Source organism: Sceloporus occidentalis, unplaced genomic scaffold, assembly GCF_023333645.1.
Source record: "Sceloporus occidentalis isolate IW3139 unplaced genomic scaffold, rSceOcc1.0.p SCAF_21, whole genome shotgun sequence".
NCBI classification, from domain to species: domain Eukaryota; kingdom Metazoa; phylum Chordata; class Lepidosauria; order Squamata; family Phrynosomatidae; genus Sceloporus; species Sceloporus occidentalis.
This window is the reverse complement of record NW_028317001.1, coordinates 1,453,547-1,514,494: the sequence shown is the minus strand read 5'-3', so window position 1 is coordinate 1,514,494 and position 60,948 is coordinate 1,453,547. Positions and strand designations below refer to the sequence as shown.

The 60,948-nt window shown below is 47.3% G+C and overlaps 2 protein-coding genes and 1 pseudogene across 2 annotated transcripts; 1 reads left to right on the top strand and 2 right to left on the bottom strand.

Moving 5' to 3' along the window:
* Nucleotides 1–15,118: 15,118 nt before the first annotated feature.
* LOC149301335 (D-dopachrome decarboxylase-like) lies at nucleotides 15,119–16,596 on the bottom strand. The gene is made up of 3 exons (XM_089483982.1): nucleotides 16,339–16,596; nucleotides 16,016–16,191; nucleotides 15,119–15,444 (listed from the first exon to the last, which is right to left on the bottom strand). Exons 1-3 carry the CDS (start codon nucleotides 16,444–16,446, stop codon nucleotides 15,372–15,374), a joined length of 357 nt encoding a protein of 118 aa, XP_089340108.1. The 5' UTR covers nucleotides 16,447–16,596; the 3' UTR covers nucleotides 15,119–15,371.
* Nucleotides 16,597–25,471: 8,875 nt separating this feature from the next.
* Nucleotides 25,472–28,308, bottom strand: LOC149301334 (glutathione S-transferase theta-1-like). Its single transcript, XM_089483962.1, has 5 exons — nucleotides 28,123–28,308; nucleotides 27,909–27,996; nucleotides 27,366–27,516; nucleotides 25,932–26,108; nucleotides 25,472–25,849 (listed from the first exon to the last, which is right to left on the bottom strand). Exons 1-5 carry the CDS (start codon nucleotides 28,232–28,234, stop codon nucleotides 25,649–25,651), a joined length of 729 nt encoding a protein of 242 aa, XP_089340088.1. The 5' UTR covers nucleotides 28,235–28,308; the 3' UTR covers nucleotides 25,472–25,648.
* An 831-nt stretch (nucleotides 28,309–29,139) lies between these two features.
* LOC149301333 (uncharacterized) lies at nucleotides 29,140–30,502 on the top strand (annotated as a pseudogene).
* Nucleotides 30,503–60,948: the final 30,446 nt, after the last annotated feature.

Below are 60,948 nucleotides of genomic sequence, written 5' to 3'. Positions count from 1 at the left end.
AGGCTGGACTGGAAGGCCCTTGGGGGTCCCTCCCCCCTCTAGGATCCTATGTATTCCTCCAGGGCAGAAGAAGAGGCTGGACTGGATGGCCCTTGGGGGTCCCTCCCCCCTCTAGGATCCTATGTATTCCTTCATGGCAGAAGAAGGGGCTGGACTGGATGGCCCTTGGGGGTCCCTTCTCTCTCTAGGACCCTATGTATTCCTTCAGGGCAGAAGAAGCGGATGGACTGGAAGGCCCTTGGAGGTCCCTTCCCTCTCTAGGATTCTATGTATTCCTGCAGAGCAGAAGAAGAGGATGGACTGGATGGCCCTTGGGGGTCCCTTCCCTCTCTAGGACTCTATGTATGCCTGCAGGGCCGAAGAAGGGGCTGGACTGGATGGCCCTTGGGGGTCCCTTGCATCTCTAGGACTCTCGGTATTCCTTCATGGCAGAAGGAGGGGATGGACTGGATGGCCCTTTGGGGGTCCCTTCCCTCTCTAGGACCCTATGTATTCCTTCAGGGCAGAAGAAGGGAATGGACTGGATGGCCCTTGGGGGTCCCTTCCCTGTCTAGGAATCTATGTATGACTGCAGGGCAGAAGAAGGGGCTGGACTGGATGGCCCTTGGGGGTCCCTTGCATCTCTAGGACTCTCGGTATTCCTTCCGGGCAGAAGAAGGGGCTGGACTGGATGGCCCTTGGAGGTGCCTTCCCTCTCTAGGACTCTATGTATTCCTCCAGGCAGAAGAAGGGAATGGACTGGGTGGCCCTCGGGGGTCCCTTCCCTCTCTAGGACCCTATGTATTCCTTCAGGGCAGAAGAAGGTGATGGACTGGATGGCCCTTGGTTGTCCCTTCCCTCTCTAGGACCCTATGTATTCCTACAGGGCAGAAGAAGAGGCTGGACTGGGTGATCCTCGGGGTTCCCTTCCCTCTCTAGGACCCTATGTGTTTCTTCTGGGAAGAAGAAGGGGATGGACTGGATGGCCCTTGGGGTCCCTTCCCTCTCTTGGACCCTATGTATTCCTTCAGGGCAGAAGAACGGGATGGACTGGATGGCCTTTGGGGATACCTTCCATCTGTAGGACTCTATGTATTCCTTCAGGGCAGAAGAAGGTGATGGACTGGATGGCCCTTGGTTGTCCCTTCCCTCTCTAGGACCCTATGTATTCCTACAGGGCAGAAGAAGAGGCTGGACTGGGTGATCCTCGGGGTTCCCTTCCCTCTCTAGGACCCTATGTGTTTCTTCTGGGAAGAAGAAGGGGATGGACTGGATGGCCCTTGGGGTCCCTTCCCTCTCTTGGACCCTATGTATTCCTTCAGGGCAGAAGAACGGGATGGACTGGATGGCCTTTGGGGATACCTTCCATCTGTAGGACTCTATGTATTCCTTCAGGGCAGAAGAAGAGGATGGATTGGATGGCCCTTTGGGGTCCCTCCCCCGTCTAGGATCCTATGTATTCCTTCAGGGCAGAAGAAGAGGCTGGACTGGAAGGCCCTTGGGGGTCCCTCCCCCCTCTAGGATCCTATGTATTCCTCCAGGGCAGAAGAAGAGGCTGGACTGGATGGCCCTTGGGGGTCCCTTCCCTGTCTAGGAATCTATGTATGACTGCAGGGCAGAAGAAGGGGCTGGACTGGATGGCCCTTGGAGGTCCCTTCCCTCTCTAGGACCCTATGTATTCATTCTGGGCAAGAGAGGGGAATGGACTGGATGGCCCTTGGGGGTCCCTTCCCTCTCTAGGAACCTATGTATTCCTTCATGGCAGAAGAAGGGGATGGACTGGATGGCCCTTTGGGGGTCCCTTCCCTCTCTAGGACCCTATGTATTCCTTCAGGGCAGAAGAAGGGGATGGACTCGATGGCCCTTGGGGGTCCCTCCCCCGTCTAGGATCGTATGTATTCCTTCAGGGCAGAAGAAGAGGCTGGACTGGAAGGCCCTTGGGGGTCCCTCCCCCCTCTAGGATCCTATGTATTCCTCCAGGGCAGAAGAAGAGGCTGGACTGGATGGCCCTTGGAGGTCCCTTCCCTCTCTAGGACCTTATGTATTCCTTCATGGCAGAAGGAGGGGATGGACTAGATGGCCCTTTGGGGGTCCCTTCCCTCTCTAGGACCCTATGTATTCATTCTGGGCAAGAGAGGGGAATGGACTGGATGGCCCTTGGGGGTCCCTTCCCTCTCTAGGAACCTATGTATTCCTTCATGGCAGAAGAAGGGGATGGACTGGATGGCCCTTGGGGGTCCCTCCCCCGTCTAGGATCCTATGTATTCCTTCAGGGCAGAAGAAGAGGCTGGACTGGAAGGCCCTTGGGGGTCCCTCCCCCCTCTAGGACCCTATGTATTCCTCCAGGGCAGAAGAAGAGGCTGGACTGGATGGCCCTTGGGGGTCCCTCCCCCCTCTAGGATCCTATGTATTCCTTCATGGCAGAAGAAGGGGCTGGACTGGATGGCCCTTGGGGGTCCCTTGCATCTCTAGGACTCTCGGTATTCCTTCCGGGCAGAAGAAGGGGCTGGACTGGATGGCCCTTGGAGGTCCCTTCCCTCTCTAGGACTCTATGTATTCCTCCAGGCAGAAGAAGGGAATGGACTGTGTGGCCCTCGGGGGTCCCTTCCCTCTCTAGGACCCTATTTATTCCTTCAGGGCAGAAGAAGGGGATGGACTGGATGGCCCTTGGTTGTCCCTTCCCTCTCTAGGACCCTATGTATTCCTACAGGGCAGAAGAAGAGGCTGGACTGGGTGACCCTCGGGGTTCCCTTCCCTCTCTAGGACCCTATGTGTTTCTTCTGGGCAGAAGAAGGGGATGGACTGGATGGCCCTTGGGGTCCCTTCCCTCTCTTGGACCCTATGTATTCCTTCAGGGCAGAAGAAAGGGATGGACTGGATGGCCTTTGTGGATACCTTCCATCTGTAGGACTCTATGTATTCCTTCAGGGCAGAAGAAGCGGATGGTCTGGAAGGCCCTTGGAGGTCCCTTCCCTCTCTAGGACCTTATGTATTCCTTCATGGCAGAAGGAGGGGATGGACTAGATGGCCCTTTGGGGGTCCCTTCCCTCTCTAGGACCCTATGTATTCATTCTGGGCAAGAGAGGGGAATGGACTGGATGGCCCTTGGGGGTCCCTTCCCTCTCTAGGAACCTATGTATTCCTTCATAGCAGAAGAAGGGGATGGACTGGATCGCCCTTGGGGGTCCCTCCCCCCTCTAGGATCGTATGTACTCCTTCAGGGCAGAAGAAGAGGCTGGACTGGAAGGCCCTTGGGGGTCCCTCCCCCCTCTAGGATCCTATGTATTCCTCCAGGGCAGAAGAAGAGGCTGGACTGGATGGCCCTTGGAGGTCCCTTCCCTCTCTAGGACCTTATGTATTCCTTCATGGCAGAAGGAGGGGATGGACTAGATGGCCCTTTGGGGTCCCTTCCCTCTCCAGGACCCTATGTATTCATTCTGGGCAAGAGAGGGGAATGGACTGGATGGCCCTTGGGGGTTCCTTCCCTCTCTAGGAACCTATGTATTCCTTCATGGCAGAAGAAGGGGATGGACTGGATGGCCCTTGGGGGTCCCTTCCCTCTCTACGACCCTATGTATTCCTTCATAGCAGAAGAAGGGGATGGACTGGATCGCCCTTCGGGGTCCCTCCCCTCTCTAGGACCCTATGTATTCCTTCATGGCAGAAGAAGGGGCTGGACTGGATGGCCGTTGGGGGTCCCTTGCATCTCTAGGACTCTCGGTATTCCTTCATGGCAGAAGGAGGGGATGGACTGGATGGCCCTTTGGGGGTCCCTTCCCTCTCTAGGACCCTATGTATTCCTTCAGGGCAGAAGAAGGGGATGGACTGGATGGCCCTTGGGGGTCCCTTCCCTCTCTAGGACCCTATGTATTCCTTCAGGGCAGAAGAAGGGGATGGACTGGATGGCCCTTGGGGGTCCCTTCCCTCTCTAGGACTCTATGTATGACTGCATGGCAGAAGAAGGGGCTGGACTGGAATGCTCTTTGGGGGTCCCTTCCATCTCTAGGTCTCTTATATATTCCTTCCGGGCAGAAGGAGGGGATGGACTGGATGTCCCTTTGGGGGTCCCTTCCCTCTCTAGGACCCTATGTATTCCTTCAGGGCAGAAGAAGGGGATGGACTGGATGGCCCTTGGGGGTCCCTCCCCCGTCTAGGATCCTATGTATTCCTTCAGGGCAGAAGAAGAGGCTGGACTGGAAGGCCCTTGGGGGTCCCTCCCCCCTCTAGGACCCTATGTATTCCTCCAGGGCAGAAGAAGAGGCTGGACTGGATGGCCCTTGGGGGTCCCTCCCCCCTCTAGGATCCTATGTATTCCTTCATGGCAGAAGAAGGGGCTGGACTGGATGGCCCTTGGGGGTCCCTTGCATCTCTAGGACTCTCGGTATTCCTTCCGGGCAGAAGAAGGGGCTGGACTGGATGGCCCTTGGAGGTCCCTTCCCTCTCTAGGACTCTATGTATTCCTCCAGGCAGAAGAAGGGAATGGACTGTGTGGCCCTCGGGGGTCCCTTCCCTCTCTAGGACCCTATTTATTCCTTCAGGGCAGAAGAAGGGGATGGACTGGATGGCCCTTGGTTGTCCCTTCCCTCTCTAGGACCCTATGTATTCCTACAGGGCAGAAGAAGAGGCTGGACTGGGTGACCCTCGGGGTTCCCTTCCCTCTCTAGGACCCTATGTGTTTCTTCTGGGCAGAAGAAGGGGATGGACTAGATGGCCCTTTGGGAGTCCCTTCCCTCTCTAGGACCCTATGTATTCATTCTGGGCAAGAGAGGGGAATGGACTGGATGACCCTTGGGGGTCCCTTCCCTCTCTAGGAACCTATGTATTCCTTCATAGCAGAAGAAGGGGATGGACTGGATCGCCCTTGGGGGTCCCTCCCCTCTCTAGGACCCTATGTATTCCTTCATGGCAGAAGAAGGGGATGGACTGGAAGCAGAAGAAAACAAGAATTAACTCAGTGGAAAAAGCTAGAGATTTTCTAGAAGAAATTCAGAAGGATCTGGAGAAGGAGGGGGGAGGGGAGAGGGGAGGAGGGGAGTAGTAAATGAAAGACCACAGTCTAAAAGAGACATTACCTAAGAGGAAAATGTGTCAGAATCCTATCTCACCGCCCGAATCAAACTAAACCAAATTAAATCAAACCAAAGTAAGAAGTTTTTATCACTTTTAAAGCATAATATACTTAATGGAACATTATTTAATGTAATAAAAAGCTTGGATTATTCAATACCTCTGATTTGCTTGTTTCTCTGTCCTTTAATAGATACTTCATTTAATAAAACTTTAATCCTTTCTCAATTGTACGATATACTGTTGTACTGGCATTCCATTCACTTGCTATATTATATAGTAGTGATAAGTAATGAAAATCTTATCTTGGAACATAAAGGGCCTCAATTCACCTCAAAAAAGAAATAAAGTATTTCTCTTTTTGGAAAGAAATCAATCAGATATTGTCTGTCTACAAGAATCCCATATAAGAACCAAAGATGTTAGGCTGATTAGAAATAAAAAATTGGGCAAAGAATACATCTCTTCCATTAATCAAAGTAAAAGAGGTGTCATCTTCTATATCAAAAACCACATAGAATCGAAAGAAATTCTCAATGACAAAGATGGCTGCTATTTGGGAATAGAAATCTATTGGAAAGGGAAGAAATGCCTTTTGTTAGGTGTCTATGGTCCCCAAGACAATAAAAACAAATTCTATAATAAAGTACAAAAGATACTAATGGATTTAGACTATGAGAACGTATTGGTAATGGGAGATTTTAATGGGGTAATCCAGCCCAAGATAGACAGAACTTCAGGTAAACATATCAAAGATACGCAGGGGAAATTACCGAAAAGTTTTTTTGAATTGATGGGAAACTGTGACATGATTGAGGTATGGAGACACTTGTATCCCAAAGAGAATTGTTTTACCTTTTTCTCTGACAGACACCAATCACTGTCAAGGATAGATATGTTCCTGGTAACCCAAAATCTGCTAATAGAGGTCAAAAAAATGGAGACTTTAAATAGAACTATTTCAGATCACAACCCCATAACTTTAAATTTGAATGATTGTAACAAGATCAAGAACTGGTATCTGAATGAAGAACTATTGAGAGATGAAAAAATTGTAGGAGAATTTAAAACAATGTTCCAGCAATTCTTAAAAGAAAACAAAGACAAAGAAGTTCAATTATCTACAGTATGGGATGCGGGTAAGGCAGTGATCAGGGGCTTTTTTTCACAATGGAACATAAGAGTCCAAAGGGAAAAAAAAACAGAAGATAACGAAACTTAATAATTTGCTCAAAGATAAGGAACAGGATTTACAGAAATTCCCGAGAGACAAAAAAACCCAAAGAGAAATTAAGACGATAAAGAAACAATTAGAATTGGAAGCAACGGAAGAACTAAATAAAAGACTTAAATTAACGAAACAGAGGTGCTTTGAACACGCAAATAAAACCGGGAAATGGCTAGCTTACAAATTGAAGAAGGAAAAAGAAAAAAAAGCCATAAATAGAATCAACTCAGACAAAGGAATAGTTACCCAGCAAGAAGAAATCAAAAAAGTTTTCGTCGAATATTATCAAAATCTCTACAAAGAAAATCAAATAGATTGAGAAGAAATCAGAAAATATGTAGCCTCATCAAGTATTGGAACTTTAACAGAAAGCCAAAGGTCACAGTTAAATCAACCAATACAGATACAAGAAATTTGGGATGCAATTGATTCTAGTAAGTTAGGGAAATCACCAGGAAATGATGGATTGACGGCAAGATTCTACAAAACATTTAAATTTGAACTGGGACCCATCTTACAAGAAATTATGAACAAAGCTTTAGATGAGGCAATACCAAATTCCTGGAAAGAAGCGGAGATAATCATGCTCCCAAAAGAAGGGAAAAATAATCTGGAACCAATGAACTATCGCCCAATCTCACTCCTAAATAATGATTATAAAATCTTTGCCACAATTCTAGCAAACCGTTTGAAAATTTGCCTTAAAGATACAATTGATAAAGACCAAAGGGGATTCCTTCCACATAGATTTATGAGAGACAACTCAAGAATTTTACTAAATATCTTGGAATATTATGAGCGTCATAATGATAAACAATTAGGATTACTGTTTATTGATTTAGAAAAAGCCTTTGACTCGGTGAATTGGTATACCCTGGTAGAAGTGTTAAAGAAAATTCAAGTTGGATCAAAATTTATTAATTGGATCACTAAAATATATAATGACCAAAAAGCTCAGATCAGAATAAATGGCGAAAAATCTAAATTTATTGATATAAAGAGGGGTACAAGGCAGGGCTGCCCACTCTCTCCCCTCTTATTCTTATTAATAATGGACCTGTTATTAAAAGAAATTAAGTCAAATGACCAAATAAAAGGTACAAAAATCAAAAACCAGAGTTATAAAACTAGAGCCTTTGCAGACGATCTGATCTTATTTATGGAAGAACCGACTGGGAATATAGAACCAGTTATGGAAACTCTGGACAAATTTGGCGCAATGACAGGCTGCAAAGTTAATAAATCTAAATCAGCTTTTCTAATTAAGAATATGAGTGAGAGAGAACAGACGCAACTGGAAGATAAATCAGGCATCAAAATTGAGAAGAAAGTGAAATATTTGGGTCTTCAGATATCAAATAAATTAAACAATCTATTTGAAATCAACTATAAAAAAGTTTGGGCTAAAATAAAGCAAGACTTACTCAAATGGAACAAGCTAAACTTATCAATTACAGGAAGAATTGCCAGTATAAAAATGATGGTATTACCTAGAATTCTATTCCTGTTTCAAATGCTCCCTATTATTACATCCGACAAACCATTTAAGGAATGGGATAAGGATCTGACACAATTTATTTGGAAGGGTAGGAAACCCAGAATCAAGTACAAAAACTTGCAAGATCTGAAAAATAAAGGAGGATTAGGATTACCAAATTTTAAATTGTATTTTGAAGCCTGTGGACTTTTGTGGCTTAGAGAATGGATATTGTTGGAAAATCCTAATCTTCTAGAAATTGAAGGAGATGGTAATAACTATGGCTGGCATGCCTACCTAATCTATGGGAAGGACAAATTAAACAAATCTTTCAAAACACATTGTATCAGAAATTCCCTTATTAAAATGGATGGACTGGATGGCCCTTCGGGGTCCCTCCCCTCTCTAGGACCCTATGTATTCCTTCATGGCAGAAGAAGGGGATGGACTGGATGGCCCTTGGGGGTCCCTTCCCTCTCTAGGACCCTATGTATTCCTTTAGGGCAGAATAAGGGGCTGGACTGGATGGCCCTTGGGGGTCCCTTCCCTCTCTAGGACCCTATGTATTCCTTCAGGGCAGAAGAAGAGGCAGGACTGGATGGCCATCAGGGATCCCTTTCCTCTATAGAACCCTATGTATTCCTTCAGGGGAGAAGAAGAGGCTGGACTGGATGGCCGTTGGGGTCCCTTCCCTCTCTAGGACCCTAAGTATTCCTTCAGGGCAGAAGAAGACGCTGGACGGGATGGCCTTTGGGTCTCCCTTCTATCTCTAGGACTCTATGTATTCCTGCAGGGCAGAAGAAGGGGATGGACTGGAAGGCCCTTGGGGATCCCTTCCCTCTCTAGGACCCTATGTATTCCTTCAGGGCAGAAGAAAGGGATAGACTGGATGGCCTTTGGGGATACCTTCCATCTCTAGGACCCTATGTATTCCTACAGGGCAGAAGAAGAGGCTGGACTGGGTGACCCTCGGGGGTCCCTTCCCTCTCTTGGACCCTATGTATTCCTTCAGGGCAGAAGAAAGGGATGGACTGGATGGCCTTTGGGGATACCTTCCATCTGTAGGACTCTATGTATTCCTTCAGGGCAGAAGAAGAGGATGGATTGGATGGCCCTTGGGGGTCCCTCCCCCGTCTAGGATCCTATGTATTCCTTCAGGGCAGAAGAAGAGGCTGGACTGGAAGGCCCTTGGCGGTCCCTCCCCCCTCTAGGATCCTATGTATTCCTCCAGGGCAGAAGAAGAGGCTGGACTGGATGGCCCTTGGGGGTCCCTCCCTAGTCTAGGATCCTATGTATTCCTTCATGGCAGAAGAAGGGGCTGGACTGGATGGCCCTTGGAGGTCCCTTCCCTCTCTAGGATTCTATGTATTCCTTCATGGCAGAAGAAGGGGCTGGACTGGATGGCCCTTGGAGGTCCCTTCCCTCTCTAGGATCCTATGTATTCCTTCATGGCAGAAGAAGGGGCTGGACTGGATGGCCCTTGGAGGTCCCTTCCCTCTCTAGGATTCTATGTATTCCTTCATGGCAGAAGAAGGGGCTGGACTGGATGGCCCTTGGAGGTCCCTTTCCTCTCTAGGATCCTATGTATTCCTTCATGGCAGAAGAAGGGGATGGACTGGATGGCCCTTGGGGGTCCCTTCCCTCTCTAGGAACCTATGTATTCCTTCATGGCAGAAGAAGGTGATGGACTGGATGGCCCTTGGGGGTCCCTTCCCTCTCTAGGACCCTATGTATTCCTTCATAGCAGAAGAAGGGGATGGACTGGATGGCCCTTGGGGGTCCCTTCCCTCTCTAGGACTCTATGTATTCCTTCATGGCAGAAAAAGGGGCTGGACTGGATGGCCCTTGGGGGTCCCTCCCTAGTCTAGGATCCTATGTATTCCTTCATGGCAGAAGAAGGGGCTGGACTGGATGGCCCTTGGAGGTCCCTTCCCTCTCTAGGATTCTAAGCATTCCTTCATGGCAGAAGAAGGGGCTGGACTGGATGGCCCTTGGAGGTCCCTTCCCTCTCTAGGATCCTATGTATTCCTTCATGGCAGAAGAAGGGGATGGACTGGCTGGCCCTTGGGGGTCCCTTCCATCTCTAGGACCTTATGTATTCCTTCATGGCAGAAGGAGGGGATGGACTGGATGGCCCTTGGGGGTCCCTTCCCTCTCTAGGAACCTATGTATTCCTTCATGGCAGAAGAAGGTGATGGACTGGAAGGCCCTTGGGGTCCCTTCCCTCTCTAGGACCCCATGTATTCCTTCATAGCAGAAGAAGGGGATGGACTGGATGACCCTTTGGGGTCCCTCCCCGCTCTAGGACCCTATGTATTCCTTCATGGCAGAAGAAGGGGATGGACTGGATGGCCCTTGGGGTCCCTTCCCTCTCTAGGACCCTATGTATTCCTTCATAGCAGAAGAAGGGGATGGACTGGATGGCCCTTCGGGGTCCCTCCCCGCTCTAGGACCCTATGTATTCCTTCAGGGGAGACGAAGCGGATGGACTGGAAGGCCCTTGGAGGTCCCTTCCCTCTCTAGGACCCTATGTGTTTCTTCTGGGCAGAAGAAAGGGGCTGGACTGGATGGCCTTTGGGGATACCTTCCATCTCTAGGACCCTATGTATTCCTCCAGGGCAGAAGAGGAGGCTGGACTGGATGGCCCTTGGGGGTCCCTTCCCTCTCTAGGACCCTATGTATTCCTTCAGGGCAGAAGAAGAGGATGGACTGGATGGCCCTTGGGGTCCCTTCCCTCTCTAGGACCCTATGTATTCCTTCAGGGCAGAAGAAGAGGCTGGACTGGATGGCCCTTGGGGGTCCCTTCCCTCTCTAGGACCCTATGTATTCCTTCAGGGCAGAAGAATAGGTTGGACTGGATGGCCCTTGGGGGCCTTCCCTCTCTAGGACCCTATGTATTCCTTCAGGGCAGAAGAAGGGGCTGGACTGGATGGCCCTTGGGGGTCCCTTCCCTCTCTAGGACCATATGTATTCCTTCAGGGCAGAAGAAGGGGCTGGACTGGATGGCCCTTGGAAGTCCCTTCCCTCTCTAGGACCCTATGTGTTTCTTCTGGGCAGAAGAAGGGGCTGGACTGGATATTGAGAAATCCAATGAACCCCAAACGTTGACCGCATTGCAAGTCTGTAGGAAGCAGTCTTTGCTGTTGGGGTGCCAAATGTGTCAAGAGCAAAAACGACTTTTTTGGTATCTGTAGATTTGCCAAGGTGCCATTCAAGGCTCGAACTCATGATCCAGGCTGCGACCGCTGCTCCTGCAGTCTGCAAGCCCCTTGCGCTATACCTGGCTGCCGCTAGGAACGCTGCTCCTGGGCCTCTTATCCTGCAGCCCATCTCTGACGTCACTGGCCAAGAACGCCTCTCGTCCCTTGCTCCCGCGCGCCCCCCTGTGGCTCCCTTTCAGCTCTACAGCTTCCTCAGCTCCAGACCTGCTTTGGACTCGAGAAACTGCCTTGTTGTTCTCCGCCTCGAGCCCCAAAACTCAAGAGGCGGCATAGAAAGAAATCACTTTATTATTATTATCACTATTGAAAATAAAACTAAAAATAAATTAATTAAAAACAAAAAATAAAATAGAGAAGAAAATAAAATATTTAACAATTAAATGCATTTAAAAAAAAATTAAAATCAAATAACCAAAAAATTAGAAATAAAAAGAATCATGTTGTGTTTCTTTCTCCTTATTCCCTTGTGTCCCATGCCATCCTCTTCCATTTCAATAAATGACATGCAATGAAGAAATGGCCATGTGGTGAGAATAGGGTCATTCGAAGGTGCCATGATGATGATGATGATGATGATGATGAGGACCTGAATGTTGGGAAGATGGGCTCCTGGGTCCCTTTCACATCCATTTCCCTCCTCTGTCCTTTTATCCTCATGACTTCTGCTTTCAGGCACATTTCCCATTGTTCCTTTGGCACATATTTTCTATGGAGACCTTGGCCAAGTCACACTCTCTCAGCCTCCTCAGGAGAACTGCCAAGTGGTGCAGGGAGAGTCTATTATCCTTATCATCATTATCAGTATGATGCCTTCTTCCCAGTACAGAGATTCAAGGCGCGAAACAAAAGGTACCACAGTCCAAGTTAAAACAATAGAAAGCATGAAAAATGCAAAATGTAGCTTGCATCCATTGTTTCTGGGCCTGTTCTCTGGAGCAGCAGGAAAGAAGCTTGCTCCCTCCTCAGTGTGGCATCCCTTCAAACACTTAAACAGGGCTCTGTCATGTCACCTTCCCTTCACTGCCACCCCTGAATGGTCTCTTCTATACTCAGCTCCTTAAGTCTTTCCTCAAAGGGCTTCATGGTTTCCAGACCCTTCGTCACCTTTTCTAAGTGGGATCCCTTTCCTTCTATTGCTGTACTTTGCATCCATTGCTCTGGGCCCTATTCCCTGGAGCAGCAGAAAAGAATGTATTCCTTCAGGGCAGAAGGGGCTGGACTGGAAGGCCCTTGGGGATCCCTTCCCTCTCTAGGACCCTATGTATTCCTTCAGGGCAGAAGAAGAGGATGGACTGGATGGCCCTTGTGGGTCCCTTCTATTTCTAGTACCCTATGTATTCCTTCAGGGCAGAAGAAGGGGCTGGACTGGATGGCCCTTGGGGGTCGCTTCCGTCTCTAGGTCCCAATGTATTCCTTCAGGGCAGAAGAAGGGGCTGGACTGGATTGCCCTTGGGGGTCCCTTCCCTCTCTAGGACCCTATGTATTCCTTCAGGGCAGAAGAAGGGGCTGGACTGGAAGGCGTTTGGGGGTCCTTCAATCTCTAGGATCCTATGTATTCCTTCAGGGCAGAAGAAGGGGCTGGACTGGATGGCCTTTGGGTGTCCCTTCTATCTCTAGTACTCTATGTATTCCTGAAGGGCAGAAGAAGGGGATGGACTGGAAGGTCCTTGGGGGTCCTCTAGGACCCTATGTATACCTTCAGGGCAGAAGAAGCGGATGGACTGGATGGCCTTTGGGAGTCCCTTCCCTCTCTAGGACCCTATGTGTTCCTTCAGGACAGAAGAAGGGGCTGGACTTGATAGCTCTTGTGGGTCACTTCCCTCTCTAGGACCCTATGTATTTCTTCAGGGCAGAAGAAGGGGCTGGACTGGATGGCCTTTGGGGTCCCTTCCCTCTCTAGAACCCTATGTATTCCTTCAGGGCAGAGGAAAGGAATGGACTGTATGGCCTTTGGGGGTCCCTTCCCTCTCTGGGACCCTATTGTTCCTTCAGGGCAGAAGAAGGGGCTGGACTGGATGGCCCTTGGGGGTCCCTCCCCCCTCTAGGATCCTATGTATTACTTCACGGCAGAAGAAGGGGCTGGACTGGATGGCCTTTGGGGTCCCTTCCCTCTCTAGGACCCTATGTGTTCCTTCAGGACAGAAGAAGGGGCTGGACTTGATAGCTCTTGTGGGTCACTTCCCTCTCTAGGACCCTATGTATTTCTTCAGGGCAGAAGAAGGGGCTGGACTGGATGGCCTTTGGGGTCCCTTCCCTCTCTAGAACCCTATGTATTCCTTCAGGGCAGAGGAAAGGAATGGACTGTATGGCCTTTGGGGGTCCCTTCCCTCTCTGGGACCCTATTGTTCCTTCAGGGCAGAAGAAGGGGCTGGACTGGATGGCCCTTGGGGGTCCCTTCCCTCTCTAGGACCCTATGTATTCCTTCAGTGCTGAATAAGGGGCTGGACTGGATGGCCCTTTCGGGTCCCTTCCCTCTCTAGAACCCTATGTATTCCTTTATGGCAGGAGAATAGGCTGGACTGGATGGCCCTTAGGGGACCCTTCCCTCTCTAGGACCCTATGTATTCCTCCAGGGCAGAAGAAGGGGCTGGACTGGATGGCCCTTGGGGTCCCTTCCCTCTCTAGGACCCTATGTATTCCTTCAGGGCAGAAGAAGAGGCTGGACTGGATGGCCCTTGGGGTCCCTTCCCTCTCTAGGACCCTATGTATTCCTTCAGGGCAGAAGAAGAGGCTGGACTGGATGGCCCTTGGGGTCCCTTCCCTCTCTAGGACCCTATGTATTCCTTCAGGGCAGAAGAAGAGGATGGACTGGATGGCCTTTGGGGGTCCCTCCCCCCTCTAGGACCCTATGTGTTTCTGCTGGGCAGAAGAAGGGGATGGACTGGATGGCCCTTGGGGTCCCTTCCCTCTCTTGGACCCCATGTATTCCTTCAGGGCAGAAGAAGAGGCTGGACTGGATGGCCCTTGGGGTCCCTTCCCTCTCTAGGACCCTATGTATTCCTTCAGGGCAGAAGAAGAGGATGGACTGGATGGCCTTTGGGGGTCCCTCCCCCCTCTAGGACCCTATGTGTTTCTTCTGGGCAGAAGAAGGGGCTGGACTGGATGGCCCTTGGGGTCCCTTCCCTCTCTAGGACCCTATGTATTCCTTCAGGGCAGAAGAAGAGGCTGGACTGGATGGCCCTTGGGGGTTCCTCCCCCCTCTAGGACCCTATGTATTCTTTCATGGCAGAAGAAGGGGCTGGATTGTATATTGAGAAATCCAATGAACCCCAAACGTTGACGGCATTGCAAGTTTGTAGGAAGCAGTCTTTGCTGTTGGGGTGCGAAATGTGTCAAGAGCAAAAACGACTTTTTTGGTATCTGTAGATTTGCCAAGGTGCCATTCAAGGCTCGAACTCATGATCCAGGCTGCGACCGCTGCTCCTGCAGTCTGCAAGCCCCTTGCGCTATACCTGGCTGCCGCTAGGAACGCTGCTCCTGGGCCTCTTATCCTGCAGTCCATCTCTGACGTCACTGGCCAAGAACGCCTCTCCTCCCTTGCTCCCGCGCGCCCCCCTGTGGCTCCCCTTCAGCTCTACAGCTTCCTCAGCTCCAGACCTGCTTTGGACTCGAGAAACTGCCTTGTTGTTCTCCGCCTCGAGCCCCAAAACTCAAGAGGCGGCATAGAAAGAAATCACTTTATTATTATTATCATTATTGAAAATAAAACTAAAAATAAATTAATTAAAAACAAAAAATAAAATAGAGAAGAAAATAAAATATTTAACAATTAAATGCATTTAAAAAAAAATTAAAATCAAATAACCAAAAAATTAGAAATAAAAAGAATCATGTTGTGTTTCTTTCTCCTTATTCCCTTGTGTCCCATGCCATCCTCTTCCACTTCAATAAATGACATGCAATGAAGAAATGGCCATGTGGTGAGAATAGGGTCATTCGAAGGTGCCATGATAATGATGATGATGATGATGATGATGAAGGCCTGAATGTTGGGAAGATATTCCCTGGAGCAGCAGAAAACAAGCTTGCTCCATCCCCAGTATGGGAGCAGGTCTTTTGGAAAGGTATATCCCGGGGGATGTGTTCATGATACATTTGGAGGAGGAAACGCCTTCAGTGTTCGTAACAAAGAGGAAAAACCCACAATTTTAAAATCAGGAATTGTGTTTTATTGTTGAATTGGTCCTGAATGAAGTAGTAGTGTTATGACCGTAGAATGAGGCCTGGATTTGGGGAGACAAAAGTCCAAGAAATTAAAATTAATTGAATTAAAAAGTGCATTGGTCCATGAGGAAACTCAAGGGAAAAGGATAGTCTAAGATTTGAACTCGCGACTCAGAGAAGATCATTTTTATGGGATTAAGTGTGTGTTTTTAGGCGCGTTTTGGGGGGCTTTGGATCAGAGGAAAGTCAAGACAGTGCCGTTCTTCCCGATCTGCCAGGGCTCCATCGGATAGAAGCGGATCATGATCCTTTGGAAAGAAAAGGGAAAATTAATTCATTCATTATGGGGTGTGTGTGTGTGTGTGTGTATATATATATATGGGACCCCAGAGGCTGTCTATTTTGACCCCTCTCAGAGATATATAATGTAACAATAATTAAAATTAATATGATATAAAACTTTTACAGGAAATGTAGATCCTTATCATGAGCACTATATATATATATATATATATATTTATATATATGTGAACATTAAGGGTTATCTCCAGAGAGCACCTGGTTGTGGTTCAGGATATATTATATCGTAGTCCTGCCAGTCGCCAAACAGGCGGGAAATTAATAATTAATACTGAATTATTAATTTAATTAATATTAATTATTAATTGCCCCCTTTTTGGTGATGGAGAAGAACAAGAAAATAGTCATTATTTATTATTAAAATAATAACTAATAATAATGGCTGTTTTCTTGTTCATTTATCTTCCAGGAAGAGGGGAGCTCTTTTATAATGAACCAGAGGCCAGAGTGGGCCCCTCAGCGGCCATGTTTCCAGTCCTCCGTGGTTTCTTCGTCCTCCGACCGTCCTCCAGTCCTCACCGTTCCCCGGCGAGCCCCAGCTCCTTCTCGAGGAGGTCGAAGAGGCGTCTGCTGTGGAGCTGGTTCTTCTCGGCCGAGCTTAGCACTCCCACTGAGGAGACAGAAAGGAGGGCTCCCGGGGAAGCTGCCCCGTTCACAACCATCGACACGCCGCCCTTCACCGTCACCGACACGCGCTGCGAAAATAAAACAAAATGAAAGACATACAATAAAGTCGAGGAGGGTGGGGGGAAAAATGAGTCCGCCCAAGGTTGGGGTGTGTGAGGCGGCCTGGTGGACTACGCGAGGCCGAGGCTCCCTCGCGGCCTACTCATCTCCCGCACCTCCTCGGGCTTTCCTAGGATCTCGGCCGCCGCCCGGCACAGCTTGGCCGGAAGGTCCTGAGGGAGGCGCTCCGGAGGGAGACTCGTCTCCAGCTCGACGAAGGGCATGGTGGTTGTGAGGGACGGAGTCCGAGACCCCTCGTCTTCGTCGGCCACCTCCCCTCACGCGAGGCCGGGGATTGGGCGGCCTACGAGCAGGAGGACCGCCCCCGACTAGGCCTCGCCTTCGTTCCTCTGTAGAGTTCCATGAGCCAGGACAGTTTATCACAGAGAGCACCCTCTTTCCCTCAGAATTATCCCGAATTTTTCTATATTCGTACCTATAACATTCACCATCCCCTATTTACATTTATAACCCCAGTGTGTACAAACACTATAATCACCAACTTGTTCATTCTGGGCAGAAGAAGAGGCTGGACGGGATGGCCTTTGGGTGTCCCTTCTATCTCTAGTACTGTACTCTATGTATTCCTGAAGGGCAGAAGAAGGGGATGGACTGGAAGGCCCTTGGGGATCCCTTCCCTCTCTAGGACCCTATGTATTCCTTCAGGGCAGAAGAAGGGGCTGGACTGGAAGGCCCTTGTGGGTCTCTTCCCTCTCTAGGACCCTATGTATTCCTTCAGGGCAGAAGAAGAGGATGGACTGGATGGCCCTTGTGGGTCCCTTCCATCTCTAGTACCCTATGTATTCCTTCAGGGCAGAAGAAGGGGCTGGACTGGATGGCCCTTGGGGGTCCCTTCCGTCTCTAGGTCCCAATGTATTCCTCCAGGGCAGAAGAAGGGGATGGACTGGGTGGCCCTCGGGGGTCCTTTCCCTCTCTAGGACCCTATGTATTCCTTCAGGGCATAAGAAGAAGCTGGACTGGAAGGCCCTTGGAGGTCCCTTCCCTCTCTAGGATTCTATGTATTCCTGCAGGGCAGAAGAAGAGGATGGACTGGATGGCCCTTGGGGGTCCCTTCCCTCTCTAGGACTCTATGTATGACTGCAGGGCAGAGGAAGGGGCTGGACTGGAAGGCCCTTGGGGGTCTCTTCCCTCTCTAGGACCCTATGTATTCCTTCAGGGCAGAAGAAGAGGATGGACTGGATGGCCCTTGTGGGTCCCTTCCATCTCTAGTACCCTATGTATTCCTTCAGGGCAGAAGAAGGGGCTGGACTGGATGGCCCTTGGGGGTCCCTTCCGTCTCTAGGTCCCAATGTATTCCTCCAGGGCAGAAGAAGGGGATGGACTGGGTGGCCCTCGGGGGTCCTTTCCCTCTCTAGGACCCTATGTATTCCTTCAGGGCAGACAAAGCGGATGGACTGGAAGGCCCTTGGAGGTCCCTTCCCTCTCTAGGATTCTATGTATTCCTGCAGGGCAGAAGAAGAGGATGGACTGGATGGCCCTTGGGGGTCCCTTCCCTCTCTAGGACTCTATGTATGACTGCAGGGCAGAAGAAGGGGCTGGACTGGAAGGCTCTTTGGGGGTCCCTTCCATCTCTAGGTCTCTTATATATTCCTTCCGGGCAGAAGAAGGGGATGGACTGGATGGCCCTTGGGGGTCCCTTCCCTGTCTAGGAATCTATGTATGACTGCAGGGCAGAAGAAGGGGCTGTACTGGATGGCCCTTGGGGGTCCCTTCCCTCTCTAGGACTCTATGTATTCCAAGGCAGAAGATGGGAATGGACTGGGTGGCCCTCGAGGGTCCCTTCCCTCTCTAGGACCCTATGTATTCCTTCAGGGCAGAAGAAGGGGATGGACTGGATGGCCCTTGGTTGTCCCTTCCCTCTCTAGGACCCTATGTATTCCTACAGGGCAGAAGAAGAGGCTGGACTGGGTGACCCTCGGGGGTCCCTTCCCTCTCTAGGACCCTATGTATTCCTTCAGGGCAGAAGAAGAGGCTGGACTGGGTGACCCTCGGGGGTCCCTTCCCTCTCTAGGACCCTATGTGTTTCTTCTGGGCAGAAGAAGGGGATGGACTGGATGGCCCTTGGGGTCCCTTCCCTCTCTTGGACCCTATGTATTCCTTCAGGGCAGAAGAAAGGGATGGACTGGATGGCCTTTGGGGATACCTTCCATCTGTAGGACTCTATGTATTCCTTCAGGGCAGAAGAAGAGGATGGATTGGATGGCCCTTGGGGGTCCCTCCCCCGTCTAGGATCCTATGTATTCCTTCAGGGCAGAAGAAGAGGCTGGACTGGAAGGCCTTTGGGGGTCCCTCCCCCCTCTAGGATCCTATGTATTCCTCCAGGGCAGAAGAAGAGGATGGACTGGATGGCCCTTGGGGGTCCCTCCCCACTCTAGGATCCTATGTATTCCTTCATGGCAGAAGAAGGGGCTGGACTGGATGGCCCTTGGGGGTCCCTTCTCTCTCTAGGACCCTATGTATTCCTTCAGGGCAGAAGAAGCGGATGGACTGGAAGGCCCTTGGAGGTCCCTTCCCTCTCTAGGATTCTATGTATTCCTGCAGAGCAGAAGAAGAGGATGGACTGGATGGCCCTTGGGGGTCCCTTCCCTCTCTAGGACTCTATGTATGACTGCAGGGCAGAAGAAGGGGCTGGACTGGAAGGCTCTTTGGGGGTCCCTTCCATCTCTAGGTCTCTTATATATTCCTTCCGGGCAGAAGAAGGGGATGGACTGGATGGCCCTTGGGGGTCCCTTCCCTGTCTAGGAATCTATGTATGACTGCAGGGCAGAAGAAGGGGCTGTACTGGATGGCCCTTGGGGGTCCCTTCCCTCTCTAGGACTCTATGTATTCCTCCAGGCAGAAGAAGGGAATGGACTGGGTGGCCCTCGAGGGTCCCTTCCCTCTCTAGGACCCTATGTATTCCTTCAGGGCAGAAGAAGGGGATGGACTGGATGGCCCTTGGTTGTCCCTTCCCTCTCTAGGACCCTATGTATTCCTACAGGGCAGAAGAAGAGGCTGGACTGGGTGACCCTCGGGGGTCCCTTCCCTCTCTAGGACCCTATGTGTTTCTTCTGGGCAGAAGAAGGGGATGGACTGGATGGCCCTTGGGGTCCCTTCCCTCTCTTGGACCCTATGTATTCCTTCAGGGCAGAAGAAAGGGATGGACTGGATGGCCTTTGGGGATACCTTCCATCTGTAGGACTCTATGTATTCCTTCAGGGCAGAAGAAGAGGATGGATTGGATGGCCCTTGGGGGTCCCTCCCCCGTCTAGGATCCTATGTATTCCTTCAGGGCAGAAGAAGAGGCTGGACTGGAAGGCCTTTGGGGGTCTCTCCCCCCTCTAGGATCCTATGTATTCCTCCAGGGCAGAAGAAGAGGATGGACTGGATGGCCCTTGGGGGTCCCTCCCCACTCTAGGATCCTATGTATTCCTTCAGGGCAGAAGAAGAGGCTGGACTGGATGGCCCTTGGGGGTCCCTCCCCCCTCTAGGATCCTATGTATTCCTTCATGGCAGAAGAAGGGGCTGGACTGGATGGCCCTTGGGGGTCCCTTCTCTCTCTAGGACCCTATGTATTCCTTCAGAGCAGAAGAAGCGGATGGACTGGAAGGCCCTTGGAGGTCCCTTCCCTCTCTAGGATTCTATGTATTCCTGCAGAGCAGAAGAAGAGGATGGACTGGATGGCCCTTGGGGGTCCCTTCCCTCTCTAGGACTCTATGTATGACTGCAGGGCAGAAGAAGGGGCTGGACTGGATGGCCCTTGGGGGTCCCTTGCATCTCTCGGACTTTATGTATTCCTTCATGGCAGAAGGAGGGGATGGACTGGATGGCCCTTTGGGGGTCCCTTCCCTCTCTAGGACCCTATGTATTCCTTCAGGACAGAAGAAGGGGATGGACTGGATGGCCCTTGGGGGTCCCTTCCCTCTCTAGGACCCTATGTATTCCTTCAGGGCAAAAGAAGGGGATGGACTGGATGGCCCTTGGGGGTCTCTTCCCTCTCTAGGACCCTATGTATTCATTCTGGGCAGAAGAAGGGGCTGGACTGGATGGCCCTTGGGGGTACCTTCCCTCTCTAGGACCCTATGTATTCTTTCATGGCAGAAGAAGGGGATGGACTGGATGGCCCTTGGGCGTCCCTTCCCTCTCTAGGACCCTATGTATTCCTTCATAGCAGAAGAAGGGGATGGACTGGATGACCCTTCGGGGTCCCTCCCCTCTCTAGGACCCTATGTATTCCTTCATGGCAGAAGAAGGGGATGGACTGGATGGCCCTTGGTGGTCCCTTCCCTCTCTAGGACCCTATGTATTCCTTCATAGCAGAAGAAGGGGACGGACTGGATGGCCCTTGGGGGTCCCTTCCCTCTCTAGGACTCTATGTATTCCTTCAGGGGAGAAGAAGGGGATGGACTGGATGGCCGTTGGGGTCCCTTCCCTCTCTAGGACCCTAAGTATTCCTTCAGGGCAGAAGAAAGGGATGGACTGGATGGCCTTTGGGGATACCTTCCATCACTAGGACCCTATGTATTCTTTCTGGGCAGAAGAAGAGGCTGGACGGGATGGCCTTTGGGTGTCCCTTCTATCTCTAGTACTCTATGTATTCCTGAAGGGCAGAAGAAGGGGATGGACTGGAAGGCCCTTGGGGATCCCTTCCCTCTCTAGGACCCTATGTATTCCTTCAGGGCAGAAGAAGAGGATGGACTGGATGGCCCTTGTGGGTCCCTTCCATCTCTAGTACCCTATGTATTCCTTCAGGGCAGAAGAAGGGGCTGGACTGGATGGCCCTTGGGGGTCGCTTCCGTCTCTAGGTCCCAATGTATTCCTCCAGGGCAGAAGAAGGGGATGGACTGGGTGGCCCTCGGGGGTCCTTTCCCTCTCTAGGACCCTATGTATTCCTTCAGGGCAGACAAAGTGGATGGACTGGAAGGCCCTTGGAGGTCCCTTCCCTCTCTAGGATTCTATGTATTCCTGCAGGGCAGAAGAAGAGGATGGACTGAATGGCCCTTGGGGGTCCCTTCCCTCTCTAGGACTCTATGTATGACTGCAGGGCAGAAGAAGGGGTTGGACTGGAAGGCTCTTTGGGGGTCCCTTCCATCTCTAGGTCTCTTATATATTCCTTCCGGGCAGAAGAAGGGGATGGACTGGATGGCCCTTGGGGGTCCCTTCCCTGTCTAGGAATCTATGTATGACTGCAGGGCAGAAGAAGGGGCTGGACTGGATGGCCCTTGCGGGTCCCTTCCCTCTCTAGGACTCTATGTATTCCTCCAGGCAGAAGAAGGGAATGGACTGGGTGGCCCTCGAGGGTCCCTTCCCTCTCTAGGACCCTATGTATTCCTTCAGGGCAGAAGAAGGGGATGGACTGGATGGCCCTTGGTTGTCCCTTCCCTCTCTAGGACCCTATGTATTCCTAAAGGGCAGAAGAAGAGGCTGGACTGGGTGACCCTCGGGGGTCCCTTCCCTCTCTAGGACCCTATGTGTTTCTTCTGGGCAGAAGAAGGGGATGGACTGGATGGCCCTTGGGGTCCCTTCCCTCTCTTGGACCCTATGTATTCCTTGAAGGCAGAAGAAAGGGATGGACTGGATGGCCTTTGGGGATACCTTCCATCTGTAGGACTCTATGTATTCCTTCAGGGCAGAAGAAGAGGATGGATTGGATGGCCCTTGGGGGTCCCTCCCCCGTCTAGGATCCTATGTATTCCTTCAGGGCAGAAGAAGAGGCTTGACTGGAAGGCCTTTGGGGGTCCCTCCCCCCTCTAGGATCCTATGTATTCCTCCAGGGCAGAAGAAGAGGATGGACTGGATGGCCCTTGGGGGTCCGTCCCCCCTCTAGGATCCTATGTATTCTTTCAGGGCAGAAGAAGAGGCTGGACTGGATGGCCCTTGGGGGTCCCTCCCCCTCTAGGATCCTATGTATTCCTTCATGGCAGAAAAAGGGGCTGGACTGGATGGCCCTTGGGGGTCCCTTCTCTCTCTAGGACCCTATGTATTCCTTCATGGCAGAAGAAGGGGCTGGACTGGATGGCCCTTGGGGGTCCCTTCTCTCTCTAGGACCCTATGTATTCCTTCAGGGCAGAAGAAGCGGATGGACTGGAAGGCCCTTGGAGGTCCCTTCCCTCTCTAGGATTCTATGTATTCCTCCAGGGCAGAAGAAGAGGATGGACTGGATGGCCCTTGGGGGTCCCTCCCCCTCTAGGATCCTATGTATTCCTTCAGGGCAGAAGAAGAGGCTGGACTGGAAGGCCTTTGGGGGTCCCTCCCCCCTCTAGGATCCTATGTATTCCTCCAGGGCAGAAGAAGAGGATGGACTGGATGGCCCTTGGGGGTCCCTCCCCCCTCTAGGATCCTATGTATTCCTCCAGGGCAGAAGAAGAGGATGGACTGGATGGCCCTTGGGGGTCCCTCCCCCTCTAGGATCCTATGTATTCCTTCATGGCAGAAAAAGGGGCTGGACTGGATGGCCCTTGGGGGTCCCTTCTCTCTCTAGGACCCTATGTATTCCTTCATGGCAGAAGAAGGGGCTGGACTGGATGGCCCTTGGGGGTCCTTTCTCTCTCTAGGACCCTATGTATTCCTTCAGGGCAGAAGAAGCGGATGGACTGGAAGGCCCTTGGAGGTCCCTTCCCTCTCTAGGACTCTATGTATGACTGCAGGGCAGAAGAAGGGGCTGGACTGGAAGGCTCTTTGGCGGTCCCTTCCATCTCTAGGTCTCTTATATATTCCTTCCGGGCAGAAGAAGGGGATGGACTGGATGGCCCTTGGGGGTACCTTCCCTCTCTAGGACTCTATGCATGAGTGCAGGGCAGAAGAAGGGGCTGCACTGGATGGCCCTTGGGGGTCCCTTGCATCTCTCGGATTTTATGTATTCCTTCATGGCAGAAGGAGGGGATGGACTGGATGGCCCTTTGGGGGTCCCTTCCCTCTCTAGGACCCTATGTATTCCTTCAGGGCAGAAGAAGGGGATGGACTGGATGGCCCTTGGGGGTCCCTTCCCTCTCTAGGACCCTATGTATTCCTTCAGGGCAGAAGAAGGGGATGGACTGGATGGCCCTTGGGGGTCTCTTCCCTCTCTAGGACCCTATGTATTCATTCTGGGCAGAAGAAGGGGCTGGACTGGATGGCCCTTGGGGGTACCTTCCCTCTCTAGGACCCTATGTATTCTTTCATGGCAGAAGAAGGGGATGGACTGGATGACCCTTGGGGGTCCCTTCCCTCTCTAGGACCCTATGTATTCCTTCATAGCAGAAGAAGGGGATGGACTGGATGACCCTTCGGGGTCCCTCCCCTCTCTAGGACCCTATGTATTCCTTCATGGCAGAAGAAGGGGATGGACTGGATGGCCCTTGGTGGTCCCTTCCCTCTCTAGGACCCTATGTATTCCTTCATAGCAGAAGAAGGGGATGGACTGGATGGCCCTTGGGGGTCCCTTCCCTCTCTAGGACTCTATGTATTCCTTCATGGCAGAAAAAGGGGCTGGACTGGATGGCCCTTGGGGGTCCCTTCTCTCTCTAGGACCCTATGTATTCCTTCATGGCAGAAGAAGGGGCTGGACTGGATGGCCCTTGGGGGTCCCTTCTCTCTCTAGGACCCTATGTATTCCTTCAGGGCAGAAGAAGCGGATGGACTGGAAGGCCCTTGGAGGTCCCTTCCCTCTCTAGGACTCTATGTATGACTGCAGGGCAGAAGAAGGGGCTGGACTGGAAGGCTCTTTGGCGGTCCCTTCCATCTCTAGGTCTCTTATATATTCCTTCCGGGCAGAAGAAGGGGATGGACTGGATGGCCCTTGGGGGTACCTTCCCTCTCTAGGACTCTATGCATGAGTGCAGGGCAGAAGAAGGGGCTGCACTGGATGGCCCTTGGGGGTCCCTTGCATCTCTCGGATTTTATGTATTCCTTCATGGCAGAAGGAGGGGATGGACTGGATGGCCCTTTGGGGGTCCCTTCCCTCTCTAGGACCCTATGTATTCCTTCAGGGCAGAAGAAGGGGATGGACTGGATGGCCCTTGGGGGTCCCTTCCCTCTCTAGGACCCTATGTATTCCTTCAGGGCAGAAGAAGGGGATGGACTGGATGGCCCTTGGGGGTCTCTTCCCTCTCTAGGACCCTATGTATTCATTCTGGGCAGAAGAAGGGGCTGGACTGGATGGCCCTTGGGGGTACCTTCCCTCTCTAGGACCCTATGTATTCTTTCATGGCAGAAGAAGGGAATGGACTGGGTGGCCCTCGAGGGTCCCTTCCCTCTCTAGGACCCTATGTATTCCTTCATAGCAGAAGAAGGGGATGGACTGGATGACCCTTCGGGGTCCCTCCCCTCTCTAGGACCCTATGTATTCCTTCATGGCAGAAGAAGGGGATGGACTGGATGGCCCTTGGTGGTCCCTTCCCTCTCTAGGACCCTATGTATTCCTTCATAGCAGAAGAAGGGGATGGACTGGATGGCCCTTGGGGGTCCCTTCCCTCTCTAGGACTCTATGTATTCCTTCAGGGCAGAAGAAGAGGCTGGACTGGATGGCCCTTGGGGGTCCCTTCCATTTCTAGGACCCTAAGTATTCCTGCAGGGCAGAAGAAGGGGATGGACTGGATGGCCCTTGGGGGTCCCTTCCCTCTCTAGGACCCTATGTATTCCTTTAGGGCAGAATAAGGGGCTGGACTGGATGGCCCTTGGGGGTCCCTTCCGTCTCTAGGACCCTATGTATTCCTTCAGGGCCAAAAAAGGGGCTGGACTGGATGGCCTTTGGGGTCCCTTCCCTCTCTAGGACCCTATGTATTCCTTCAGGGCAGAAGAAGGGGATGGACTGGATGGCCCTTGGGGATGCCTTCCCTCACTAGGGCCCTATGTATTCATTCATGGCAGAAGAAGGGGATGGACTGGAAGGCCCTTGGGGGTCCCTTCCCTCTCTAGGACTCTATGTATTATATATATATTGAATAAATATTATATATAAATGTTTATATTTATGCCTCACTTTTGTACAATCAAACCCTTTTATCTCTATTTCCATCCATTTGTATTCCCATTTTTTTATATTTATTTAATATTTAATCCATATATTTGTATTCATTTGTTTGTATTTATGCCCCACTTCTGTCTATATTCCCATTCGTTTGTGTTCTTATTTGTTTATATTTATTTAATATGTATTCAATATACTTCTTTATTTATTTTTACATAATGGAAAGACACTTTTTTGGGGGGGGACTGTCCTGTTTCCTTTCGTCGGCCATCACAGTCATATTCTATCTATCTATCTATCTATCTATCTATCTATCTATCTATCTATCTATCTATCTATTTTAGGATTGGGTCAAATGTAGGTTGACTCTCGAACATAGGACTTGGACCAGTTTTAATTTGGTTGACTGTTTTATTTGCAGGTTCTGCTCAGCGACGTTTTGAGGCAGAGATGGAGTCCGCTGCTGTCGGCCATTTTGTTCACTTGAGCATCTTGAGGAGGACGGGCTTCATCTGGGCCTTGAGCGGTGGGTCGATGGTGATGTTCTTGAGCTCCTGCGCATTAAGGATGCGCGCATGGGCCTCCATGAAGAGCTCCTTCCCCAGCGCCATCTCCACACGCTTGCGCCATTCGAGGAGTTTGGGGCGGCCGTCAAAGACATCCCAACCAGCACCCATTGGCTGTGGAAAAGGAAAAAGCGTGCGTTAGGCAGGGCGGCCATTTTGTTTGTTCGGGAAGCTTGTCCCGAGTGCGAGTGCCGACCTGCATGAGCTCCGTAATGGCAACCAGGTCGGCCAGGGAGATCTCACTGCCGATGATGAAGGGCCGGTCCTGGAGGAACTTCTCGTCCAGCTTCTGGAGGGAGATGTTCAGCTCCTCCAAGGCATCCTGGACCTTCTCCGAAGGGATCTGCTGCCCCAGGAACAGAGGGATCACCACCTGCCATTTTGAACAATATATAAATTAAAAGTCAATTTTAAAAAATTAACTCATTCGTATTTATTTATTTATTTGTATTTCTTATATTAATTTGTATCCCACTCTTTTGCAGGACTGGGCCTTCTCTGCATTAAAAGGAGTACAATTGAAAAAAATAATGAAATAATAAAATTAAATAGAAAAATAAATAGTAAATTAATTTTAAATAACTTGTTCTGTAGCCTTAAAAGCAATACGATAAAAACATAAAAATAAATCAAAATGTAAAAAATAATAAATAAATAAATAAATAAATAAATAAATAAATAGAAAAATTTTAAATAATTAACTCATTCTTATTTATTTATTCAATTATATTTATTTGTAAGCCATTCTTTTCCCAGGACGGGAGTTGACAGCATTAAAAGCAGAACGATTAAAAGTATGAAAAATTAAATTAAATTTAACAATAAATAATTAATTACTTTAAATAATTTACTCATATTTATTTATTTATTTATTAATTATATTTATTTGTACTGCGCTCTTTGGCCAGGACTGGGAGGGAGAGGATTAAAAGCAGTATGGTGAAACACATGAAAAATGAAATGAAATAATGTATAAATAATAAATTAATTAATGAGAAGTCAATTTTTAAAAGAAATTAAGCCATTCTTATTTATTTATTATATTTATTTGTACGCTGCTCTTTCCCCAGGACTGGGACTTGGCAGTATTAAAAGCAGCACAATTAAAAACATGAGAAATAAAATTAAATTTAAATATAAATAATAAAAAATAAATTAAAAATCATTTCCTAAAAAATTAACATTTCTATTTGTTTATTTGTTTGTTTGTTTGTTGGACCGGGGTTCGTTGCAATCTGTTTTTTAAATATATATGTGTGTGTATGTTTGTGTGTGTAATATATATATATATATATTGTAAAAATATGTTTTCCTTGCGAATTTTGCAATCTGTTATACACACACACCATAGTTTTTTAGTCTACGGTCTTTCTCAAAATGGCGGCTGTATAGCGTTGCTCCCCATTGACGAAAAAGGGAGGGTAATTCATTGCCATCTTTTAGTGGAATATTGGGGAAACGTTGCCTCCATTTTGGAAGGGAAGAGCAGAAGAAGTTCCTTCCTGGATGCCATTTTGAGAGGGTGAAGTGGAGGAGCAGCATTTTTTGAGGGCGTCGCTTTGTGCCATCATTTTGATTCTGTCGATAACAACCAACTGGGAGTTGGTGGGAGGACTGGGGTGTCGCTCACCCGGAGCCAGAGGATCTTGGCGGCGCACGGCCGGATGTTGGTGTGCTGCCAGGCCAGGAACTCGTCGACTCGCGCCCGTTTCTTCATGTCCGGCGGATACCAATGGCTGGGCGTGTTGTACTTGCGTGTCAAGTAGAGGAGGATGGCTGTGCTGCGGATGCAGAGGAAAGAGACGCCATTTTTAGTATATTCCTCAAGCCAAAGTCTGAACTTGAGGAAAACGAGGAGGAGGATTACATGATGACGGGGACGTTTAGTAGCATCGTAATTAAACTTTGTTTTTATTTGCACTTTATTTGAGTGGGATAAATCTGAATAATAATAATAATAATAATAATAATAATAATAATAATAATAAAAACTGTAAGATCATCTCACAATTTTGGGGAATTCATTGAGCAAAACATTGAACTTTGAGCAAAATGAGGAGGAAGATTACATGGTGACGGGGATGTTTATTAGCCTCTTAATTAAACTTTTGTTTTTATTTGTAGTTCATTCAAATGGGGAAAGTCTTAATAATGATAACAATAATAATATCACCTCTCTTCCAGGACGAAGTCTCCGTCTTTCAAAACCGGGACTTTCCTCAGGATGTTGACCTTGTTGAACTCCTCGCTGAAGAGCTGGCCTGGTTATATATATATTGGTTAATTAATAAGCAAATAATTAAGACCAAGCAAATGGTTGGAACTGGAGTGTAAGCACCTCAGGAGCCAAAGATGGCCCCCGGAGGACCCCGGTGGAGGACCCCCACCTTTGAGCATCTCCATGCTCCTGATGATGAAAGGGATATTGTTCTTCTTGGCGAAGATGAAGACCGCTCTGCAGGGCTGGGAGAGGAGGTCCAGGTACAGCTCCAGCACCATGTTTAGGCCGCTCCAGACAAAGATGACTGCTGTGCCTGATGGACCTCTGACCTGCTCCAGGATGTCTGCCTGGATGACGGTTGGCTGCAGGAACAAAGAGCCTGGTCCTGTCGGCCAATCAGGAGAGGAGGACTGACCGGCAGGTGTTCCGGTCACTTGGTGGTCAGAAGGGGACATTGTCCAGAGGGTCAAAGGTGGCCAAAGGGGCCTCCACCATTTTGGGAGACCCCCAGGACCCAAAATGGTCAATCACCTTCCCAGCTGTCTATATAATATTATTATATAATATATATTATATATTTACATTGTATATATTATATATTATCTAATATTATATTATATTATATAATAATTATATTAGCAATAATAATATTATATAATATATAGTGTATTATTATGCATAATAATAAATAATACACTTTATATTATATAATATTATTATTCCTAATATAATTCTTGCATTTTATGTATATTGTATAATATTATATTTTGTTTAATATTATATATATATATATATATATATATATATATATATATATATATAAATATAAAATTAAACGAAATATAATATTATACAATATACATAAAATTATATTAAATATTATTATGCTACGTATTATTACATGACCTGGCATGTATAACCAAAACCTGGTTGGATGAGGCTGGAGGAGTTAATCTCTCTCAGCTTTGCCCACCGGGTTCCTCTGGGCAACAGCAGGCGAGGCCTGGGGGGCAGGAGGTGGAGTTGCAGTGGTCTATCGTGATTCCATCCCCCTGACCAGATGGGGCACAGTCTACAGAGTCTGAGTGTGTTTATTTAAAGGCGGTGGCAGGACAGAATAGGGATTCTGTGGGTGTACCGCCCACCCCGCTGCAAAACAGTCTCCCTTCCTGAGCTAACCAGGATGGTCTTGGGGTTGGTGTTGGAATCCCCACGTCCATTAGTACTGGGGGACTTCAACATCCATGCTGAGGCTGCCCTTTCAGGAGTGGCTCAGGACTTCATGGCCTCCATGACAACCATGGGTCTCTCCCAAGTGGTATCTGAACCTACTCATGCTGCTGGACACACTCTGGACCTTGTGTTCTGTACTGGGTGGGATGATGATGATCTTGGTGTGAAAGAACTCTCCACAGTTGCACTGTCATGGACAGATCATGATCTGGTCAGATTTAGACTCACTGGGACTCAGAACCTCTGCAGGGGTGGGGGGCCGACTAGGATGGTCCGCCCCAGGAGGCTGATGGATCCAGATGGATTCCTGAGGGCTCTTGGGGAGTCTCCTGTCACCTTGGCAGGCGATTCTGTTGAAGCCCTGGCCAACCTTTGGAATGGGGAAATGGCCAGAGCGGTGGATACAATCGCTCCTGAGTGTCCCCTCTCACGGAGTGGAGCCAAACCAGCCCCCTGGTTCTCTAGGGGTTTGATGTTGATGAAGTGAATGAGACAGAGACTAGAGCAACATTGGTGGAAGACGCGGAGTGAATGTGATCAAATACGAGCTAGAGCCTATTTGAAAGCTTACTCTGTGGCAATGCGGGCAGCAATGAAATCATTTTTTGCTACCAGCATTGCATCTGCAAGGAGTCGGCCAGCAGAGCTGTTCCTAGTGGTCAGAGGCCTTTTACACACTCACCCTCAAGTAGAAAATGCAGACCACTCAAAGACTCTCTGTGAAGAATTTGCTCAACATTTTGCAGATAAAGTCGCTCAGATCCGCTCCGAATTGGATACTACAGCTAATACAGTGTCAGTGGATGTAACCTTGGCTCCTGCCGGTCCAGTGTTAATGGATACCTTTTCAACTTGTGCAGCCTGATGATGTGGACAGAACCCTTGGAAAGGTAAGAGCCACCACACGTGTCTTGGACCCTTGTCCTTCTTGGCTTATTAAACAGGCCAGAGGGGGACTGGCTGAGTGGGTAAAGGAGGTAATAAATGCCTCCCTACAACAAGGCAGAATTCCATCCTGCCTAAAGGAGGGTGTTGTGAGACCTCTGTTAAAAAAGCCATCCTTGGATCTCACAATAATGAAAAACTATCGGCCAGTGTCTAATGTACCATTTCGGGGCAAGGTTCTGGAACGTGTGGTGGCTTCCTAACTCCAAGGGTTTCTGGACGAAACGGATTATATAGATCCATTTCAGTCTGGTTTCAGACCTGGCTATGGAACAGAGACAGCCTTGATCGCCTTGGTGGATGATCTATCAGGGAACTGGACAGAGGGAGTGTGTCCCTGTTGCTGCTTTGATCTATGAAAAGTGGGATACAAATAAATATTTTATTATTTATTATTATTTATTTATTATTATTATTCTCCTGGACCTCTCAGCAGCTTTTGATACCATCGATTATGGCATCCTTCTAGACTGCCTCTCTGGGATGGGGCTTGGAGGTACTGTTCTACCGTGGCTCCGTTCCTTTCTGGAGGGGTGAACTCAGAAGGTGGTGCTGGGGGACTCCTGTTCGACCCCCTGGCCATTGACCTGTGGGGTCCCTCAGGGGTCTGTGTTGTCCCCTATGCTGTTTAACATATACATGAAACCGCTGGGAGAGCTTTTCCGGAGTTTTTGGGTGCAGTGTCATCAATATGACACTCAACTCTACTACTCCTTCCCACCTCAATCCAAAGAGGCTGTCCTGGTCCTAAACCAGTGTCTGTCTTCAGTAATGGACTGGATGAGGGCAAACAAGTTGAAACTTAATCCAGACAAGACAGAGGTGCTCCTTGTCAGTCGGAAGGCAGATCAGGGAATAGGGATCCAGTGTGTGTTAGATGGGGTCACACTCCCCCTGAAGACACAGGTTCACAGTTTGGGGGTAATCTTGGACTCAGCTTTGAACCTGGAGGCCCAGGTCTCTGCTGTGACCAGAAGTGCTTTCGCACATTTAAAACTTGTGCGCCAACTGCGCCTGTTCCTTGAGAAGCCAGATCTGGCTACGGTGGTACATGCCTTGGTTACATCCAGTTTGGACTACTGTAATGGGCTCTACATGGGGCTGCCTTTGAAAAGTGTTCGGAAAATTCAACTGGTTCAAAGAGCCGCTGCCAGGATGTTAACAGGGGCAGATTACAGAGACCATACAATGCCCCTGTTGAAACAGCTTCATTGGCTGCCAGTTTGTTTCTGGGCACAATTCAAGGTACTGGTTATAACTGGTTATTTATTTCTGTAATGTTTTTAATTGTACTTTTTGTTTGTTTGTTTGTTTTTTAATGCTGTGAAGCTGCTCTGAGTCCCAGTCCTGGGAAAAGAGAGGGATATAAATAAATAAATAAACAAATAAATAAAATATAGAGAGTCCCTGTGATAATCAGTATTCGCAAGCAAAGGAGGGCCAAGAGAGCCCTGGAGAGCCTTGCCTTGGGGTGGCTCTGGATCTCTGGTGCCGCAAGAAACTACAAATCCCAGGATTCCACAGGAAGGAGCCAGGAGAGTTAACACAGTTTCGAACTGGAATATTTCTGCAGTGCAGATACAGCCTGAGCTGGTTGTAAAAGGGTCGAAGCACCCAAGTCTGGTTTTTACCCTCTTAATCATGGTTTTACTTTCAAAAAATAAGCTCTTTTTTCTGTCTAATCCTTACTTTTGTTGTTGTTTCTTTGTGTCTATATTTGTTTGTTTTATTCTTGGTAATGTGAGATGGCCTGCTTTGTCAACTTCCTTCATGAGTAAAAATCTCTTAGTAAGTAAGAAAACTGGGGAGGCTTTTAAAACCTCCCAAAGGAGCTGCTTTTGGCCTTTTTTCTAAGAGGGGGCAGTCTTCCTCTTAGAAGCCAAAGCCCAATGTTTGTGAAGAAGAAGAATCAGGCTTGTATTAATACTATCCTCCCCATTTCTGATCCCTTTTAAAACCCATGTTCCCCAGAAGGAGCAGAGCTGTGTAATATGAAAACCCTCTCTGAAAAGAGACACAAAAGACAACAAAGGGACAGACTTCCTTCCTTTTGACCCAAGGAGCCTGGCTTCTTTATCACTCTAAAGCTTCAGGGAGAGAAAGAGAAGCCAATGGTCAGAGGAGGTTCTGGAACATTATTCCCCACAGTCACAAGCAGCACACAAAATGGCTGCCAGAAAACAAAATGGCTGCCAGAAAACAAAATGGCCACTAGTAAACAAAATGGCCACCAGAAAACAAAATGGCCGCCGGAATGCAAAATGTGAGTCTGGGGCAGGCAGGGGCAGGGTCTTCTAGCTGCTCTGCCCCCATTGGCCAGCCTCGAGAAGAGGCGGAGCTTCAGCTTCTCTATTTAGCTCTATGCGTGGAAGAGTGAGCGAGGAGAGGAGCAGAGTGTCCTAGAGAGAAAGAGAGAGACAGACAGACAGGGAGGGTCAGCAGAGAGACAAGGCCTGGAACCACTAGGCTTCACTGCTGCACTGAGGGCTGGCTGGGCCTGGCTTGGGTCTACTGCTGCTGATGCTTTCCTTTGGCCACTGCCACTAAGGTGGGGAGGAAGGAGGCCCAGCAGTCCTTCTAGGCATGGGCCACTCTCTCTGAAGGTGGGAGAGTGGGACTCCCCAAAAGGGATTTTAATGCTTTTAATGGTGGCTCTCATGCTGTAGTGATGATGATGATGATGATGATGATGATGATGATGATGATATTATCAGACCTGCGGGGCAGAGGATGGAGCTGCTGCCACACCTTAATCATCATTAATGCCACCTTCCTGGGCGTTCTTGATGTGCCCCACCATAATGGCCATGGCTCTGTCTTATGGAACTCTAGGAATGTTCTTTTGGCTTGGCATTTTAAGTGTTGTTAAGGTTTGGAAATCCTGTTTGGGGTCCCTTCCGACTTTGGGGCCCTTTCATCCTCCATTATGGCTTCCCTGAAGGCCTCAAACTGACCACTGCCAAGCACTGAGCCAGAGGCGGCCATTTTGTGTCCCGGCGGCCATTTTGTGTTCCGGAGGCCATTTTGTGTTCTGGAGGCCATTTTGTGCTGCTTGTGACTCAGTTGAGCAGAGGCCTCTCTTTCTCTCCTGAGGCTCCAGAGAGAGAAGGAGGCCAGGCTCCTTGGGCCAAAAGGAAGGAAGTGTGTCTTTTGTGTCTCTTTTCAGAGAGGGTTTTCATATTACACAGCTCTGCTCCTTCTGGGGAACGTGGGTTTTAAAAGGGATCAGAAATTATCCCTTCTAAGATTGTCCCCCAAAAAGGCCAAAAGTAGCTCCTTTGGGAGGTTTTAAAAGTCTCCCCAGTTTTCTTATCAATAGATTTTCAAGGAAGAAGGAAGGAGGCAGACCAGACCATCTCATATTACCAAGAATGATACATACAAACAAACAAACAAATAACAACAAGAAGAATAAGGATTAGACAGAAAAACAAACTTCTTATATTTAAAAAAGCAAAAACATTTTTAACAGGATAAAAATTCAACTTGGGTCCTTTTACAACTGAAACAGTCTGTATCTGCACTACAGAAATAATTCAGTTCAAAACTGCTTTAACTCTCCTGGCTCCATCCTATGGAATCCTGGGATTTGTAGTTTGTTGTGGCATAAGAGCTCTCTGGCAGAGAAGGCTAAGCGTCCAAAGGTAAAATCCCAGGATTCCATAGCACTGAGAGGTTAAAACGGTGTCAAAGTGCCTTATTTCTATAGTGCGGATGCAGCCTTCTTGGGAAAGGGGCTGATGCTGGGGAAAAGAGGAGGAATGCATTAGGAAAGGGGGACGGACGGAGGGCCACCTGCAGCTGGACTGGCCTCCCTGAGCGGTCAAGACCTGAGCTGGTTGTGGACGATGGGCACTCTTAATATCAATATCTTTCACTATTGATTGTAATTAAGGAGGGGATCAGGTTCCTCCTTTCAATAGCACCAGGAAAATGTTTAGGTGTTGTTAAGGTTTGGAAATCTTGTTTGGGGACTTTTGTGTCCTCACAGCCATCGGGTGCCATCAGGAAAACCTTTCTGTGTTGTTTAGGTTCAGAAATCCTGTTTGGGGTCCCTTCCGACTGTGGGGCCATTTTGTCCTCCATTTTGGGTTCCCTGAAGGCCTTAAACGGACAACTGCCAAGCACTGAGGCAGAGGCGGCCATTTTGTGTTCAGGCAGCCATTTTGTGTTCTGGCAGCCATTTTGTGCTTCTTGTGATTGTGGGGAATAAGGTTCCGGAACCTTCTCTGAGGCCTCAGTTGAACAGAGGTATCTCTTTCTCTCCTGAGGCTCCAGAGAGAGAAGGAGGCCAGGCTCCTTGGGACAAAAGGAAGAAAGTGTGTCCCTTTGTGCCTCTGGCCCTCCATTTTGGGGTGAAGGAAGGAAGGAGGGAAGGGAGGGAGAAGGAAGGGAGGGAGGAAGGAAGGAAGGAAGGAAGGAAGGAAGGAAGGGAGGGAGAAGGAAGGAAGGGAGGGAGGAAGGAAGGAAGGGAGGGAGGGAGGGAGGGAGGAAGGAAGGAAGGAAGGAAGGAAGGGAGGAAGGAAGGAAGGGAGGGAGGGAGAAGGAAGGAAGGGAGGAAGGAAGGAAGGGAGGGAGGGAGGGAGGGAGGGAGAAGGAAGGAAGGGAGGGAGGGAGGGAGGGAGGGAGGGAGAAGGAAGGAAGGGAGGGAGAAGGGAGGAAGGAAGGAAGGAAGGAAGGAAGGGAGGGAGGGAGAAGGGAGGGAGGGAGGGAGGGAGGGAGGGAGGAAGGAAGGAAGGAAGGAAGGAAGGAAGGGAGGGAGAAGGAAGGAAGGGAGGAAGGAAGGAAGGAAGGGAGGGAGGGAGGGAGGGAGGGAGGGAGAAGGAAGGAAGGGAGGAAGGAAGGAAGGAAGGGAGGGAGGGAGAAGGAAGGAAGGAAGGGAGGGAGGGAGGGAGGGAGGTAGGGAGGGAGGGAGAAGGAAGGAAGGGAGGGAGAAGGGAGGAAGGAAGGAAGGAAGGAAGGAAGGAAGGGAGGGAGGGAGAAGGGAGGGAGGGAGGGAGGGAGGGAGGAAGGAAGGGAGGGAGGGAGGGAGAAGGAAGGAAGGGAGGAAGGAAGGAAGGAAGGAAGGAAGGGAGGGAGAAGGAAGGAAGGGAGGGAGGAAGGAAGGAAGGAAGGAAGGGAGGGAGAAGGAAGGAAGGAAGGAAGGAAGGGAGGGAGGGAGGGAGGGAGAAGAAAGGAAGGGAGGAAGGGGCCTGTGGGGGTCTGAGGAAGGCTAGGCAGGGACTCAGGGCCAGTGGGGAGGCTGGGCTTTGGGGGATGGGAGAGAGAGGTGGGAAAGAGACCCTCCCTTTTTGCCCTAGCTGGGGAGGGTCCCACTGGTCCTTGCCTCCCTCTTTGGGAAAGGAGACCCCCTCAGCCCCCTGGACTCACTCCTGCCACTCATTCCTAGAATGGCTGGGACTCAGAGGGGTTCCTAGGCATTGCCACCTTCTGCTCTCCATGGCCATTGGCACTGACCTTTCCCCATTGCCTTCCCTCCCTCAGCCCTGTGGACCTCCTCCTCCTTCGCACTCAGAGCAACCCTTCTCTACGGTTGAGGAGACAGCCTCTGACCCAGGGAAGCTCCGGCAATAAAGGACTGCAGGAGAGGGCTGCAGGAATCAGGGTCTTTGCAGTGAAGGTAGGTCTTTATTCCTGGAGCTGAAAGAGGACTTATCTTTAAATGTTTCAGTCCAGGATTGTGTGGAAGGGTTGCAGTTGAGAGAGTGAGCCATGCTTTGCAGGTATAAAGCCCCAAATTCAGTCTCTGGCAGCATTGTCCTCCCAGAAGGTGGAAGTTGGATTTCCAGACCCCAGACACACAGTGCGCCAGTGAGTCCTTTGTGTGGGGACTGTGTGTGTACATGTTGTTTACTAGAGCTTTGTGAGATATTTGTTTCACTGGGTTTATAAAATGAATTTCCATAGGTCTTCACATCCCCAAAATTAGCATAGACCAGGATGCAATCTTCCCTCATAAACCTATACAGAAGAAGCATAAATTAGATATCTAAAACAAAGGAGTTTTGAACCAGCAAACAAGCCAGGAAGATGGCTTGCCAATAAAATAAGGAAGTTGAAACAATGAAACACGATTACGGAAATAAACAAAGATTCGACATTAACATCTGGCCAAAATAAAATTAAGAAGGTCTTCCAAAAATTCTGTGCTAAATTATATAAAGGATCTCAAACGTCTAGAGCCAAAATAGAGGAGTTTTTGGGAAAAGCTAACTTAAAGCCACTTTCAGACCAACAAAGAACTATATTAAATGGACCGATGACAACAGCAGAAATCATGGAAGTAATAAGAAAAAGGGAAAAAAGGGAAAACACCAGGAATGATGGCTTCATCGCCAGTTATCATAAAGTATTTGAGGATCGACTGTTAACACCACTCAAATTAACGATAAATGCCATCAAAGGAAACCATTATCCTGAAACATGGAAACAAGCTAATATAACTTTGCGGTCAAAAGAAGATATAGATGCAACTGAGGTAAAGAGCTATAGGCTAATTTCCTTTTTAAATATGGATTATAAATTATTTTCTATGATTTTGGCCGATAGACTCAAAAAAGTTCTTAAAGACTGGATTCATAAGCACCAATCAGGATTTCTTCCTCACAGAGAAATCAGTGATAACATACGAAACACCTTAAATATAATTGAATATTTTGAAAGGCAGAACGGAAAAAACCTTGCACTTATCTTTCTTGATTTAGAAAAGGCCTTCGATAACATAGGATGGGATATGTTTATTTGCGACACTTGAAATAATCGAAATAGGAGCTTCTTATTTAAGATAGGGGCAACGTATAAAGATCAAAGAGCCAAACTAATTGTTAACTATAAAGAAACAGAAGAATTTAAGATTTCTAAAGGTACACGGCAAGCTTTCCCACTATCACCCCTTTTGTTCATTCTGATCCTTGAAGTGTGAATAATAGGATAAGATTAGAAAATAAGATCAATAGAATAAAAATTAACATACATTGAGTTTAAAATGAGAGTCTTTGCAGACAACATTTTGTATTCCCTGGAGAACCCAGAAAAGAGCATAAGGGAATTGATGGATGTAATAGTGGAATTGGAATATGTTTCGGGACTAAAAGTAAACAGAGACAAAACAACAACAAAAAATATGGAGGAAAGGAAGAACAAATTCTGGAAGAAATTAGTGGATTTAAAGTGGGAAAGAAAGTTAAATATCTAGGAATAAATTTCACCAATAAAAACGCAGATCAGTTTCACAATAACTATGAGACAGTAAGGAAGGAAATCAGAAAAGACCTAGAAAAATGGGGGAAATTACACTTATCTCTATTAGGAAAAATATCACTGATCCAAATGAGTTTCCTTCCTGAAATACTGCTTCTGCTTCAAGCGATTCCCATCATCCAGAATGAAAAACCATTGACTCTATGGCAAAAGGAATAAAAAAAGAGCCAGGATAAAAACAAAAATACTTTGTGATGACAAAAGTAGAGGAGGGCTGGGTTTACCAAAAAGAAAACTTTATGATGCTGCTTGTTGTTTAGTTTGGATTAGAGAATGGTTTATGTTAGAGAATGAACAATTGTTATGTCTGGAGGGTGAACATTTAAGATTTGGGTGGAATGGATCCCGAATTTACGGCAAAGAGAAAGTTCATAAAGAAAGCACAAATCATTTCGTAAGAAAAGCTCTGTTGAAGATCTGGGGGGAAAAGAAGTGTAGAATATGTCCAAAAATACCTTTATGGTGTTCGTCACATGAGGCACTTTTTGGGAGGAACAGTATCCAGAAAACTCTATGGTTAAGATACAAGGATGTACTGAAAGAATCGCAAGGAAAACTAGAGATCAAACTTAAAGAATCTGGCCTAGATTTTTCAATGGTGTCTTTATCGTCGAATGAGGGAGAGGTTTAAAATAGATGTGAAATTAGAAGGAATACAAAATGAAAAGTGGGAATTGTGGAAGCCATGCTCCATGTTCATTCCATGCCTGATGAGAGTGTTGGAGAAGCATGCAGCTGTGTTTCTCTAGCCAGAAGGAAAAGGAAGGCATTCTCCTCTGAGGGCCACTGGGGAGGTCAGGAGGTTTCAGCAGATGATGCGCTCATTTCACATCTAGCGACAGGGACATAGCCAGGGTCCTCTCCAATTCCCATCCCCTGACCCCCCTCCACTCTCACAAGGCATGGAGTGTCAGGACCATGGTGAACAGGTCTGAGGAAATGACAGGCATGTGGCCACTAGGTGGAGCTGTTGTGGAAGTCATTGACAGTTCTAGTGGCACATTTAAACAGTGCATCATTGGAATGTTGATGCAACTGTCAACTGTCATTCTCAACTGTCACTGAGGAAGAGTCAGACAGTGTGAGCCTCAGAGTGGGTTGTTACTGGTGTGGATGGTGGATGCTGTCGATGTATATAGTGTTGTACACAGTGGAACTTCTTATATGAATAAAAGCCTGATCTGAGAGAAGATTACAGTGTCTCTGCTCATTGAGAAAGCGACAGGTGTTTCTTCAGCTCACAAGCTACTGACTACAGTCAAGGTGGAGAATCTGGCGCTATATGTTATGTGCTGCGCAACAGAGCAACGTCAAAAGCGTTTTAACATGGAGTATCTGTTGTGTAGGGGAGCTGCAGGGAATCCCTGCTAGGTCCAGAGGGCTTTGTTTGGTGAAGAGGGAGGAAGGGGATACCCACCTCTGCATTGGCCCAAAGGCATATGTCACCTGCGTATTTCAGTAGCAGCATGCTGTTCTCTGTGTCTTGACAAATCAAGCCTAACCCTAGTCTCTTTTCTCAGGAACTTCATCTCAGTCTCCTTCTACACAGCCTTGGGCCATATTTTGCTGAAAGAGACACAGGTGCAGGGCCACCAGGACAACCTAATGGCCAACACAGAGGCCAAGCAGAGGGAGTTGGGCTCCAAGAGGAAGAGGCTGTCGAAGTACAACAACTCTTTGGTGAGCTGACATCCTGACTATTAGTTTCCTTTGTGTCACTGCTGGGGCTGTTCATGAAAGTGAGCGGAGAACATATTGTTCCAATTTGGCAGAGAAAGTCCTGGTTAATCCTCTGTCACCCCACTTTTTCAGGGGCTTTCAAAAATGTCCCGGTTTCTCTCTCCTCCTCCCACTTTGCCCCTTCTCCTCAGCTGCCTTGGGTTGCTGCAAAGTGACTTCCAAGGAATTTGCACCCCATCAACTCAAAAATGGGGACAGGAGAGGAGATAAGTTGCAAGGGTCTTCCCTTGCCAGGAGGCTGAAGCAAAAGCAAACTGCTGTGCCCTTCCTAGCTTGTGTGATCTTCCTCCTAAACAACCTTGGCCATCCTCAGCACCTTCTGGTGTTGCTTGTCCACATGTGCCTTGCTTTTCCTGTCTGTGAAATGTTGGGGATATGGGAGACCATCTCTGGATCTAAATTGGGGGTGGCCCAGTGGCCTTCAAGTCCAGAATGCTCCCCAGAACTGTTTTTTAAAATGACCTTTGCCTCTGAAATGTGGCAAGAAATGGCTAAATGCACCATAATTCTTTTGTGGCCAAATGTACTCTATGTGTTGGGATAGTCAGTATCCTAATCCATCCTCAATATCCCAGCCATGGCCTAAATTATATTGTTTATTACATTGTATGTTATATTGAAAGGATTCAAGACAAACTGATCTGAAAGGCAGTAGCTTTTTGCTTGCTAACAGAATTTAAAGTTTATTTCTGAAGTGATGAAATAACATTTGGGAAGCACCATGTGCTTTCCTCCCCTTTTCTTTGTCACTCTCTGGATGAGGGCTATTTTCTATTTCAGGTGACCTTTGCCGATGTGGCAGTATATTTCTCCAAGGATGAATGGAATCTGTTGACGGCGAAACAGAAACTTTTGTACAATTCTGTAATGATGGACAATTATGAAAATGTGGCTTCTGTAGGTAAGGAACCTGAATCCATGGCTCTTTCTATAAAGACTGAGGGCCCTTTCATTATTATCATGTTGCTAAGGTTCCACTAGAATTATAGACTCATAGAGTTGGAATAGACCACAAGGGCCATCCAGTTCAACCCCCTTCTGCCATGCAGGAATACACATCCAGCCTCTCTTTAAAGACCTCCAAAGAAGAGGACTCCACCAAACTCTAAGGGAATATATTCCAATGTCAAAGTGCTCTTACTGTCACAAAGTTCCTCCTGATATTTAGGTGGAACCTCTTTCCTTGTGTCTGGCATCCATTGCGGTGTCTCCTTTTCTCGGTGTCAGCAAAAAGCAAGCCTTTTCCTTGCGCAACAGGACACCCTTTCAAATGTTTAAACATGGAGATCATATCCACTCTTTATCTTCTTTTCTCCAGGCTAAACATAACCAGCTCTCTAAGCTGCTCCTCATAGAGCTTGATGGTTTCCAGACCCTTCACCACTTTGGTTGCACTCCTTTGGACATGCTCCAATTTGTCAACATCCTTTTCGAATTGTGAGGCCCAGAACTGGACACAGGATTATTCCAAATGAGCCTTGACCAAAGCAGAATAGAGTGGCACTATTACTTCCCTTGTTCTAGAAACTATTCTTGTATTGATGCAGCCTAGAATCACACTGGCCTTTGTAGCTGCCTTATCACACTGTTGGCCCATGTTCAACTTGCGGTCTACTAGGAGTCCTAGATCCCTTTCAAGCCTAGATTAATTGTGATAGCAACATCCTGTAGAATATTTGAATATGTAGTTCAGTGAGGCACTATTGCTCTCCAGGCTCTAAGGATTCTAATAACCCCATCCTAAACTGCCAATGCTAGGTTTTTATGGGAAGAAGCCATTGAGATTAATGCTTTTCTCACCCAAATGGTACTCAGCACATCCCTGAGCAAGTTTCCTACTTCTTTTGGCCCCTCTTCCATCCTTTTAAGGCTCTGGAGAGTCTTCTTAGGGGAAAGCCCCCCTTGGGCCTGCAATGGCTCAGAGAGGGCCCAACAGTGGCAAAATGGCCTCCACTTCCCCAAAGGGATGTTTTGGGATGTTGAGGGGCAAAATATTATTTCATCTCCCCCCCCCCCCCCCGCAATACAATGTGGGGTTGCCCCTGAGATCTCCTCCAACCCCATCAATAGTCCATGCCTGTCTTATAGATGTTTTAAGGCTGCTCCCTGGCACTTCACCCTCACCAAAATTGGAGTCCAGTTCCCAGCCCCCTTGCTCTGCCTTTGCCAATGAATTATTTGTATATTGATTATCCTGCCTTTCTCAACAAATGGGCCTAAAAGGGATGTCATACTGAGGAGGGAGCTGACTTGTTTTCAGCTGCTCCAGAGACTAGGACCCGGAGCAGTGGATGCAAGCCGGAGGAAAAAGAGATTCCACCTCAACATTTGAAAGAACCTCCTGAGAGTAAGGGATGTTCGACAGTGGAACACACTCCTTCCTCGGAGTGTAGTGGAGCCTCCTTCCTTGGAGGTCTTTAAACAGAGGCTGGATGGCCATCTGTTGGGATGCTTCGATTGAGAGTTCCTGCATGGCAGGCGGTTGGACTGGATGGCCCTTGCGGTTTCTTCCAGCTCTATGACTCTATGATCCCTTTTATGCATCACACTCTGTGGGTTTGTGTCTGTAACAGAGAGACGGAGGGAAAGTGAAAAATAGAAAGGCAGGGAAGAGAGGCTGAAAATGAGATGCTGAAGCAGTACAGATGGGCAAGAGGGAAGGGTGGAGAGCGGAGGGAGAAAGGGAAGGGGATCTGGCAGATGGGAGCCAGGAGGGGAAGGCTGGAGCAAAGCCAGGATCTCCTAGCTCTGTGCGGAGAGGAAGGGACCTCTGGGAAGGGCCAGGAGAGGGGCCTTGGGGATTGGGAGGCAGCCACCAACCTGACAGATTTTAAGAACCGAACCTGTGAGAAGCAGCTCAGGTCCTTGTTTTGAAACATATTAAGGGGTTCCATTTAGAAATTATGAGCAATGTCTATGAAGAGAGGAAAGGGCAACACAAAAATGCCTTTTTGTCTAATGTTTCTTTTCCAACCTGAGCTTGCTTAGCTCCATGGGTGATTCCAGAGGCCCTTTGTTACCCGAAATGCTGGAGTCTGGGGAGGACACTCCCAAGTGCTATGCTTTCAGGGGAATTTCATACTTAGCTCAAAGGAGAGATTGGGGCAACAGTGGCCTCGGGACTCATCCCATTCCTGATCTCCCCCCCCCCCCCCGGTGTTAGGGGGATCCCATCTATTCTCGAGCCCTATTTAAATGAATGGGGCTCCACACAGGTGCCATTAACCCTTATGGGGCACGCCGCCCCTTTTCCCAGTGTGGCTTTTAGTGTATGCTGAAATCTGCATAAGGCGTGCCCGCGTATGACACAGGTGCACTGTACACGCATGCACACACATATAGGTGTTCACACAAACACACAAGAACTAGGTAACAAAGGTGGGAGTGGTGAATAGATGTTAGGCTTTGCTAATGGTAATACATAACCTAGACAGAACTTGATTCCAATTGTTGAGGGTCCACAATGGGGAGAGAAGTCAGTAACTCCCATGGCAAGTGGAGATGGCGAGTGTAGTGAGGCATTTAGCAATGTTAACCAACAGAGTGTCTGTCTGCAACTGGACTGCAATATTTATACTGAAATGGTTGCTAGTGGGCAGAACCCGAGTTTTCTATAAGGTTTAAATGGTTTTAGAAAGTTTCCTGGGTGGGGAAAATATGGTCCAAAATCAAACTGAATGCAATGGGTGCTTGGTGCCAATACCTCAGACATAAGGGATTACCACACCGATCCTCAGGTCCTTGTTGCTCTGAATTCCAGTCCCGTTCACAAGCCAATGTACAGCGCAATGTGAGCATGATGCTCCCAGATGCAGCTCAACAATAACACAGCACAGTATGGAAACAACGTTCCAGATACAGGTATTGGCAATGCACTGGCCACATTTCACACTTAAAAATAAGTCACAGACACAGTTGATTTCATCCGAATCTTTGGAGGTTCTCTATCTTGAGTTGCAACATAATCAAAATATTTGCAAGCTCTCTTCACTGACTTCCATCATGTTCACCATCTCTTCTATACACAACTCCAATCCAATCCTATCCACAGCAATCCACATGTGTCCTGTATTGTGTATTGGTTGTGATCCATCTCCTGGTGCCACACAGCATGAAGCGTCCTCTGCAGTTGGCTTGCATCATGCCATGTGCTCAGACTCCGGACTCTCTGGCCGTCTCACAGGATATGATGCCACTTTTCAATCAAAATATTTTACACATGTTTAAAGGAATCTTTTTTCAAGAGTCTGTATGACTATCTGCTTCAACTGATTACCTCAAGGTAGTTCCCCCACAATCTCTTCTTTGCCAGCTCCTGTGAGTAAGGATATAATCGTTTCATGGATTTGGGGCATCTGCAACAGGGTCCTGCTCAGGTCACCCACCCCAACTTTATTAATTTAATATCAAATAGGGAGGTGTGAACGTAGGGCTAAATCTTGGGCTAACACTTTCCTCTCTTAACTCTGATATTCAGTATTGTTTTCCTTCTTTACAGAAGAACTTGTCAGTCATGAAAGCGTCCACACATCAGAGAAGCCATACAACTGCCAGCATTGTGGGAAACATTTTGCATACAAGTCGATCCTTCTCATGCATCGGAGAGTCCACACCGGAGAGAAGCCATACAAATGCCAACACTGTGGGAAATGTTTTTGTTTGAAGTCAGTCCTAGTGGCACATCAGAGAGTCCACATCGGAGAGAAGCCATACAAATGCCAGCATTGTGGGAAATGTTTTTATTTGAAGTCAGTCCTAGTGGCACATCAGAGAGTCCACATCGGAGAGAAGCCATACAAATGCCAGCATTGTGGGAAATGTTTTTGTTTGAAGTCAGTCCTAGTGGCACATCAGAGAGTCCACACAGGAGAGAAGCCATACAAATGCCAACAGTGTGGGAAATGTTTTTGTTTGAAGTCAGTCCTAGTGGCACATCAGAGAGTCCACACCGGAGAGAAGCCATACAAATGCCAGCATTGTGGGAAATGTTTTTGTTGGAAGTCAGTCCTAGTGGCACATCAGAGAGTCCACACAGGAGAGAAGCCATACAAATGCCAGCATTGTGGGAAATGTTTTTCTTGGCAGTCAAACCTACTGACACACAAAAGAATCCACACAGGAGAGAAGCCATACAAATGCCAGCATTGTGGAACATGTTTTTCTTCAAAGAGAGACTTAGCAAGACACCAGAGAGTCCACACCGGAGAGAAGCCATACAAATGCCAGCATTGTGGGAAATGTTTTTGTTTGAAGACAGTCCTAGTGAGACATCAGAGAATCCACACAGGAGAGAAGCCATACAAATGCCAGCATTGTGGGAAATGTTGTTATTTGAAGGGAGACTTAGCGAGACACCAGCAAATCCACACAGGAGAGAAGCCATACAAATGCCAGCATTGTGGGAAATGTTTTTCTCAGCAGTCTTACCTAGTGACACACAAAAGAATCCACACAAGAGAGAAGCCATACAAATGCCAGCATTGTGGGAAATGTTTTTATTTGAAGGGAGACTTAGTGAGACATCAGAGAATCCACACCGGAGAGAAGCCATACAAATGCCAGCATTGTGGGAAATGTTTTTCTCAGCAGTCCCACCTAGTGACACACAAAAGAATCCACACAGGAGAGAAGCCATACAAATGCCAGCACTGTGAGAAATGTTTTTCTTTGAAGGTAAACTTAGTGAGACACCAGCGAATCCACACAGGAGAGAAGCCATACAAATGCCAGCAGTGTGGAAAATGCTTTTCTTGGAGGTCAGGCCTACTCAGTCACCAGAGAGGCAGCACAGGAGAGAAGCCACACAAACCCAAGAAGTGAATGAACATTATTTTTGTAAAGGTGGAATACAAAAATATTTTTTCCATCCAGCGGTGCTAAAAAGCCCATATGAATTTATTTGCACAGTTTCTCTGTCCATATGTCTGTTTATGTTTTGAAGTTATGTTTAGTAAAGTTTAGGTTTTAATTGCTACTAGTATAGATAATTGCTTTGGGTTATAAATTTGGCGGGGGATTATGGGTCGTGGTTTAGGTTAGTTAGATGGGGGGCTGGGGTTTGTTGTGGCTGGCTAGAATAGCAATGATAGCATTCGGAATTTGTGGGATGTTGGCTGAAGAAAGTTGGGGACCTGTAGTAACAGAAAGGGATCCAGTTTCTTCGAATGTCTGGGGCAGGGAGAGATTGTGCGTGTGAGAGGGATGGCAAAGTGGGGGATAGATGGTGGGAATTGTAGGTGGGGGCTAGGTTTGGTAGAAGGTGGAGTTTTAGGTTTGGGGGTTTCAATATATTCTTTGGCTTGGGGAGGGCAGTTCTAGCTTAAACACTGAATTTCTGACTATGTGTTTTAATAAAGTTCTTTGCTATTTCAACAGACTGGACTCTTTGATGCGCAGAAGTTGTGTATTTTCACAAAACGGACCCTTTCTTCTCTCCTCATTCCTCAGCTCCATTCCCAGCCATAAGAACAGCAAAGGCAAACACACACACGAGATACGAGCCGACTTGGATGCCAGCATAATATAATAAGCAAAGCTTTATTTCTAGCCCGCTCTATGAAGGAGAATCTGTGCTGGTTTCAACAATAAAATACATCGAGGTTACAATAAAATCCAAAAGAAATCAATCCCCCCCGATCCCAGTACTAAAACTGGATTAAACAATGAGAGTATAAATGTTGGGAGAAAATGCAGAGGTGAACTCAGAGCAATCTTGGAAGCTTGTGAGTAGATAGACAAACTGGCAGACTGGAGCTTTGCCAGGAAACACAACTGCTAGATTAAAGCACCGTAGGCTGGCTTTTCTCCAAGAGGCACTGTTTATTTTTGGTTGCAAAACATACACGAGAGCTAGACCAACCTCATCCACCAATTACAAAACCCACACTGTACAATGATGATCTGAGCTGATATACACTTTTGCCATGTGGCAATCTAGCTCAACCCCTTCCTGTACAATTCCCTGTGTTACCTGGATTACTGTCCATCATTCCAGATGTCACAGCATATTTACACAAGTGCTATGTGCTGCTCTCTGGCACACTCCGCCACAATCTTGGACAATCCCCTGCTGTCTGGAGCCCCAGCTGCAACCAATTCCTGGTTAAGAGCAGTGAGTGTCCATTAGCTTCTCTGCCACATCTGAACATTTTCAATGCTGCTCCATACCTCAACAATAAAAACAGTAAAGACATTCCAGTGACTCTGTGAATAAGATCATACTGGATCATTGTGAATCTGTGAGTACTGAGGATGGGGACAAGCTCCTTGGAAGTGTGAAGAAGACAACTTGCCCTCTCAACCCTTGCCTTTCATGGCTGGTCATCCAAGGAGGAGATGCTTTGAGGACTCACCTGAGATATATCATAGATGCATCTCTTAGGGAGGGCTATTTTCCATCTTGCTTAAAAGAAGCAGTGATACGGCTGCTTCTGAAAAAGCCCTCCCCAGATCCCTTGGACATGAAGAATTACAGAGCGGTCTCCCGTCTTCCATTTCTCTTCAACTCCAAACAGTCTTGGATGAAACAGATTACCTAGATCCATTTCAAAATGGCTTCAGGATGGGATACAGAGTCAAGATTGCTATGGTTACCTTAGATGATCTCCGCTTGATTATCGACAGGGGAAGTGTGACCCTGTTGATGCTTTTGGGCCTCTCAGTGGCTTTTGATACTATTGACCATGGCATCCTTCTGGAACTCCTGAGGGAATTGGGGATCGGGGGCACTGCATTGCAATGCTTCCGGTCCTATTTCTCCCGCACATTCCAGATGGAGATGCTTGGGGACAGTTGCTCCTCTATGAGGGATCTTAAATGCAGCGTTCTCCAGGGTGCCATCCTATCCCCAATGCTAGTCAACATCTACATCAAACCGCCAAGAGAGTTCATCCGGAGGCATGGGGCGGGTGCTTTCTGTATGCTCATGACATCCAGAGGTATCTTAGTGTCAACTAAAGAAGGCATCTCCCTCTGAATGAATGTCTTGAAGCAGTAATGGGCTGGATGAGGAAAAACAGATGGAAACTGAATTCAGATTAAACGGAGGTGTGTATTTTTGGAGGTCCTATTCTCGGTATGGAGGTCTGTTAACCGGTCCTGGATGGAGTCACGCTTCCCCTAAAGGACTGTGTTTGCAGTTTAGGGGTGCTCTTGAATCCGTTGCTCCAGATGTCAGCTCAGATAGATAGGATGGCCAAGAGTGCCTGTTATCAGCTTTGGTTGATACGCCAACTGCGTCCCTTCTTGGAACCTGAAGACCTAAACACTATGGTGCATGCGCTGGTAACCTCACGTCTTGACTTCTGTAATGTGCTCTACATAGGGCTACCCTTGTATTAAGTCCGGAAAGTTCAACTAATCAAAAATATGGCAGCCAGAGTGGTCACTGGAAGATCTAGATGTGACCATATCACACCTATACTAAGCCATGCCCTATGAGGAACTACCCAGGGAGCTGGGTATGTTTAATCTGGAGAAGGGAAGGTTAAGAGGTGATATGATAGCCCTGTTTAACTATTTGAAGGGGTGTCACATTGAGGAGGGAGCAAGCTTGTTTTCTGCTGCTCCAGATAACAGGACTTGGAGCAGTGGATGGAAGCTCTAGGAATAGAGATTTCACCTCAACATTAGGAGGAACATCCTGACAGTAAGGGCTGTTCGACAGTGGAACAAACTCCCTCGGAGGGTGATAGAGTCTCCTTCCTTAGAAGTCTTCAAACAGAGGCTGGATGGCCATCTGTCAGGGATGCTTTGATTGAGAGTTCCTGCATGGCGGGGTAGGACTGGATGGCCCTAGTGGTCTCTTCCAGCTCTATGATTCCAGGATTCTATGATTCTGAGATCACAATGGGACAGCCTCAATGCTTCAGGTAAGGAGCACCAGCCTGAAATCAAAATGTGCAGACTCAATGCATGAGGGAAGGAGCATCAGCCTTAGGTCACAATGGGCCATTCTCAATCCAGGTAAAGAGCACCTTAACTGATAATAGTCCCATTTCAATCTTTAAGGCAAGGAACTTTAGGCTGAGATCACAATGAGCCAGTCTCAGTTATTCAGGTAAGATGCATGAGCCAGAAGTCACAATGGGCCAGTCGCAGTCCTTCAGGTAAGGAGCATCAGACTGAGGTCACAATGGGCCAGTCTCAAAATGGCCGCTGGACCACAAAATGGCTGCCAGAACACAAAATGGCTGCCCCAGCCTCAGCTCTTTGCAGTTGGCAGTTTGAGGCCTTCAAGAAACCCATAATAGAGGATGTAACATCCCTAAAGTCAGAAGTGACCCCAAACAGGATTTCCCAGCCTTAAGAATACCCAAAAGTTTTCCTGATGCTCTAATATAGAGACTCCCTGAGATAGTCAGTATTCGCAAGCAAAGGAGGGCCAAGAGAGCCCTGGAGAGCCTTGCCTTGGGGTGGCTCTGGATCTCTGGTGCCGCAAGAAACTACAAATCCCAGGATTCCACAGGAAGGAGCCAGGAGAGTTAACACAGTTTCGAACTGGAATATTTCTGCAGTGCAGATACAGCCTGAGCTGGTTGTAAAAGGGTCGAAGCACCCAAGTCTGGTTTTTACCCTCTTAATCATGGTTTTACTTTCAAAAAATAAGCTCTTTTTTCTGTCTAATCCTTACTTTTGTTGTTGTTTCTTTGTGTCTATATTTGTTTGTTTTATTCTTGGTAATGTGAGATGGTCTGCTTTGTCAACTTCCTTCATGAGTAAAAATCTCTTAGTAAGTAAGAAAACTGGGGAGGCTTTTAAAACCTCCCAAAGGAGCTGCTTTTGGCCTTTTTTCTAAGAGGGGGCAGTCTTCCTCTTAGAAGCCAAAGCCCAATGTTTGTGAAGAATAATGATAATAAGGCTTGTATTAATACTATCCTCCCCATTTCTGATCCCTTTTAAAACCCATGTTCCCCAGAAGGAGCAGAGCTGTGTAATATGAAAACCCTCTCTGAAAAGAGACACAAAAGACAACAAAGGGACAGACTTCCTTCCTTTTGACCCAAGGAGCCTGGCTTCTTTATCACTCTAAAGCTTCAGGGAGAGAAAGAGAAGCCAATGGTCAGAGGAGGTTCTGGAACATTATTCCCCACAGTCACAAGCAGCACACAAAATGGCTGCCAGAAAACAAAATGGCTGCCAGAAAACAAAATGGCCGCCAGAAAACAAAATGGCCGCCAGAAAACAAAATGGCTGCCAGAAAACAAAATGGCCGCCGGAATGCAAAATGTGAGTCTGGGGCAGGCAGGGGCAGGGTCTTCTAGCTGCTCTGCCCCCATTGGCCAGCCTCGAGAAGAGGCGGAGCTTCAGCTTCTCTATTTAGCTCTATGCCTGGAAGAGTGAGCGAGGAGAGGAGCAGAGTGTCCTAGAGAGAAAGAGAGAGACAGACAGACAGGGAGGGTCAGCAGAGAGACAAGGCCTGGAACCACTAGGCTTCACTGCTGCACTGAGGGCTGGCTGGGCCTGGCTTGGGTCTACTGCTGCTGATGCTTTCCTTTGGCCACTGCCACTAAGGTGGGGAGGAAGGCGGCCCAGCAGTCCTTCTAGGCATGGGCCACTCTCTCTGAAGGTGGGAGAGTGGGACTCCCCAAAAGGGATTTTAATGCTTTTAATGGTGGCTCTCATGCTGTAGTGATGATGATGATGATTGATGATGATATTATCAGACCTGCGGGGCAGAGGATGGAGCTGCTGCCACACCTTAATCATCATTAATGCCACCTTCCTGGGCCTTCTTGATTTGCCCCACCGTAATGGCCATGGCTCTGTCTTATGGAACTCTAGGAATGTTCTTTTGGCTTGGCATTTTAAGTGTTGTTAAGATTTGGAAATCCTGTTTGGGGTCCCTTCCAACTTTGGGGCCCTTTCATCCTCCATTATGGCTTCCCTGAAGGCCTCAAACTGACCACTGCGAAGCACTGAGCCAGAGGCGGCCATTTTGTGTTCTGGAGGCCATTTTGTGTTCCGGAGGCCATTTTGTGTCCCGGCGGCCATTTTGTGTCCCGGAGGCCATTTTGTGTTCCGGAGGCCATTTTGTGTTCCGGAGGCCATTTTGTGTTCCGGAGGCCATTTTGTGTTCCTGAGGCCATTTTGTGTTCCGGAGGCCATTTTGTGTTCTGTAGGCCATTTTGTGTTCCGGAGACCATTTTGTGTTCTGGAGGCCATTTTGTGTTCTGGAGGCCATTTTGTGCTGCTTGTGACTCAGTTGAGCAGAGGCCTCTCTTTCTCTCCTGAGGCTCCAGAGCCAGGAGGAGGCCAGGCTTTTTGGGTCCAAAGGAAGGAAGTGTGTCCCTTTGTGTGTCTTTTGTGTCTCTTTTCAGAGAGGGTTTTCATATTACACAGCTCTGCTCCTTCTGGGGAACATGGGTTTTAAAAGGGATCAGAAATGGGGAGGATAGTTTTAATACAAGCCTTATTATTTATCATTATTCTTCACAAACATTGGGCTTTGACTACTATCCCTGTTTTTAATAACTGTTTCAATAACTGTCCAATAATTTTAAATAACTATCCAGTAATTTAATGGCATTTTGTTTTGGATGGGAGTGATAGGGTTAGGGTTTGGCAGATCATGAAATATGTTTTTATTGTATTGTATGGATATTTTTATTGTAAGCTGCTAAAAGGTGGCCATTCTTGTGTAGTAATTGTCTTGTGATTAACTCCCACAACAGCCTTGTAAGGTAGCCTTCGTAGGCTCCTAGGGCTGGAAGGGAGCCCCAAGGGCCAAACAGTCAGCCCCATTCTGCCCTCCAAGTCCTCCGAATAGATGGCCATCCAGCCAGAGACTCCTCCAATGCTCTTTGAGGCAGCGTCTCCCATAGATTTGCTCACAGGTCATGGAGGTCCACAGTCCCATAGGAACCAGTTCTTTCCACCCCACTTTGGGAAAGGAGACCCCCTCAGCCCCCTGGACTCACTCCTGCCACTCATTCCTAGAATGGCTGGGACTCAGAGGGGTTCCTAGGCATTGCCACCTTCTGCTCTCCATGGCCATTGGCACTGACCTTTCCCCATTGCCTTTCCTCCCTCAGCCCTGTGGACCTCCTCCTCCTTCGCACTCAGAGCAACCCTTCTCTACAGTTGAGGAGACAGCCTCTGACCCAGGGAAGCTCCGGCAATAAAGGACTGCAGGAGAGGGCTGCAGGAATCAGGGTCTTTGCAGTGAAGGTAGGCCTTTATTCCTGGAGCTGAAAGAGGACCTTTGTTTAAATGTTTCAGTCCAGGATTGTGTGGAAGGGTTGCAGTTGAGAGAGTGAGCCATGCTTTGCAGGTATAAAGCCCCAAATGCAGTCTCTGGCAGCATTGTCCTCCCAGAAGGTGGAAGTTGGATTTCCAGACCCCAGACGCACAGTGCGCCAGTGAGTCCTTTGTGTGGGGACTGTGTGTGTACATGTTGTTTACTATAGCTTTGTGAGATATTTGTTTCACTAGGTTTATAAAATGAATTTCCATAGGTGTTCACATCCCCAAAATTAGCATAGTCCAGGATGCAGTCTTCCCTCATAAACCTATACAGAAGGAGCATAAATTAGATATCTAAAACAAAGGAGTTTTGAACCAGCAAACAAGCCAGGAAGATGGCTTGCCAATAAAATAAGGAAGTTGAAACAACGAAACACGATTACGGAAATAAACAAAGATTCGACATTAACATCTGGCCAAAATAAAATTAAGAAGGTCTTCCAAAAATTCTATGCTAAATAATATAAAGGATCTCAAACATCTAGAGCCAAAATAGAGGAGTTTTTGGGAAAAGCTAACTTAAAGCCACTTTCAGACCAACAAAGAACTATATTAAATGGACCGATGACAACAGCAGAAATCATGGAAGTAATAAGAAAAAGGGAAAAAAGGGAAAACACCAGGAATGATGGCTTCATCGCCAGTTATCATAAAGTATTTGAGGATCGACTGTTAACACCACTCAAATTAACGATAAATGCCATCAAAGGAAACCATTATCCTGAAACATGGAAACAAGCTAATATAACTTTGCGGTTAAAAGAAGATATAGATGCAACTGAAGTAGAGCTATAGGCTAATTTCCTTATTAAATATGGATTATAAATTATTTTCTATGATTTTGGCCGATAGACTCAAAAAAGTTCTTAAAGACTGGATTCATAAGCACCAATCAGGATTTCTTCCTCACAGAGAAATCAGTGATAATATACGAAACACCTTAAATATAATTGAATATTTTGAAAGGCAGAACGGAAAAAACCTTGCACTTATCTTTCTTGATTTAGAAAAGGCCTTCGATAACATAGGATGGGATATGTCATTTGCGACACTTGAAATAATCGAAATAGTAGCTTCTTATTTAAGATAGGGGCAACGTATAAAGATCAAAGAGCCAAACTAATTGTTAACTATAAAGAAACAGAAGAATTTAAGATTTCTAAAGGTACAAGGCAAGCTTTCCCACTATCACCCCTTTTGTTCATTCTGATCCTTGAAGCGTGAATAATAGGATAAGATTAGAAAATAAGATCAATAGAATAAAAATTAACATACATTGAGTTTAAAATGAGAGTCTTTGCAGACAACATTTTGTATTCCCTGGAGAACCCAGAAAAGAGCATAAGGGAATTGATGGATGTAATAGTGGAATTGGAATATGTTTCGGGACTAAAAGTAAACAGAGACAAAACAACAACAAAAAATATGGAGGAAAGGAAGAACAAATCCTGGAAGAAATTAGTGGATTTAAAGTGGGAAAGAAAGTTAAATATCTAGGAATAAATTTCACCAATAAAAACGCAGATCAGTTTCACAATAACTATGAGACAATAAGGAAGGAAATCAGAAAAGACCTAGAAAAATGGGGGAAATTACACTTATCTCTATTAGGAAAAATATCACTGATCCAAATGAGTTTCCTTCCTGAAATACTGCTTCTGCTTCAAGCGATACCCATCATCCAGAATGAAAAACCATTGACTCTATGGCAAAAGGAATAAAAAAAGAGCCAGGATAAAAACAAAACTACTTTGTGATGACAAAAGTAGAGGAGGGCTGGGTTTACCAAACTGAAAACTTTATGATGCTGCTTGTTGTTTAGTTTGGATTAGAGAATGGTTTATGTTAGAGAATGAACAATTGTTATGTCTGGAGGGTGAACATTTAAGATTTGGGTGGAATGGACCCCGAATTTACGGCAAAGAGAAAGTTCATAAAGAAAGCACAAATCATTTCGTAAGAAAAGCTCTGTTGAAGATCTGGGGGGAAAAGAAGTGTAGAATATGTCCAAAAATACCTTCATGGTGTTCGTCACATGAGGCACTTTTTGGGAGGAACAGTATCCAGAAAACTCAATGGTTAAGATACAAGGATGTACTGAAAGAATCGCAAGGAAAACTAGAGATCAAACTTAAAGAATCTGGCGTAGATTTTTCAATGGTGTCTTTATCGTCGAATGAGGGAGAGGTTTAAAATAGATGTGAAATTAGAAGGAATACAAAATGAAAAGTGGGAATTGTGGAAGCCATGCTCCATGTTCATTCCATGCCTGATGAGAGTGTTGGAGAAGCATGCAGCTGTGTTTCTCTAGCCAGAAGCAAAAGGAAGGCATTCTCCTCTGAGGGCCACTGGGGAGGTCAGGAGGTTTCAGCAGATGATGCGCTCATTTCACATCTAGCTCCAGGGACATAGCCTGGGCCCTCTCCAATTCCCATCCCCTGACCCCCCTCCACTCTCACAAGGCATGGAGTGTCAGGACCATGGTGAACAGGTCTGAGGAAATGACAGGCATGTGGCCACTAGGTGGAGCTGTTGTGGAAGTCATTGACAGCTCTAGTGGCAGCATTTAAACAGTGCATCATTGGAATGTTGATGCAACTGTCAACTGTCATTCTCAACTGTCACTGAGGAAGAGTCAGACAGTGTGAGCCTCAGAGTGGGTTGTTACTGGTGTGGATGGTGGATGGTGTCGATGTATATAGTGTTGTACACAGTGGAACTTCTTATATGAATAAAAGCCTGATCTGAGAGAAGATTACAGTGTCTCTGCTCATTGAGAAAGCGACAGGTGTTTCTTCAGCTCACAAGCTACTGACTACAGTCAAGGTGGAGAATCTAGTGCCATACGTTAACGTGTTGCCTCACGTGCTGCGCAACACAGCAATGTCAAAAGCGTTTAACATGGAGTATCTGTTGTGTAGGCGAGCTGCAGTGAATTTATGCTAGGTCCAGAGGGCTTTGTTTGGTGAAGAGGGAGGAAGGGGATACCCACCTCTGCATTGGCCCAAAGGCATATGTCACCTGCGTATCTGACTAGCAGCATGCTGTTCTCTGTGTCTTGACAACTCAAGCCTAACCCTAGTCTCTTTTCTCAGGAACTTCATCTAAGTCTCCTTCTACACAGCCTTGGGCCATATTTTGCTGAAAGAGACACAGGTGCAGGGCCACCAGGACAACCTAATGGCCAACACAGAGGCCAAGCAGAGGGAGTTGGGCTCCAAGAGGAAGAGGCTGTCGAAGTACAACAAGTCTTTGGTGAGTTGACATCCTGACTATTAGTTTCCTTTGTGTCACTGCTGGGGCTGTTCATGAAAGTGAGCGGAGAACATATTGTTCCAATTTGGCAGAGAAAGTCCTGGTTAATCCTCTGTCACCCCACTTTTTCAGGGGCTTTCAAAAATGTCCCGGTTTCTCTCTCCTCCTCCCACTTTGCCCCTTCTCCTCAGCTGCCTTGGGTTGCTGCAAAGTGACTTCCAAGGAGTTTGCACCCCATCAACCCAAAAATGGGGACAGGAGAGGAGATAAGTTGCAAGGGTCTTCCCTTGCCAGGAGGCTGAAGCAAAAGCAAACTGCTGTGCCCTTCCTAGTTTGTGTGATCTTCCTCCTAAACAACCTTGGCCATCCTCACCATCTTCTGGTGTTGCTTGTCCACATGTGCCTTGCTTTTCCTGTCTGTGAAATGTTGGGGATATGGGAGACCATCTCTGGATCTAAATTGGGGGTGGCCCAGTGGCCTTCAAGTCCAGAATGCTCCCCAGAACTGTTTTTTAAAATGACCTTTGCCTCTGAAATGTGGCAAGAAATGGCTAAATGCACCATAATTCTTTTGTGGCTAAATGTACTCTATGTGTTGGGATAGTCAGTATCCTAATCCATCCTCAATATCCCAGCCATGGCCTAAATTATATTGTTTATTACATTGTATGTTATATTGAAAGGATTCAAGACAAACTGATCTGAAAGGCAGTAGCTTTTTGCTTGCTAACAGAATTTAAAGTTTATTTCTGAAGTGATGAAATAACATTTGGGAAGCACCATGTGCTTTCCTCCCCTTTTCTTTGTCACTCTCTGGATGAGGGCTATTTTCTATTTCAGGTGACCTTTGCCGATGTGGCAGTATATTTCTCCGAGGATGAATGGAATCTGTTGACGGCGAAACAGAAACTTTTGTACAATTCTGTAATGATGGACAATTATGAAAATGTGGCTTCTGTAGGTAAGGAACCTGAATCCATGGCTCTTTCTATAAAGACTGAGGGCCCTTTCATTATTATCATGTTGCTATGGTTCCACTAGAATTATAGAGCCATAGAGTTGGAATAGACCACAAGGGCCATCCAGTTCAACCCCCTTCTGCCATGCAGGAATACACATTCAAATCACCCCCAAGAGATGGCCATCCAGTCTCTCTTTAAAGACCTCCAAAGAAGAGGACTCCACCAAACTCTAAGGGAGTATATTCCACTGTCAAAGTGCTCTTACTGTCATAAAGTTCCTCCTAATGTTTAGGTGGAACCTCTTTCCCTTTGCCTTGCATCCATTGCGGTGTCTCCTTTTCTCGGTGTCAGCAAAAGCAAGCCTGCTCCTTGCGCAATAGGACACCCTTTCAAATGTTTAAACATGGAGATCATATCCACTCTTTATCTTCTTTTCTCCAGGCTAAACATAACCAGCTCTCTAAGCTGCTCCTCATAGAGCTTGATGGTTTCCAGACCCTTCACCACTTTGGTTGCACTCCTTTGGACATGCCCCAATTTGTCAACATCCTTTTCGAATTGTGGGGCCCAGAACTGGACACAGGATTATTCCAAATGAGCCTTGACCAAAGCAGAACAGAGTGGCACTATTACTTCTCTTGATCTAGAAACTATTCTTGTATAGAGGCAGCCTAGAATCACATTGGCCTTTGTAGCTGCCTCATCACACTGTTGGCCCATGTTCAACTTGCGGTCTACTAGGAGTCCTAGATCCCTTTCAAGCCTAGATTAATTGTGATAGCAACATCCTGTAGAATATTTGAATCTGTAGTTCAGTGAGGCACTATTGCTCTCCAGGCTCTAAGGATTCTAATAACCCCATCCTAAACTGCCAATGCTAGGATTTTATGGGAAGAAGCCATGGAGATTAATGCTTTTCTCACCCAAATGGTACTCAGCACATCTCTGAGCAAGTTTCCTACCTCTTTTGGCCCCTCTTCCATCCTTTTAAGGCTCTGGAGAGTCTTCTTAGGGGAAAGCCCCCATTGGGCCTGCAATGGCTCAGAGAGGGCCCAACAGTGGCAAAATGGCCTCCACTTCCCCAAAGGGATGTTTCGGGATGTTGAGGGGCAAAATATTATTTCATCTCCCACCACCACCACCCCGGCAATACAATGTGGGGTTGCCCCTGAGATCTCCTCCAACCCCATCAGTAGTCCATGCCTGTCTTATAGATGTTTTAAGGCTGTTTTAAGGCTGCTCTCTGGCACTTCACCCTCACCAAAATTGGAGTCCAGTTCCCAGCCCCCTTGCTCTGCCTTTGCCAATGAATTATTTGTATATTGATTATCCTGCCTTTCTCAACAAATGGGCCTAAAAGGGATGTCATACTGAGGAGGGAGCTGACTTGTTTTCAGCTGCTCCAGAGACTAGGACCCAGAGCAGTGGATGCAAGCTACAGGAAAAGAGATTCCACCTCAACATTTGAGAGAACCTCTTGAGAGTAAGGGCTGTTCGACAGTGGAACACACTCCTTCCTCGGAGTGTAGTGGAGCCTCCTTCCTTGGAGGTCTTTAAACAGAGGCTGGATGGTCTGGGATGCTTCGATTGAGAGTTCCTGCATGGCAGGCGGTTGGACTGGATGGCCCTTGCGGTTTCTTCCAGCTCTATGACTCTATGATCCCTTTTATGCATCACACTCTTTGGGTTTGTGTCTGTAACAGAGAGACGGAGGGAAAGTGAAAAATAGAAAGGCAGGGAAGAGAGGCTGAAAATGAGATGCTGAAGCAGTGCAGATGGGCAAGAGGGAAGGTTGGAGAGCGGAGGGAGAAAGGGAAGGGGATCTGGCAGATGGAAGCCAGGAGGGGAAGGCTGGAGCAAAGCCAGGATCTCCTAGCTCTGTGCGGAGAGGAAGGGACCTCTGGGAAGGGCCAGGAGAGGGGCCTTGGGGATTGGGAGGCAGCCACCAACCTGACAGATTTTAAGAAGCGAACTGGTGAGAACCGTCTCAGGTCCTTATTTTCGAACATATTAAGGGGTTCCATTTAGAAATTATGAGCAATGTCTATGAAGAGAGGAAAGGGCAACACAAAAATGCCTTTTTGTCTAATGTTTCTTTTCCAACCTGAGCTTGCTTAGCTCCATGGGTGATTCCAGAGGCCCTTTGTTACCCGAAATGCTGGAGGCTGGGGAGGACACTCCCAAGTGCTATGCTTTCAGGGGAATTTCATACTTAGCTCAAAGGAGAGATTGGGGCAACAGTGGCCTCGGGACTCATCCCTTTCCTGATCCCCCCCCCCACCGGTGTTAGGGGGATCCCATCTATTCTCGAGCCCTATTTAAATGAATGGGGCTCCGCACAGGCGCCATTAACCCTTATGGGGCATGCCGCCCCTTTTCCCAGTGTGGCTTTTAGTGTATGCTGAAATCCGCGTAAGGCGTGCCCGCGTATGATGCAGGTGCACTGTACACGCATGCACACACATATAGGTGTTCACACAAACACACAGGAACTAGGTAACAAAGGTGGGAGTGGTGAATAGATATTAGGCTTCGCTAATGGTAATACATAAGCTATACGGAACTTGATTCCAATTGCTGAGGGTCCACAATGGGGAGAGAAGTCAGTAACTCCCATGGCAAGTGGAGCTGGCGAGTGTAGTGAGGCGTTTAGCAATGTAAACCAACAGAGTGTCTGTCTGCAACTGGACTGCAATATTTATACTGAAATGGTTGCTAGTGGGCAGAACCCGAGTTTTCTATAAGGTTTAAATGGTTTTAGAAAGTTTCCTGGGTGGGGAAAATATGGTCCAAAATCAAATTGAATGCAATGGGTGCTTGGTGCAAATACCTCAGACATAAGGGATTACCACACCGATCCTCAGGTCCTTGTTGCTCTGAATTCCAGTCCCGTTCACAAGCCAATGTACAGCGCAATGTGAGCACGATGCTCCCAGATGCAGCTCAACAATAACACAGCACAGTATGGAAACAACGTTCCAGATACAGGTATTGGCAATGCACTGGCCACATTTCATACTTAAAAATAAGTCACAGACACAGTTGATTTCATCCGAATCTTTGGAGGTTCTCTATCTTGAGTTGCAATATAATCAAAATATTTGCAAGCTCTCCTCTCTGACTTCCATCATGTTCACCATCTCTTCTATACACAACTCCAGTCCAATCCTATCCACAGCAATCCACATGTGTCCTGTATTGTGTATTGGTTGTGATCCATCTCCTGGTGCCACACAGCATGAAGCGTCCTCTGCAGTTGGCTTGCATCACGCCATGTGCTCAGACTCAGGACTCTCTGGCCGTCTCACAGGATATGATGCCACTTTTCAATCAAAATATTTTACACATGTTTAAAGGAATCTTTTTTCAACAGTCTGTATGACTATCTGCTTCAACTGATTACCTCAAGGTAGTTCCCCCACAATCTCTTCTTTGCCAGCTCCTGTGGACAAGGATATAATCATTTCATGGATTTGGGGCATCTGCAACAGGGTCCTGCTCAGGTCACCCACCCGAACTTTTTTAATTTAATATCAAACAGGGAGGTGTGAACGTAGGGCTAAATCTTGGGCTAACACTTTCCTCTCTTAACTCTGATATTCAGTATTATTTTCCTTCTTTACAGAAGAACTTGTCAGTCATGAAAGCGTCCACACATCAGAGAAGCCATACAACTGCCAGCACTGTGGGAAACATTTTGCATACAAGTCGATCCTTCTCATGCATCGGAGAGTCCACACCGGAGAGAAGCCATACAAATGCCAACACTGTGGGAAATGTTTTTGTTTGAAGTCAGTCCTAGTGAGACATCAGAGAATCCACACAGGAGAGAAGCCATACAAATGCCAGCATTGTGGAACATGTTTTTCTCGGCAGTCAAACCTACTGACACACCAGAGAATCCACACAGGAGAGAAGCCATACAAATGCCAGCATTGTGGGAAATGTTTTTGTTTGAAGTCAGTCCTAGTGAGACACCAGAGAATCCACACAGGAGAGAAGCCATACAAATGCCAGCATTGTGGAACATGTTTTTCTCAGCAGTCAACCCTACTGACACACCAGAGAATCCACACAGGAGAGAAGCCATACAAATGCCAGCATTGTGGGAAATGTTGTTATTTGAAGGGAGACTTAGTGAGACACCAGCGAATCCACACAGGAGAGAAGCCATACAAATGCCAGCATTGTGGAACATGTTTTTCTCGGCAGTCAAACCTACTGACACACCAGAGAGTCCACACAGGAGAGAAGCCATACAAATGCCAGCAGTGTGGGAAATGCTTTTCTTGGAGGTCAGGCCTATCCAGTCACCAGAGAGGCAGCACAGGAGAGAAGCCACACAAACCCAAGAAGTGAATGAACATTATTTTTGTAAAGGTGGAATACAAAAATATTTTTTCCATCCAGCGGTGCTAAAAAGCCCATATGAATTTATTTGCACAGTTTCTCTGTCCATATGTCTGTTTATGTTTTAAAGTTATGTTTAGTAAAGTTTAGGTTTTAATTGCTACTAGTATAGATAATTGCTTTGGGTTATAAATTTGGCGGGGGATTATGGGTCGTGGTTTAGGTTAGTTAGATGGGGGGCTGGGGTTTGTTGCGGCTGGCTAGAATAGCAATGATAGCATTGGGAATTTGTGGGATGTTGGCTGAAGAAAGTTGGGGACCTGTAGTAACAGAAAGGGATCCAGTTTCTTCGAATGTCTGGGGCAGGGAGAGATTGTGCGTGTGAGAGGGATGGCAAAGTGGGGGATAGATGGTGGGAATTGTAGGTGGGGGCTAGGTTTGGTAGAAGGTGGAGTTTTAGGTTTGGGGGTTTCAATATATTCTTTGGCTTGGGGAGGGCAGTTCTAGCTTAAACACTGAATTTCTGACTATGTGTTTTAATAAAGTTCTTTGCTATTTCAACAGACTGGACTCTTTGATGCGCAGAAGTTGTGAATTTGCACAAAACTGACCCTTTCTTCTCTCCTCATTCCTCAGCTCCATTCCCAGCCATAAGAACAGCAAAGGCAAACACACACACGAGATACGAGCCGACTTGGATGCCAGCATAATATAATAAGAAAAGATTTATTTCTAGCCCGCTCTATGAAGGAGAATCTGTGCTGGTTTCAACAATAAAATACATCGAGGTTACAATAAAATCCAAAAGAAATCAATCCCCCCCGATCCCAGTACTAAAACTCGATTAAACAATGAGAGTATAAATGTTGGGAGAAAATGCAGAGGTGAACTCAGATCAATCTTGGAAGCTTGTGAGTAGATAGACAAACTGGCAGACTGGAGCTTTGCCAGGAAACACAACTGCTAGATTAAAGCACCGTAGGCTGGCTTTTCTCCAAGAAGCA

Coding starts and splice junctions, on each gene's coding strand:
- LOC149301335 (XM_089483982.1), bottom strand. CDS start 16,446: ATGCCCTTCGTCGAGCTGGAGACGAGTCTCCCTCCGGAGCGCCTCCCT. Junction 16,192..16,338: donor TCCTAGGAAAGCCCGAGGAG/GTGCGGGAGATG, acceptor TTATTTTCGCAG/CGCGTGTCGGTGACGGTGAA. Junction 15,445..16,015: donor CTGGGGCTCGCCGGGGAACG/GTGAGGACTGGA, acceptor TTCTTTCCAAAG/GATCATGATCCGCTTCTATC.
- LOC149301334 (XM_089483962.1), bottom strand. CDS start 28,234: ATGGTGCTGGAGCTGTACCTGGACCTCCTCTCCCAGCCCTGCAGAGCG. Junction 27,997..28,122: donor GAGCATGGAGATGCTCAAAG/GTGGGGGTCCTC, acceptor ATATATAACCAG/GCCAGCTCTTCAGCGAGGAG. Junction 27,517..27,908: donor GACTTCGTCCTGGAAGAGAG/GTGATATTATTA, acceptor CTGCATCCGCAG/CACAGCCATCCTCCTCTACT.